This window comes from Castanea sativa, chromosome 9, assembly GCF_040712315.1.
Source record: "Castanea sativa cultivar Marrone di Chiusa Pesio chromosome 9, ASM4071231v1".
Classification (NCBI taxonomy): Eukaryota; Viridiplantae; Streptophyta; class Magnoliopsida; order Fagales; family Fagaceae; genus Castanea; species Castanea sativa.
The window spans coordinates 19,004,498-19,075,731 of NC_134021.1; the positions used below are offsets into that span (position 1 = coordinate 19,004,498).

At 34.5% G+C, this 71,234-nt stretch overlaps 6 protein-coding genes across 12 annotated transcripts; 2 read left to right on the forward strand and 4 right to left on the reverse strand.

Moving 5' to 3' along the window:
• Positions 1–212: 212 nt before the first annotated feature.
• LOC142609428 (receptor-like protein kinase FERONIA) lies at positions 213–3,720 on the forward strand. Its single transcript, XM_075781011.1, has one exon. The coding sequence runs from the start codon at positions 748–750 to the stop codon at positions 3,451–3,453; it is 2,706 nt and encodes a 901-aa protein (XP_075637126.1). The 5' UTR covers positions 213–747; the 3' UTR covers positions 3,454–3,720.
• Positions 3,721–6,773: 3,053 nt separating this feature from the next.
• LOC142609429 (thioredoxin H9) lies at positions 6,774–11,829 on the reverse strand. Of its 3 annotated transcripts, XM_075781013.1 has the most exons (6): positions 11,601–11,822; positions 11,400–11,439; positions 10,081–10,156; positions 8,793–8,915; positions 7,585–7,707; positions 6,774–7,256 (listed from the first exon to the last, which is right to left on the reverse strand). In XM_075781013.1, the coding sequence occupies exons 3-6, from the start codon at positions 10,099–10,101 to the stop codon at positions 7,104–7,106; spliced, it is 420 nt and encodes a 139-aa protein (XP_075637128.1). In that variant the 5' UTR covers positions 10,102–10,156; positions 11,400–11,439; positions 11,601–11,822; the 3' UTR covers positions 6,774–7,103. The 3 variants fall into 3 exon arrangements, with proteins under 3 accessions (XP_075637128.1, XP_075637127.1, XP_075637129.1); XM_075781012.1 differs by lacking the exon at positions 11,400–11,439 and having other exon boundaries at positions 11,601–11,829; XM_075781014.1 differs by lacking the exon at positions 11,400–11,439 and having other exon boundaries at positions 11,587–11,822.
• Positions 11,830–14,685: 2,856 nt separating this feature from the next.
• Positions 14,686–18,210, reverse strand: LOC142608978 (ubiquitin-conjugating enzyme E2-17 kDa-like). Its single transcript, XM_075780628.1, has 5 exons — positions 18,022–18,210; positions 17,665–17,788; positions 15,802–15,929; positions 15,568–15,672; positions 14,686–15,131 (listed from the first exon to the last, which is right to left on the reverse strand). Exons 2-5 carry the CDS (start codon positions 17,732–17,734, stop codon positions 14,988–14,990), a joined length of 447 nt encoding a protein of 148 aa, XP_075636743.1. The 5' UTR covers positions 17,735–17,788; positions 18,022–18,210; the 3' UTR covers positions 14,686–14,987.
• Positions 18,211–27,004: 8,794 nt separating this feature from the next.
• On the forward strand, positions 27,005–33,943 carry LOC142610284 (uncharacterized). Of its 3 annotated transcripts, XM_075782067.1 has the most exons (16): positions 27,005–27,345; positions 27,420–27,462; positions 27,557–27,832; positions 28,685–28,729; positions 28,823–28,885; positions 28,978–29,040; positions 29,146–29,208; positions 29,334–29,396; positions 29,577–29,639; positions 29,737–29,799; positions 29,895–29,957; positions 30,131–30,193; positions 31,439–31,498; positions 32,027–32,167; positions 32,909–33,004; positions 33,282–33,943. In XM_075782067.1, the coding sequence occupies exons 3-16, from the start codon at positions 27,587–27,589 to the stop codon at positions 33,741–33,743; spliced, it is 1,554 nt and encodes a 517-aa protein (XP_075638182.1). In that variant the 5' UTR covers positions 27,005–27,345; positions 27,420–27,462; positions 27,557–27,586; the 3' UTR covers positions 33,744–33,943. The 3 variants fall into 3 exon arrangements, with proteins under 3 accessions (XP_075638182.1, XP_075638181.1, XP_075638183.1); XM_075782066.1 differs by having other exon boundaries at positions 27,319–27,462; XM_075782068.1 differs by lacking the exon at positions 29,737–29,799 and having other exon boundaries at positions 27,319–27,462.
• An 829-nt stretch (positions 33,944–34,772) lies between these two features.
• Positions 34,773–39,608, reverse strand: LOC142610283 (putative inactive receptor kinase At5g58300). Of its 3 annotated transcripts, none has more exons than XM_075782062.1 (4): positions 39,469–39,608; positions 39,156–39,246; positions 35,957–37,285; positions 34,773–35,530 (listed from the first exon to the last, which is right to left on the reverse strand). In XM_075782062.1, exons 3-4 carry the CDS (start codon positions 37,209–37,211, stop codon positions 34,902–34,904), a joined length of 1,884 nt encoding a protein of 627 aa, XP_075638177.1. In that variant the 5' UTR covers positions 37,212–37,285; positions 39,156–39,246; positions 39,469–39,608; the 3' UTR covers positions 34,773–34,901. The 3 variants fall into 3 exon arrangements, with proteins under 3 accessions (XP_075638177.1, XP_075638179.1, XP_075638178.1); XM_075782064.1 differs by lacking the exon at positions 39,469–39,608 and adding an exon at positions 39,316–39,367; XM_075782063.1 differs by lacking the exon at positions 39,469–39,608 and having other exon boundaries at positions 39,156–39,292.
• Positions 39,609–62,877: 23,269 nt separating this feature from the next.
• Positions 62,878–66,656, reverse strand: LOC142611016 (uncharacterized). The gene is made up of 5 exons (XM_075783008.1): positions 66,295–66,656; positions 65,910–66,015; positions 65,175–65,298; positions 63,928–64,869; positions 62,878–63,670 (listed from the first exon to the last, which is right to left on the reverse strand). Exons 1-5 carry the CDS (start codon positions 66,500–66,502, stop codon positions 63,260–63,262), a joined length of 1,791 nt encoding a protein of 596 aa, XP_075639123.1. The 5' UTR covers positions 66,503–66,656; the 3' UTR covers positions 62,878–63,259.
• Positions 66,657–71,234: the final 4,578 nt, after the last annotated feature.

Below are 71,234 nucleotides of genomic sequence, written 5' to 3' on the forward strand. Positions count from 1 at the left end.
ATCAGTTCCTCAGTGATCTGTCATCAACTACCATATGGCAATTTGGTAATTACAGTTCTTCTTCAGGGCCACATCAGTCATTTCATACTGCATTCTGAAGAGCAACCCAATGGTCTCAATCTTAATAAATTTTTAAGCAACTAAAAATTGTTCTTTTAAATATATAATAACTAATAACTAAATAAACAGTAAGAATTAAGTTTGACTATTTATTAAGCTTGGCTCTTATTTACTAAGCTTCTGCTTTTGCTTCAAAGCTATTTTTTCCATAATTGAAACACAAAGCTCTAGAACCCCAAGACGTCCGCTTAAATTCACTGAGTCTCTCAGCTTCTGGTCCAGAAGGTAAACTCTCTCAAGTTTCAACCCCCACATAATCTTTCTTCTCAGCTTAAATGGCTTGAATGTTGAAATCTTTCAGTTCAATCTTGGTGCTCAAGTTTGTATTCTGTGTCTTGCTTTTTCTTCAATCCTAGTAGAGTTTCGTTTAATCTAACTATGTCTTCAAGCTTGTTAAAGTTTCTTCCTTTTTAGTTAATTGGGTATGTGGATCTGAAACTTTAGTGGGGTTTTGTTGCAAAATCGTGTTGTCTTATTGTTAGCTCAGCTCTGATCTTGATTTGGGTGTTAAAAAGCTCTGATCCTTGTGTTAATAGTTGTTAAGCCCCGAGCTTTGGTACTCAATTTCTTTAGTCATATGCGTTGTGTTTGTTCTGAGTGATTCAAGATCTTTCTAAATCAGGAAAAATGCTTTTGAACTTTGTGTCAATGAGGAGCACTTATAAACTTGGTTTTGTGTCTATATATATACCCATTATTCTTTTCTTGGTCTTTACAATTCATGTTACTCTAGCTGCCGATTACATACCAACTGAGAAAATCCTCCTAAGTTGTGGGGGTACTGATGGTCCCGATAGCGATAATCGGAAATGGACCACGGATATTGGGTCTAAGTATCTGTCAGCAAATGCGAAATCCATCACATCCTCAGCTGCTACTCAGGACCCTTCAGTCCCTACAGTCCCTTACATGACTGCTCGGGTTTTTCCCTCTAATTTCACATATAGTATTCCGGTTGTTGCTGGCCGGAAATTTGTCCGTCTTCACTTTTATGCGGCGTCCTATGCGGGCTTAAATGCATCTGATGGTGTTTTCTCTGTCACGGCTGGGCCTTATACTCTCCTTAACAACTTCAGTGCTGCACAAACTACAGAAGCATTGAATTTTGCATTTCTTGTGAAGGAGTATTCAATCAATGTTGAGGGTGCAACATTGGATATAAGTTTCGTCCCATCTGCCAAAGCTCCAAGGGCGTATGCATTTGTAAATGGCATTGAGATTGTGTCAATGCCTGATATTTATAGTTCCACAGATGGAACTCTGATGATTGTGGGTCAGGGTACTCCTTTCTACATTGATAACACCACTGCACTTGAGAATGTTTATCGGTTGAATGTGGGTGGAAATGATATTTCACCCTCCCATGATACGGGTCTTTATAGGTCCTGGGTCGATGACTTGCCATACCTCTATGGGGCTGCCTTTGGGGTTTCGTATTCTGCTGCTGATAACATGACAATCCAGTATCCTACGGGCATGCCTACTTATGTTGCACCAGTTGATGTCTACGACACTGCTAGATCAATGGGGCCGAATCCTGAAATCAATCTCAATTACAATTTGACTTGGATTTTCTCAGTTGATTCTGGATTCTCTTACCTTGTTAGGCTTCATTTTTGTGAAATTCAGGGAAATATTACCAAGATTAATCAAAGAGTGTTTGATATCTTCCTTTATAATCAAACTGCTCAGCCAGGGGCAGATGTTATTGCCTGGGCAGGTGAGCAAGATGGGGTTGCGGTTTATAAGGATTATGTGGTTCTTGTTCCAAATGGAAGCCCGCAGCAGAATATGTGGCTTGCGCTGCACCCAGACCCATCTGCCAAGCCCAATTATTACGATGCAATCTTGAATGGAGTAGAGATATTCAAAGTTAATGGTACAAATGGTAATCTTGCTGGGCCGAATCCTATCCCTGCTCCTAAACAGGATGTAATTGACCCAACAAGGACTAGACCATCACCTGGTGGTGGTAAAACAAAGAATCAGAAAGCAATTATCATTGGATGTGTTAGTGGTGGAATTTTCTTAGCCCTTGTTCTTGGTTTCTTTCTTATTGTTGCTTCCCGCCGCCGGCATAGGAAGGACTCAAGTGCAAGTGATGGTCCTTCTGGGTGGCTTCCACTTTCTCTGTATGGAAATTCACATTCTGCTGGTTCTGCCAAAACAAATACTACAGGAAGTTATGCGTCCTCACTTCCTTCAAACCTTTGCCGCCACTTCTCATTTTCTGAGATCAAGGCTGCCACCAAGAACTTTGATGAGGCTCTACTTCTTGGGGTTGGAGGTTTTGGTAAAGTTTACAAGGGAGAAATTGATGGTGGAGCAACCCAAGTAGCAATCAAGCGTGGGAACCCACTCTCTGAGCAAGGAGTACATGAGTTCCAAACTGAGATTGAAATGCTGTCAAAACTTCGTCACCGCCACCTTGTTTCATTGATTGGCTATTGTGAAGAAAACTGTGAAATGATTCTTGTTTATGACTACATGGCTCATGGAACGATGCGGGAGCATCTTTACAAGACCCAAAAACCTCCACTGCCTTGGAAGCAAAGGCTTGAGATATGCATTGGAGCTGCACGCGGTTTACACTATCTCCATACTGGTGCCAAGCACACTATCATCCACCGAGATGTTAAGACAACTAACATTCTCTTGGATGAGAAGTGGGTTGCAAAGGTATCTGATTTTGGGTTGTCAAAAACAGGTCCTACTTTGGATAACACACATGTAAGCACTGTTGTTAAGGGTAGTTTTGGGTATCTAGATCCAGAGTACTTCAGACGGCAGCAACTGACTGACAAATCCGATGTTTACTCATTTGGGGTTGTTCTTTTTGAGACCTTGTGTGCTCGGCCAGCATTGAACCCGACACTTCCAAAGGAGCAAGTGAGCTTGGCAGAGTGGGCTGCACACTGCCACAAGAAAGGTATTCTTGATCAGATACTTGATCCTTATCTGAAGGGAAAGATTGCGCCGGAATGCTTCAAGAAGTTTGCTGAGACTGCAATGAAGTGTGTGGCTGATCAGAGCATTGAGAGGCCATCTATGGGTGATGTGCTGTGGAACCTTGAGTTTGCTTTACAGCTACAAGAGAGTGCAGAGGAAAGTGGTGAAGGTATCGGAGGAATGGGCATTGAGGAGGAGCCATTTGTACCCTATAAAGGGAAGAAAGATCCTGATGCATCACTGGGTTTTGATGGCAATGTCACGGACTCAAGGAGCAGTGGAATGAGTATGAGCATAGGCGGCCGGAGTCTAGCAAGTGAAGACTCTGATGGGTTGACACCTAGTGCTGTATTCTCACAGATTATGAACCCGAAAGGACGTTAAAAAATCACAAGTGATTGCATTTGCCACCGGCTGCTGGATTCTGGTAAGGCAATATGCTTTCTGGTGTTTGATCAAGCAGGTAGTCATATTTGTATTTTCTTTCTTACCTTATTCATTTTACTTAATGTTGATTTTTTTTTGGCATGGATGCGTTTTGATCAGGTCGATTCTAATCTGTATGTACCTCTAAGAGTGTAAAAATAATGTATTGAACTACTTTTTATTGCTTTGGATGATAAAATTAATTTCATGCTACCAATTTGTTTCCTCTCTCGCATTTGGATGGGGAATTTCACTTGTGTTAGGGACACAACATTTTTCAATAATACCATCACTTTTTTTTGAATCCATGACATAATTTTTATATGCATAAATCACAACAGAGTTTGTGGAAAATGTCACTGATATTATGATTGAGGTAGTTGGTGCAAATTAGTCCCATGTTTGAACAAGTTTATTGGATAGAACAACCGTCCATTTCTCATAAAATGACAGAAATCATTTTTAATATGATTACGCCTTGCCATCAATTATGGTGGGTAAAAGTATCTGACACATGGGTGTGGGTCTACCTGTAATTCGCCTAAACAAAAATGAATGCATTTACAGCAGACATTGAATTGTTCTTCCATATTTTTTATATGGTTTTAAGATTGATTATAAGAGTATCTTTAGGTAAGAAAAGATAGAAAAAGACGTGGGAAACACTATAAGAAAGCTAGCTGTTTCTGACTTTTTGCCTATATTCTCTGCCCATATTTTTGAGCAATTGATGCATTGGAGAGGCTGGTTAGGGGGGTCAAAGATGATAATAGTATATTGATAAATTGGAATACCATAAGGTTCTACGCTATTGCTTATTGCTACTTGCTACTACCCCACTAAGCTTTAGTGCTTCACATATCATATTTGCTGTCATATAAGTCTTACGTTATACAGAACACGAAACCTTGAATCTCCATTGTAACTGACTAACTGTATTGTCCAAGTTTAGATGAATAAGTTTTTACGATCGGTAGGGTAAAATATCAATTATGATTTATATGGTGGGACTTTGGGAAATCCAAGTTTAAATTTTTGAAGGAATTAGCAAACTTGAACAAAGCCGGTCTGGATTGAGTTTGTCCTGTCCTCCATGTGTATGCCACTTAATAGCGTTTAATATTGACTTGCAATCCTTAAAAAGCGTTGTCAAACAAAGATTTAGTTAATATAAAGGCAAATATTTTAAAATTAAGCGATTGACAAGACTGGGGCTGGGAGCATCTACCCATCTGTCTTGATGAAAATACCAAATGGCCAGTCAATTTATAATTCTAGTGTCAATTCTTGCTTTAGAAAAGAAAATTTTTAATTTCATTTTTTATTCTCATTTTCTTTCATGCCAATCACAGGGTCCCACACTTTGAGTACTTACTTTTTCTTTTATTTATTTATTGTTTTTATAATTCAAATAATGATAACTTAAAAGATAAAGGTTGATGTTCTTTACGTTTCTGTTAAAAATGTCAAATTAAGTTTACAAAGTTATTGGCTTAGTACTTGCCCTCTTAATAATGAATAACCTATAAGACATAAATTATTCCTCGTGTAAGGTGGGGATGGAGACAGCCCGAGCAAACATTTTCATACTCGTCCAAGAAACTTATATTGTGAGATATCACAGCATAGGTTTATGAAGGAACACATTATTAGGCACGTCTTATTAGTGTCATAGGGGGTGTTTGGGAGAATATAGTTTGAGATGAGATTTTTGTAATTTTTTGAAATACGTGTGAGTGAAAAAGTGTGTAGAAATGTATGTAATGTTATTTAAAACGTAAAAAATGTGAATTTGTGATGGAAAACAAACGGACCCATAATATCTCATATTGGAAGTAACTTCCTTGGGTGAGTCTAAACTTTAAACTCATTCAAACATTTTGGTTCTATATTTTCTAGCTTGTTCAATTTGGGATGAAATGTATCAAATGACACAAGATATGTAAGGATTAAATCATTCCTTTTTTTATTATTATTATACAAGATAGAAATTCTATTCTAGCCTAATCTAGTGTATATATGCATGAAACTTCTTCTTAGAGACTTGAACCCTGACCCTTGCCCCCACACCCCACAAGCACTTATACTTGTGGAGTAACCACTGTACCATGGGCGTGCGGTGATAAATCATTTCCATTTTACTTCAAAGTAAATTGAGATGGTATTTAATGATAGAGATCCAATATTTCATTTACGCTAAAAGTAAATATATTATCGCATCAATTAATTATCATTCATTATTTGATGGAAGAGATTAATAAGGACAATCTAATAAAAATGCAACTCTAACTCTCACTAAAACATTGCCTAAAAAATAGGACCACTATCTTTTTTAATTTTCAAATTACTTTATACACTTATAAATTAGATTATCAAAATAAAAATTATATATATAAAATAAAAACATTTGTTTTTTTTCACTAAAAAAATCCTCATCACACTCGCAAAGCGCGTGTGATAAGGTAGGTGCAAAATAAAGTCTCTCCAAAATTTTTAAAATAAATGGAGAGAACTATTTTTCTAAGTTTATACATGTCACATAGGTTCCAAATAACTCAACTGGTAAAATCTTTTTTTCAAAAAAAAAAATAGTAAAATCTTTGATAGTTGTCTAAGCAAATCAGGTTAAAACTCTCTAAAAAAAATAAAAAAATAAGTTTATACATGTCACGAAAGTTGTTCCTTTTACATACAAAGCCTAACACCATGGTCTATTGATCCCTTGTGGTCTTTTTCAGTGTTTTTCTTAAACCCTTCAAAAAAAAAATTTGATTACTAGTACTCCCTAATATTGCGGAGGAGCATATTGCCAGCCAATATGAAACTTGCGGCTGCGAAGGAAATAAGTTCTGGGTCCACGCGGATTCACATAGGTTCAAATAATTGAAAAAGATATATATCTATTAGTCACTAAAGTTGGCCGAAAAGGTAGACAACACAACGATGTTGTTTATTAGAAGGCTAGTCTGGCCCCAAATAAATGAATTTGAGTGTCAAAAAGCTGTTTGTTGCGTATACTGTCCATTCAGATTTGTTTTACAGCCCCAATCCAACTACTATTGAAATCTAGAGAAATTGAAATGGCCATATTATTTTCTTGGCTAAAATGCACTTTAAACCCTTTTTAATTTGGGATAATTTCTTAATCAGTCCCTCCACATACAAACACCCATGGCCGTGCAATATCAACTCCAAAAATAATGAGTTGGTTTCGTCTCATAAATGTAACTTGGAAGCTGATTTTGCAGTTAGGGGAGGAAAACAGAACAATCAATTAATTAATTGTAATTGGTCAATTAAACATTTCATCCTTGGTTTTGGAAGAACTCTTTAACACTATGCATAATACAAGTAACATCAACCACTACAACTGTCTTAGGAAAACCAAGAGTTCAACTGATTCTCAGGTTTAGAAACAATAATTTCAGCCCAAAAAATAACTAGAAAACTGAACAATACTCCTATGATAGTCCTATTTACATGCCAAAGGAGGAAAAGAACAAGCAAACAAACAAACAAACAAACAGCGAAGCATCCAGAATACTCACAATATAGTGCATCCAAAACATTCTGCAGCCTCTCTCGCTACATAGAAGCAAGCATATAGGTCATTTCGGATATTGGGAAGTTGAATCTATAATTGCAGTAATCTTCTTCTGAAGCTCTGGCTTGTTGGCTCCTACAAGCTTGTCAATTTGCTGTCCATCTCTAAGAAAGAAGAAAGTAGGAGTGGCTTTGATATCCCATGAAGTGCTGAACTCCTGCATCACATAAAAGCATTTTATGATTTTGCCATCAATAGATTTAGCACAATCTTGGATGATAAAAAAAAAACCAAGAATATCTCTCCGCTAGACAGGTCAAATTTTCATTTTACACTAATTCTCATGTAATTTGTTTTTCCTATTCTTGTTTTGTTTTTTTATTAACACTTTTGTTTGGAATGTTTTTCATGCCGGTGGAGTTTCTTGGCCACAGGCAAGATAGTGGCCTTTTTATGTCCAAAATAGGTCCTTGTACCAAAAGCAAGCTCTATCTTAGGTAGCACTAAATATCTTTCCTAAGTAACAACAAAATTACACTACTTACAGTGAGTTCTTCAACATCGATCACTATGAACATGAGAGAAGGGTATTTCTCAGATAATTCAACATAAAATGGCGCAATCATCTTACAAGGACCACACCATGTTGCACTGAAATTTGCAATTACCTGTTAAACATACAGCTTCAATTAAAATTGGAAAAAAAAAAAAGGTAAAATAATGACCACAAAATAAATCAACACAAAGAATCCTGTCAAAAAAAAAAATAAAGCAAACAAACAAACAAACAAAATAAATCAAGTGAACCTTTATATTATATAACAATAGATGAGGCATGATTCAGCATCAGAGAGAAAGAAAGAGAGGAACTTGCAGGTGCAAGATTTGGCATTGGACTGGCAAAAAGTGTTTGGATAACAGGAAGATGCAGAGAGAAAATATGGGCCTACAAGTTCATGGTAAATCCACAATGACTTGCTACAATTTACAAGACCGACCACAGACTAAATTGGCCAGAGTGTATGCAAGACAATTTACACCAAGAACAGACCTCATATTAGGAAACAGCATTTCATACAAAAATGCAGGTTTGAATGGTTCTTCTGTAATGATGCAAACGAACTTTGGAAATGGGTTCCCTACATTCTACTTGGTTGTCTTGATTGTATCAGATTGTAATTCTATTATCCAGATAAAGAGGGGGAAAGTGAGTCTGCAAAATTCTCATCAGACCACGTGTTGCAAATCATTGGCAGGGTATCCTGAACTAAAATCATTAACAGATTCTAGATAATCAACTGTTTGAAGGGTAATCTACCATTATGTGGACAGATTCTATAAAATCTTTTAAGCATAGCATGAGGATCAAACTGGTAGGCCCCTCCACTAAACACCATAAGTTGTTTCCTGGATTTTCTGCACTTAATAGTCAATATCCAATATTCATTTGTCATTGAGCTCAATAGCAACAGACTGAACAATGTAGAGATGATGCCAGGGTCTCACTGCTTGATTCTTGAGATGAAAATATTCTAGACTAAAGTAGAACCTTAGTACACAGTCATGTAATCATTACCACATTCACAAATATAATAATGTACATCTCATGGGAAAATATTAGTAGTAGTTCAGCGAAGAGACATGACAAAAAGACAATTAAGCTCCATATACATTCAACATGATTCACTATCCTGGCCAGGCCCCGCACGCAGGGGGGTGGGGAGAAGGAGGGAGAAGGTGAAGGAATACTTACAATCTTGCCATCCCTACTTGCTTCTGCCATCTTTTGATCCCAAGACTCCTTGGTAGTGATAAGGTGCACATTCCCACCAGAAAACTCGACATTCTTATCAGAATCATATCCATCAGTTTCAGGCTGCAAATATTATTAACATCATATTGTCATTAGGGAATGACTTGAGGTAAGAATAAAAAACTAAAATACAATTCACTCATTGAGGCTTTGAGGTATTTCAATAATTGACAGAACTAGATAGGTAAACAATATTTTGAAGGCAGTAAGCAAATAAAACTGGCATGCTTTTTAAGAGGTTTTCAAGTGGCTATCAACCATCTTCTAGTACTTCATGTAGAATTCTAAGTTGTCAAAAATTTATCCGTCAATCAACATGATACCCGTTGTTCCATGAGATCCTTTTCTTCTTTATTTTTTAGTACATCTATTACTTTAGAAAGAGATTTTATTTACATACTAAACCAAACACAGATTTTCATGATTTTGGATGCTCAGTTGATTGTGTTGTTGATGGAAGCTGTCGGGACTTGATGTGGTTTCTCCTAGTAATTTCATTAGCCTGGACAGGTGATACAGACTTGCACTAATCTTCCTAATAAGATGAACCAACAGTGCACCAGCTATTCTTACCATGCTGCATGCCACAACTGACATAACTGCAGTTCTATTATCCAATCTCCAAAAAATTCCAAATTGAAAGCTTTACCTAACCTAAGACAATGCTAATATAAGAACTAATGCAAGACATGCACAGACAGAACTAAGCACTCTTCCAAGTTCCTAATTATGTGAATCAGTGAGATAAATCTAAGTGTGTCACATCATCACAAATCATATACTGTCTGGATAGCAAGAATATCCCTTCTTCAACAGTTTGCTCCATCTAAAACTCCAGCAACAGCATCTTTCCTCACAAGTCACAACATTGCTTGAAATTCTTAATGACATCAATAACTTCACTATTTCTTTTTATGGCTTTCCCATTCTAAATTTATCATGAAAAAGAAATGACAAGAGATCCATATAAATAACTCCAGTCAAGCAGTATAATAATAGTAACTAAAAGAGAAACCAATAAATCTAACCACAATATAAGTTATAAGCAGAAGCTGGAGTAGATAAAATAACGGAAAAAATAAAAGTTACAGAAAACAACCGCCAAACTAGAGAAAAGTAAAAAAACATATAGCACATTGAACAAGACTATCCTTTTCACTTTCTACTTTTTCTTTTCATAAAAGAACTTTATTTAAGAATTTGACAGAAGAGTCTCAGAAACAATTACCTTAGTCACGCAATTTCCCATTTTGATGTTTAAAATCTAAATTGCTAAACTTAAATGGTAGAACTCCAGAAGTAACCTGAAAAGTGAACAATACAATCTATCAAATTAACAAGACAATATACATACCCAAAAAGTCCATTAATTTAAAGAATAATTCATTTAACAGATTGACAGGTAAATTTACTCAAACTAGGAAGAGAAAATAATATTATACTGTTGAACAAGACAACGGTATAACTATCAATCCATCTCCCATACATTTAAAACTACTAAGGGGTAGTTTTCTTACAAGCCAATTTATATATTTGTGTTAGTAACATAAATGTATGATTAATATCTTCTAAAGTTCCTAGGTAACTCCACTATGACGCTCTTACATCCTAATTTAAGGTCAGAGTTTTTCACTTCATCCACACCTAATATGGAAACCCAAATAATGCTAGCTCATGCTTGTTTAAATGTTAATGATGTGGTACAAACTAATCCCTGCATCTAATCATGAATTTTAGGATTTTGAGAAATCTGTGGTTATCTCAAGAGAACTCCACAGTGAGTTACCCTAAAAACTCTTGAGAATTTCAATTTTAAATGCATAAAGATGTAGATTTTTTTTTTCAAGAGTTTAATGTGTGAATTTAAAATTCTCAAGAGTTACCAGACTTTACAGTGTTCGAATAACAAATATTGTACAAGATTGAAAATCTCAAGACATTTCAATCCTCACAATTTATAAAATTCTAAAGTCTAAGCTAAAAATTAGGAATTTAATCATTCAAGTGATAGTCCAACAGTAATGCATTCCTTTATGGTGTCCCGTGTCTATGATTCGAACCTCACTATCAAAAAAGAATTATAAAAAATCATGTCTAAAACTAATTAAAATAGTTTATCAGGTCTTACCTACCAAAATAACCACCTGAGTAAGTTGTTTCCTCCCTAAATTCCTAGGATTTCTAAAACTAGTTTCTTGGAACTCGAACACCAGAATCTAATTTCTCAAGATTTACAAACAGCCCAGAGTTTAAATTCACAGGAATCTTAAATTCTCAAGAATAGCCCTCTAAGCATCTTTTAAACACTCGGAATTTACTACAAAACTTATAATTGAGAAACAAAAGTTAGTTTCTTCCATCAATGTTCCGTCAATTACTCATACCTTACAATATTTTCCTTAATTATATTTATCGAAAAGGAAACATTAGAATACATAAACTATAAAACCAATATCTCTCCCAACAAAGAAAAAGGAAAACAAAACAAAAAGATTGCAGTAACCAAAAATCTAACATTAATATTTCACAAACAACATTGTACTTTACCTCTGATTGGTTTGCCAATGAAGCAAAGTAAAAAAGAAAACTGAGAGAAGATTAAACTCCATAAGAAGAATTGAAATAAGGAATGCGAATCAAACAATAATAAACACGTAACCAAACAAGACAACAACCTAAATTTCGAAATGCAACATGTTAAAAGCAACAAACAAACAAAAAATTTTGAACAAAGCTGAATTTAATTACCTCTAGCTTATGACCGATATGAAGCCCTAGTTAATCCGATATAACAACCTGGGCGATTTGAACGAAATTTAAAATTTAAAATTCGAAATACAAACGACAGAATCAGAGTTTGACCATGAGTTGTGAACAACAGCGTTGAGCTGGACCGTTTCTTCGATTTGTTTTGGTTGTTGTTTTTGATAAGATTATAAAATAGGAATTTTCGGACACAAAACTCAGGTACTTTAACAATTCCAGAACGGAAACTACTTTAATTTATACCGCTGTCGTGAGAAAGCCAGATTACCTTAATACCCTTATTTTGGCGCTACTGTGTGACTGAGTATAATGGGGGCATTTTCGTCAAATGGAAAAGGTTTGGGGGGTTTTTAACTGATAACGGTGATAACAACGAACAAGGAATAATATGCATAACAGTACAAACTTATTTTTATCCACAAAAAAAAAAAAAAAGTACAAACTTATTAACGAATGCTTTAACGAATGCCACTCGGAGACCGTATCGAATAACAAGAAGGCTCAAGGTTAAAAAAACAAAAGCAAAAAAAAAAAAAAGCAGAATTCAAAATTCAATGATATTTGGTTTAGGAAACATTTTTAAGAAATTTTTTATAAAAAATAATTAATTGATTCTTTTACTATTTTAATTATGAGATAGGATAATTTTGGAAACTCACCCTTAAACAAAGGGCAGGTTAGAACAAAAAATTTATAAATTAATTTAATAAAATTTTGTTAATTAGATGTTAAAGAGGTAAAATATTTTTTCTCTTCAAATTTGGGGTAGAGTGTCATTTGCTCAAATCTCACGAGTCGGAAATAATTATTAATTTCTAAAATTGTCTATTAAGAAATTTTCTAAAGAAATCCATTAATCGGACTTCAACAAGAATACACTTTTTTTACTTTTCTACCTTGCTATTTATTTTCATCCTTCACTTGAAATGTACTAAAAGTAAATGTGAGTTTTAAATAAGAATAAATTTCTGAGAGTACAACTATACAAATTACAAACTTAGTATGAATGTCACGCGGATACTCTAAAATAAACTTTTGTGCCTTTTAACTTTTCTTGGGAAAAAATAAAAAACTAAATAATGATTGATATACATTTAGGTCCTCCTCATGAAATGTATTAAATAAAAGTGTGAGCTCTAGTCAACTAAACTAGTAACGTTAATAGCTAAATTTGGCGCCACAAAATTGATAGTAGTACTTATAGTACACCTTCAAACAAAATTAATGGTACGTACAGTACACCTTATTTTTCTATTTGCTTTATTATGATTTTAAATCTTGTATACAATTTTTTTTCTTTTTAATATATTCTTTCAAATCAAGAATAAAAGACTATTTAACTTTTAAAAACTCTTTTATCAAAAAAGAAATGACCCCATTTTATCATTTTTTTTTTTTGAACTTTTAAAGACTATCAATTTACGATTTAGGTTATAACATAGTCAAAACAATTTAGTATAATTTTATGCTTTATTTGTTTCGAAGTAAAATATTTTTAAAAGTAAAATATTTTATATGTAAAATATTTTACTGAAAACATTTTCATTTTACGGTATTTGTTTGTCTACATGTGAAAAATAAAACAAATTTCCTATTCTCACAACCCATCAAATCCAAGCAACCACCACTAGATCAATAAAAAAACCAACCCACCACCAATACATGAATCACTGGGGGATAGGTACGCTCTAACTACTTTCAATTTGTAAACAAATTTACCAAAACATCAGGCATAATAAAGATGACATAATAACCATCAGTAATTAGGCAATACATCAAATTGGTACTTCCTCAAATTTTAAAATTAAGTAGATTGTCTCACACTTCTTCATTGTCACTTGCAGATGGTCTACAATTGCTTCTCAGCTGCCAGGAAGAACAAATAATGAGATAAAAAAAAAAAAAAAAAAACCCACTGGCACACCAACCTCAAAAAACGCTTGAAACAGAACTCAATAATACAAGAAGAAAACCACCCAAACCACCACCGTAGTGACTTGAACCCAACACCTGACCACTTATATCCACCTATTGGAGAGTAAAAACATAAAAAATAAAAAATAAAAAAAGATGGCCAATCACCCACTGCAACTCACAACAGAGTCACTACCACAATCCATTTCAGCTACTCACAAACCATTTCAGCTACCCACCAAAACCCACAACTTAGCCACCACCAAGACTCACAAAACATCATAGCCATCCACCACAACCCACAAACCCAGCCACCCATGACCCATAAACCATCCAAAAACCCAAATCAGTAAAGCCACACAGCAATAAAGGCAACAAAAAACAAAAAAAAAAAACAAAACCAAAACGAAAACTAAGATTAAAAGAATGAATCAACAACGGTGGAGGTGGCCAAGACACAGTGGGGTCGACAACCATGGAGGATATCAGATAGAAAAAAGAAAAGAGCAAAAAAAAAAATCAGGGAGGTGAATTAGTGGGTGGTGCTGACAGCGATGGAAATGCAGTCGGTGGTGAGTGGCATTGATGAGTGGATCGGTGGCCGGTGAATGAATCAGTTGAGGTCTAGTTTGTGGAAGGGAAACATTGATGTTGAGGAAGCACAGTATCGAGAGAGTAGGGAGAGATGACTAAGTGACTTTTGTAAAATATTTTACACTTGTTTTATGCGTAAGATATTTTACAGTTGGTTGGCCAGATTTTTCATTTTGACCGGAAAATATTTTACAGTTGACCATATTTTACATCAAAATAAACATAGTAATATGTGTAAAATATTTTTAAGAAAATATTTTGCTTCAAAACAAACAAAGGGTTAATTTACTAATTCCTAGTAACTGTATTGTATAAATCTTCTTTGCAAAAACTGTAAACTTTAACCTCTAAAACTAGGATCATGATCATTTCTAGTTTTAATTTTAAGGGTAACTCCACTGTGGATATTGTAAAATCCTATCCATTTAGCATATAATCATTTCGCATACAATCAATATGACGTAGATTATACCAGCTTAATAATATTCCAAAAGCACATTGTCAAACCAATTACCCAGCATGCATATGAGCTTCAATTATTTAATAAAGAAACCAGTGGTGAGAGTCTGAAAACAACACTGATTTCCTTCATTTTCTTGAAACTTGAAACTTCAAAACGTTTGCAATACTGACTATTCTACATTGCCAGAACAAACAAATTCAGACAAAGAGTGCATAACCTGTTTGCACTTTTGGTTATACAATTTCACAACAGTGTTCTGACCAACATGCTTAAATTCCGCCCTCTTTCTAGCTTCCCAGCATCCCCAAGATACATAACAAACAACAACTTGAGAGACAACAAAATATGACTAAACACATTCTTCAAACCAAAATCCAAATTTGTTGTCTTAGTAACCATCATCCCATTGCATACTTCTGTGTCCAGCTGCGTGCAGTGGCTTCATACTTGGCCCGGTCAGTCTTATACATGTGGGCAATCTCCGGTACCAGAGGATCATCAGGATTTGGGTCAGTCAGCAATGAGCAGATAGAGAGCAATACCTGATTTGCACCCAAGTTTTATTAGGTACCCAAAAAAATGTCAAATTCCCATCATGACATGAACGGCAATGTCAAAAAATTCTGAATAGAAATTACCGAGCCATAAATTTCCATGTTAAAACATTACATAAAAGTATAGTCACTTTTTGGAGTAACATTCAACACTTGAAAAATGAATACTTGCAACCAAAGATAAATAAATAAATAAATAAAAGCGGGTAGGAAAACAATGGGGTTTAAATCAATAACTAAATAAAACCACTGTTATCTAGCACAATGCGTTCTGGAAAGCTATTAGAATCATTCTCTTTATCGTTTCTCTATTATACCTTCTGCTGTTTTTGTGTATGCCTGTGAGCATTCCATTTACAGGTTAGAGAATAAGGATATTAACTGTAACCTAGATTATTAACATAGGTTTAGCACAAAGTCAAACCTTAGAAATTGTAAGAGCTGGGCTCCACTGTTCTTTAAGGATATCAAGACAAATGCTTCCATTGCTATTGATGTTTGGGTGGAAGACCTTGGTCCTAAATGCAACCTGAAGAACAGAAGACTGTTATCCTTACCATACACACAACATTACAGAACAAGCCTTTCACACAACAGACAAGCAAACAAACAAACACATGATCACACAAGATGATATTTGCACAAACAAAAAGTTCACCTTAGGGGGCTTGAAAGGATAATCAGGGGGGAAATGAATAGTAACTAGAAAAACACCTCCCGCATATGGGCTATCAGTGGGTCCCATAATGGTTGCTTGCCAATGGAACATGTCTTCAGCTACAGGACCTGTTAAATATAGACAAACAACCCCAAGTTTATTGCAACAAAAGTTTGGATGAATAACATAGTTAGTATCATTGAACACATGCGTAGCAGGTAGTGAACTTACATCATAAACATAATAGTAAAACCAATGGTATTGGAGAATCAACTTTCTTTTATGCTAGGAGAATCACAATCGAAAACTACTTTATCACTCATGTGATTAATGTTCAAGTACACGAGAAGAGCAGAGACCTACATATGGTTTTTATTGACCTAAGAAGAATTATATGACAAGAGTCTCCGGGCAAGTAAAAATCAAAGGTTTGAAAAATAAAGAAATTCCAATGAAGTGAATTAATGTCATCAAACATATGCTTTATGGAGCATTGATTAGCTAAAACACTAATTGTATGAACCAGAAATAAGTCTCTAAATGCGATTAATTTACATCAAGGCTCACTAATTATGAATCAATCTAGTGTCCCTTGCCCCATGTTGTTCGCAGACAATAATAGCTTCACTAAGTTAGTGTCAATAAAACCAAACAAGGAGTTAAATCTAACCCGAAACCATAAAGACGGACATACTACACACAGAGTCAACAAGTTTTTTGTTAAATAAGTCTAAGAACTTGAATTTTACGTATCTTTATCAATTTACTGTAATCAGATTTGATATAATCATTACACAGAAATAACATCAATGGCCATGGTAGCCACAGAGATAATAGAGAAGATGACCATATATAGATAAAGACTGAATGGAAAAAGAACGTATTCTTTAGCTTACCCAAAAGAATTGGGATTGACATTTAGTTGAGTCATGAGGCATGGTGCCCAGTTGATCTATTAATTGTTTTCGTCATTATTAATTTCTTCAATGACCAAGTTTAACCCCCCACCCCCACCCCCCAAAAAAAAAAACCTTTCTTTCTTTCAGTTCAGGAAGTACGCATAACCTATGCATAGACTCTGAACCCATAAAATCTATTATATGACTATTAAGGTTGGCATATAACATAGGCGGAGCCAAGGGGAGGGGGCAATTGCCCCCCCCCCCCCCTTACCTCCCCCAAATCACCATACTAGTAGGATATTTATGTTATTTTTCCTCCCTTAGACAAGTAAAAAATATTCCCTTCAACAATATTACAAACACACCCAATTTCACACCCTCATTAGTTATCAACTTACGATGAGAGTAATATCACTTTCACATGAGTTCACTGATGATGCTATTTTTATTATGAACCAATCACAACTTGACACATTAGTATAGAAAAGCATAAGAAAACTTCAATTAGATAATTTATTAAAAGCAATCAAGGCCGCGTGCACAATGTTGCAGGTATATATTGTTATACTCTTCACACTTTTACATTGATTTATTCTCTATACTTTGTATTAGCCCCACGTCATATTTATACAATTACTTTTAATTCCAACCGTGCCTTCTCAAACTCAGGATCTCCTGCTTCAATACCATGTTAAATTACCAACTATCCCAAAAGCTTAAGCTATTAAGATAAGGTAAATTTAACCATATACTTCTAACAAAATCCATGCCCCCCACAGGCAGCATATGAGTAACGAGTCATACCCCAAGTTGTTTCTATTATCTTTTTTTTATTTCAATATTCAAAAAGTTCCAATCTTGAATGCAAAAACCATAAGTAACTTACAAATACAAGAAACCCCAGATAATCTATCAAAATCTGTAAAATAAAAAATAAAAAGAGAGCAATGATGAAATATACCTGCGCTGCAAGAAGTTGGAGGATCCTTCTGCAAATCCTTAAGCTCCTTCGAGATACGCTTCGACGCCATGATGGTTCACCGGGTAAATCGCTTGAAGATATATTTTTTTACCAGGCCAAAGACCTACAAAATGAACAGTACACAACACACACGACAACAATAATCCTTATTACACAAAATCGGTATCGATTTCATGGTGCGACATTGGAGATCTAGAGTTAAAATAACAATATCTTTCAATATCTAACAAGATTTGATTGGGTTTGGTTTTTTTTTTTTTTTTTTTTGAGGTGTCCAACCTAGAAAATGGTAGAAACCTGTGTAAAAAAGCATAGAAAATAAACAGTAGGATGTACCTGCGAGGTGGGAAATCGCGATCCACAACAAAAGCGGTAAGATTAGTGGATTCCTCAACCCCACCCTTTTCGATCGGTGTCGGAATGAGGAATCAGGGAGAGGAGTGAAGCTGTTTCTTTTGGACAGCTTTATATAATGGTTCCCAAAAATAAATAAAAATACACACCCGTTTTCTCGTTGTCCTTCTTATCCGTTCCAATTATTGTTGATAATTTATTAAACTTGTATTTAATTTCTTTTAACCCCTTTGTTTAACTTTTTCTCCTTTATTTACCATGATACCTTCCTTTTTGTCAGTGAGAGTTTAATAGTAATTAATACTTAATAAATAAATAACTTATTAACAAAAACAAGTTTTATAAACAGGCCCTTCTCAAAAAAAAAAAATTTATAAACAGGGCTTATTGCAAATTTACATGGTACAATACTCAATACTGAGAGTCTTTTTAGTGAATATTGCAAAAAATAAAATTTATTTATGGTATGGGTATTGTTCAAGCTTATTTGGGAAAATGAGGAGAGAAGTAAATTTCGGTAATATCAATGCCGAAATTCTGAAAAAAAGTAGGAGAGAGGAGAGAGAAATGAAGTGACGGATGGGGAGAGAGAAAAAGGAATTTCGGCAATGATAGAAATTGGAAGATTAAAAAAAAAAACTAAATTGTGACAAGAGTAATGCTACGGCCACACGTTATTTTATCATATTTTTACAAATTGTTGTTATGACCAATTTTTTACTGGTTCTCATTAGTGCTTACCAACAACATCCCTTTTTTATTTACCAATAATCACTCATGACATCAATAGTTTATGAAAAATTTTGTAAAAAAATTTGTAACTCTAGCATTTTGCCAAAAGTGAATGATTTAAATAAATAAAAAACATTCATTGTGGTAAGATTAATGCAGCCACACTTTTTGGAGTAAAATGACAGAGATACACACTTTTAGTCCTCCAAAAGTGTGGTTGTATCTTACCACAATCATGATTTTTTTTTTTTTTTACTCCTTCAATTTCGGCAATTCAATTGTCACAATTGATTTTTTTTTTAAAAAAAATCATTCACTTTTGGCAAAATGCTAGAGTTACAAATTTTTTTACAAAAACTTTCATAAACTGTTGATGTGATGAGTGATTATTGGTAAATAAAAAAAATGATGTTGGTAGGCACTAATGAGAATCAGTAAAAAATTGGTCATAACAACAGTTTGTAAAAAATATGATAAAATAGCGTGTGGCTGTAGTATTACTCTTGCCACAATTCAGTTTTTTTTTTCTTTTTTTTTTAATCTTCCAATTTCGGCAATAGCATTGCCAAAATTCCTTTTTCTCTTTCTCATCTGTCACATTATTTCTCTCTCCTACTTTTTCTCAGAATTTCGGCATTGGTGTTGCCGAAATTCACTTCTCTTCTCATTTTCCCAAATAAGTTTGAACAGTACCCATATCACAAATAAATTTCATTTTTTGTAATATTCAGCCAAAAGACTCACAATACTGATGTGGAACACACACCTTTTTTTTTTGGAAAAAAATTATTGAAGTATTATTAAGAAGCTGGTAAATTAGCATTAACAAAATTACAATGTCTAAAGGAGTAGATTTTATCTAAACTAAAAGCAGAAAAAACAATTTAGCTCTCCTTGTTAAGGCATCTATTGCTGCATTATCTTGTCAAAAGTATGAGAGAAAAATCAACTTTTAAGGGAACTTACAATTGTCAAAGTATCCTTAAGCAAGTGACTAAACTAGAATTAAGTAAATCACCACAAACTCGCATGTTGTCATATACAGTCCAATTATAAGCAATCACACAATTAAGGGCATCACATTTGCCATTATTATTTATTGGGTTGTTTTGAAAAGAGAGAATTGTTGAGTCTTTTGGCTAGATATTGCAAAAAATGAAGTATTTTTGGTGTTATAAGCACTGTTCAAAGTTATTTGGCAAAATGAGGAAATAGATTGAATTTTGGCAACATCGTTGCCAAAATTGCAACAAAAAGTATGAGAGATAAATAAACTGTCAGGTGATGGCAAGATTTGAATTTCGGTAATCTCATTACCGAAATTCTTGCTGCCCAGCTTGTTGCCCAGAAGTGTGCCCGAAAGGTGGAGTGCTCAAAGGAAACCAATTGTGGTAATCAAGTTGCCGAAATTGCAAGGGAGTGAGGAGAGAGAAAATATGAATTGTGACAACCAAGTTGCCAAAAATGAGAGGAAAAGAAGAGAGAGAGAGAGAGAGAGAGAGAATTGTGGCAACCAAGTTGCCGAAAATGGGAGGGGAAAAAAAGAGAAAAGTCAATTGATTTTGGCGAAGTTGCTGAAAATGGGAGGGAAAAAAAAAAAAAAAAGAATTGTGGCAACCAAGTTGCTAAAAATAGGGGGAAAAAAAGGAATTGTAGCAAACAAGTTGCTGAAAATGGAGGAAAAAAAAAAACCAATTGTGGCAACCAAAAAATGGGAGGAGAGAGAGAGATGTCTTGATAACTAAATAAAAAAAATTGAAGGAAGTCAATCACCTCACTTCCTCTTCCTCTAACTCTTATTCTCTTCTCCAAGTACTTTGGAATATATTTCTTGATCATTCCCAATAAAACCTAGTCTACTAATATGAATCTCTATCATGGATTCTTATTCTTTTTTTTGTCTTTTAATTTCTCTTTTTGGTTATAAAAGACATACACCATCACTGAAGCATTGATTTTTATTTTCTACTCTTAAACAAAGTACATTGATAAAGTACATAGATATTCTTATTTAGATTATTGTCTATGCATGGGAGAAATTTATGGAAGAAAAATTGATTGACGTGCACGGTGTAAAAAAAAAAAAAAAAAAAGATAATTTTGCAAAGATTCTTTGCAGGATTTGTAAAGATTTATAAATGATTGATTTGCAATATAAACAAAAATAACAAAGACACTAAGATTTTTTTGCAGAGATTCTATCCCATCTTGATCTGTGTTGTATTTGGTCAATTTCTATTAGTAGAGAAGAATTTAACTTATACGAAACTTGTATCCTATTTAAACAGCACTAATGTTACTTTAGTTTCCATGTTTCTTATTTTCTACTCTTTTTCCCCTAAAAATTCTACCAGCCTTCTTCTCCACTCATATTCCCCTCATAATTCTATCAACCATTTTCAATTCATGCATGTCATACATTCTACAAACAACTATAAAGAACAACACTTACAAATACCTATCCATCTTTATCTCTTACAAGGTGAGTTACATCTCTTAAGTAGTTACTTTTCTTTTTATAATATTCATGTTGATATGTTTTAGGGGCATAGCTAAGCATGAAAATCTTGTTTTTGTTAAATTATTTGTTCATGAAAATATAGTTTTTGTATTATGTGTTTTGCAATATGAACTGATTTGTATGATATGTTTTAAATTATGTGTCTTGCCTAAAATTTCATATAGAAATTCTTACTTAAAGAAATTCTTACTTTGTTAGCCTAAAATATTTATGCTATAAGAAAACCCAAAAAAAAAAAAAAAAAGTTAGTATATGCTCCTAAATCAAAAATCTAAGTTTTAGGTATAATAATGATAACGAAAATTGTACAATATTAGAAATATTTATCTATTATCTATTATCGTATTTTTTACAAACCATCTATATAAAAAATTACAAACTAAGAAAATAATTTTCAATTAAATTAGGGGGTTGAGAAGCTTACTACAATTGCAATATGAAGTAAGAAAACCAAAAAAAAAAAAAAAAGTATATGCTCCTAAATCAAAAATCTAAGTTTTAGGTATAATAATGATAATGAAAATTGTACGATATTAGAAATATTTATCTATTATCTATTATCATATTTTTTACAAACCATCTATATAAAAAATTACAAACAAAGAAAATAATTTTCAATTAAATTAGGGGGCTGAGACGCTTACTACAATCGCAATATGAAGTGAAGGAATGTAGGAATTATAGAGTGATACTTGCAATAAAAAAAAAAAAGAACAAAAAAAACACACAATCAGATAATCATAAATATTTTCTAAAAAAATATAATCCTAAACAAAAACAAAAGAACAATAATAAAATTAATATATAGTGACTACTACAGTTTTTATGCTAATTATTAAGTATGATTTACAATGCTTGTAGTTCATAATAAAATTGAAAGAAACTCACAATAATACAATTTATTACAATTTTTGTGGTCATATAATAATAATAACAATAAATAATATTAAATAATTTAAAATTAACAAAACACGTACATAAATTTAATTAGAGAGTCGAGATGTTGTAAGTGCATAATTTGTACCCGGACCCAAAAACAAACGATGGGCTCAGGTCCAAAGAGCCTTATATAATGAAATTTGTAGAGTATGAGTTTGAAACCTAGGTTTGAGATATTGGAAGTTGATCAACAGACTAGAATGCCGCAGTCTATGCAACTGATAGATGAATGTGACCGGAAAACCCTCCTCGGACGTAAGCCGATGACAATTTGTATAGCCTTTTTTTCTCTAAGCAAAAGAGTACAATTTTTAGTTTTCAAAAAAGAAGATCCCCCACTTCTTTCCTCTCTCGTCTTCTTATATCCTTCTTCTTCTTCCCTGTTTCATCCACGTGTAACACAAATCTTTCTCCTAGATACTTGTCCCATCCACCACTTTCTTAAAGTCTTCAAATAATAGCTGGAATGCTGAATTCTACTGTTCAGAGGTCATTTCTCCATTAATGCAGCCAGGAAGGTAGATGCAGGCCTTTAATACGGTGGTAGCAGCTTTTTCTTCAAATATTTCTCACACGTTCCTACTTCTAAAGGGTGCTTGGATCACACCTTTACCCAACAGATCTTCCAGAATTCTGCCTCTAAACCGTTTAGCAAGTCCCAGGGCCTTTGCTGGACCTATCCTAGGAGATACTCCTCCTCGGACAACTCCTTGGACCATTATAGTGCAGGCTGACCTGTGGGTCTAGAGACCCTGATTGAACAGACTTGTACCAACTAATCAGGCCTAAAACCCAAACGTTTATTTAAGCACTTGTACCCCCACAGATGCTTACCACAATTGTGATACCAACCGAAAGAGTGAGAATTATAGAGTAACACTTGCAACAATAAAAAACACAACCATATAATAATAAATAAACACAAAATAACAACAATATTGAAAAGTTTACATGAATAAGTTTATATGAAAAGTTTATAATCATAAATATCAACTACAAAATAATCAAATCCATGTAGGGTGACTATTACAATTTATTATGGTAAATTTCAAATATAATTGAAATTCTTGTAATCCTAACCATAAAAATTTCATTAATCTAAAATTTGAATAATAATAACAACAATAATCATAATCATAGTCATATAAACAATATTAACAACAACAATACATTTTATAACCAAAGAGAGAAATGAAAAGACAAAAAAGATTTAACCAAAAACAAGAAAAGACAAAAAAGAATAAGAATCCATAGAGATTCATTATATTAGTAGACTAAGTTTTATTGGGAATGATCACAAATATTTTCCAACGTGCGTGGAGAAGAGAATAAGTGTCAGAGGAAGAGAGGAAGAATTGAGGTGATTCACTTCCTCCAATTTTTTTTTTATCTGGACATATCTCTCTCTCTCTCTCTCTCCTCCCATTACACAATTGGTTTTCTCTCTTTTTTTTTCCCCATTTTCGGCAACTTGGTTGCCACAATTCTATTTTTTTTCTTTATCTTTTTTCCTCCCATTTTTGGCAACTTGGTCAAAATCAATTGGTTTTCTCTCTTTTTTTCCTCCCATTTATGGCAACTTGGTCAAAATCAATTGATTTTTTCCCCCTCCCATTTTTAGCAACTTGGTTGCCACAATTGGTTTCTTTCTTTTTTTTCCCTCCATTTTCAGCAACTTGGTTGCCACAATTCATATTTTCTCTCTCCTCACTCCCCTACAATTTCAACAACTTAATTACCACAATTGGTTTCCTTTGAGCTCTCCACCTTTCAGGCACACTTCTGGATAGCAAGTTGGGCAACAAGAATTTCAGTAATGAGATTACCAAAATATAAATCCTGCCATCACCTGATAGTTTATTTCTCTCTCATACTTTTTGTTGCAATTTTGGCAATGTTGTTACCGAAATTCAGTATCTTTCCTCATTTTGCCAAATAACTTTGAACAGTGTTTGTAATACCAAAAAACTTAATTTTTTGCAATATTTAGCCAAAAGACTCGAGAATTGTTGGTTTACGTTGGTAAAAAATTTATCAATCTAATAGTCGTGTCAAAACTCAAAATAAAATAAAAACCAACCTAAATGAGGGGGCTACATTAGGTAGTGAAGTGAAGTACGAACTAGGGTAATAAATTCCGGATTCTTTACATGGTCTCTCTATGATTTTGACAACCTATCATAGGAAGCAGATCGATCATGATGAGAATGAACTTCTCAGAAATGTAATGTAATAGAAGAGTCACAGTGATCAGTATTTTGATGACTAGCTGAAGAGGATCAATGTTGTTGTTTTTGTATATTAATTGATTTTTGCTATTCTGATATCTTATATACCCCTTTTACTCCCATTTGTTGTTAGGATGTTCTACTATTGCCTTGTTTACTTTTATAGCTAATAATTTATTTGAATGAGCTTATTTCCATCTTAAAATACAATGACACTTTTCAAAACATCATTTTTTAACTATGTGTAGTTGTGCTTCTCCATAATATACAACATAAGTTCATCCAAACACACACTTAAAACATGACGGTATTAGAACTCCTGATGGGTTTGATTATCATTAATATATGTAAAGTTGTGATTACAACTATATGTTTGTTAGCTTTAATTTCGTGTCAAATTTGATTGTATTTTGTTCAATCATTTCCTTATATTTTTTGTGGAATTTAATGTAAGGATTGAGTATGAAAATTTGGAGAAGATTTGTGAAGAAAGTGAAGTTTGTGATTGGCTCACGAGTGGACAACCTGTGAAAGGCCACGTGAGAAGCACGTGCTAGAATTTGAACAGTCTCATGCTAGACTGGTTTTTGCGAGTCACTTTGTGACTCAAGCCAAATCGTGAGTGAACTGAGAAACTCACTTCCTAAACCTTTTTGAAATACGTTTTTCTCATTTCCTTACCCACACTATATAAGCCCACATTGCCTACAAAATTGTAAAGAGTTTTTGAGAGAGAAAACCCTAGCAATGCACTTAAGAGTTGGAGATTGTGAACCCACGATCATCTACACAATTTCTCTTAATTTTCCTCTTCTTCTACCTCTCCAATTACAAATCATTAAGAAGTTCTTAGCCTAAACACTTACATCACCCAATCTGAGTGCTGAGTGAAGTTTTGGTGCGTGTAGGAAGTATTAGAAGAAGCCATCGATTGACGGATGCGATTTGGAGCTAATTGCGGGATTTAGATAACTAGTGAAGACAAGACTCGGTGAAGCCTGTTGATAGTTGGAACTTGGAGGGTTCAAGTACATTGGGTAGATTAGGTTTGGAGGGTCTTTTGATATTAGTGTACTCTAACTTTATTCACTAGTGGATCAATTTTAGCTTGGAGGGCTGCAAAGAGGTTTTTTACCAAGTATTTCGGTTTCCTCTTTGATAACACGTCTCTGTGTTATCTTAAGTTTGCATTTCTTTCCCTATTTTTTAAGCTTTATCTTTATTATTGTTGCTTGTGGTTTTGGCTTGGAGACTTGTTTCGGTTATTGCGTATCATTTACTCTTATTCTGCACTTAAATAAATTAGAATAAAAACAATTAAGTCGTGTTTTTGAAATTAAGGGTCTAAACAAACAATAATGTTTTACACTATTTCAGCTTTCAATATGTCTAATAAAAAAAATATAAGTTAGTTGAGGAAAATTGACCAATTTCGTAGTTAGGGCCTTTGGGGGTGGAGTGTGGACATACACCCAATGAACTAGACCTTCAACATAAATCAACAAACCTGATCATATAAGGTCCAGCATTAGGTTTCCCACATTGAAATCCAAGAAATTTTATCCATTTAAAAGGACTTTGCCCAATCGCTTATTTATTCCCCTATCATTGTCATTCCTCTCGCGTGCCATACTGCCATTGTTTCACTTTCGCATGTTGTTGCCACTCCCTTTCAACCAATAATCCATGGGTTTAACCAATTGAATTATTATTTTGAAGCTCATCATATTGGTTGACAACAGGTTGGACGGAATGGAAATAAACCAGCCCATCTCCTGTCACAATATGCCAAAAGCTTAGACACATTTGTAACTTGGATTGAGAATAACCCCATACTTATTGAGTTTGTTTTGACTCAAGATGTATTATTTTTTAAAACAAATTAATGAAATTGCAGCATTTCTTATCAAAATATATAAATGTCAATGTGATGAAGTCGGTCAATGGATTTGACACTAAACTAGAGCTTCACCAGCCAGTTGACACCCCTATTCATATTCATAGTTATATTAGAGAAATACATTTTTTTTATATAATATTTATGAAAAAAAATATAGAGGGAAACATCCAAATAAACAAGATAACATTAAAAATGTAATTAGGAAAATTCAAAGATTAAAAGCTGTCAATAAAACCTTATTGAATTATGAAGAGAGAGAAAAAAAAAGAGTAAAATATTATTTTAATTTCTAAACTTTACCAAGGTTTGTTTTTTGTCCCTAAATTTTAAAAAATTCTTTTTTCATTCCTAAACTTTGTGAAAAGATTTTTCAATAGTTTAGAGACAAAAATTGGGATAATTTTTTTTTTTAATAGTTTAAAGATGAAAAATAAACTTTTGTCAAAATTTAAGAACATACATAAGACATTTTCAATAATTTAAGGATAAACGATAAACTCTTAATAATTTAGGAACAAAAAATAAAATCCTTAAAGTTTAAGAATAAAAAACAACAATTTGATAAAATTTAAAAGCAAAAATAATATTTTACCAGAAAAAAAAAATCACGGACACATAAATTTGGTGGGTAGGCACGGTGGTGTTGTCCAAAGAGGAAAGATTGATGCCCTCCTTCGACGGAGCTGTGTCGGTGATCACGTGGCTCCCACATGCAGATGCACCTCTTTCACATTCTTGAAGATCGTAGCGTATTTCTTCCGCAACAGGTATCGATCGAGACACGCTCGTGACTCGAATACCCAATCACCGTTAAACAAGTAATCATCTTCAATAAGAAGCAATTCCCTACTTTACGGACCACTAAACAAAAATACAACAAACCCATCACAACCGTCCGATCTGCATAATCACAAACTTGCAATAAACGCAAAAAACGTGCGAGCACGCTGAATAGCTCTGAAGAAGACAATCAGATATTTCCAAAAGTAATAAAAATCTCACTGCAATTTGATCGTTACCAAATACAAATTTATAACAGTCACTTTTATTTTTTTTGAAGGTTGTTCAAATCAGCTCAAAACGCACCGGATTGAATCTGTGCAGTACGTTTCTGAATCGTTTCGTTTCGTTTCGCTTTGATTTTGATTTATAGGGCTAGGGTTTCACGGAGCTATACATTGCGTTATTCTCACACAGGTTTTTTGAGTTTTGAGAATTTGAGAGAAAATGGAGGACGAGAAGAAGAAGAAGAGGAAGAAGAAGAAGAAGAACAAGCAGAGCAAAGCTACGGAAGGCGTGGGAGGAGCTGGCGATATCGATTCTGGAGAACCAGCTTCGTGTTTGGATGATAATCATATGAGCAATGGGCAAGATGATCGTGTTGATGGTCATGTTCAAGTTTCTGATGCTCACAATGGCAGTGATGTGCAAAATTTGAATGTGGATCTCAATGGACATTTGCTCAATGGCACAGTAAGTTTGGAATTTTTTTTCCATTAGGTTTACTTGTTCTTGTATCGTATATGCTTATGTGTATATATGTATGTGAATGATTGCAATCAGGTTTTTATGCTATGCAATTTTGGTTGATTGAAAGAAACGTTTATCAATCTCAGAAACTTAAGCAAGTTTCTTGAAATTGAATGATATGTTTTTGGCGATTTTAGATTCGTATTATATGATTATATCACTTGTTTACAAACAACAAATATAGCACCGAACTGGACGTTCTGTCAAATGCCGTAAGTGTAGTAAAAATTAAGATCTAAGAAGCAAGTGAATGAGAATAAAGAATTCATTAATGAGGAATGTAAAATAGGATTGGTATTCTAGGAGTGAAAAAGGCTCGGTTGAAATTTTATTGTCGGTATTGGTACCGAAAATGCATGTTAATTGTCAAAGTGAAATATCATGTTAGCCCGTCAGGGGTAATGCTCCCGGATTACCTGACAACTGGTTATCGCTGGTGGGTAAAGGCGAGTCCAAAGGGCTTTTCTTTGGAAAGTTTTCTTATGTTATAATAAATAAATAAATAAATCATGAAGTTGTTTATTGCGACAATTATGTAACTTTCCACGGAGTATAGCATTATTGAGGTTAATTCAATTATTCATCATCCAAATTAATGCGCCTCTTATAATTTGGTTTGTAATATGCACCTTCTGCTATGTACGCTGACTGATATCAAAGAAGGCAGAGACAATGTGTGTTACTCATTTTGCGATTGTCCATTTATTCACAATCCTTTGAGTTTTCCTGCTTTGCTTCTACTATCGTTTCATGGCTTTTCAGTTTAGCATTTTTTTCTTAAATGTTGGTATGCAGTCCATTTCAGTGGAAGCTGAGAAACAACAGAGTCTCCAAAGGGAGGTAAGGGCAGATATGCCAAATTATGTTATGTAATTTCCTGGAATTTGATTTGATATTATACTGTGATGTGAAAGTTGATTGTCTTTGCCACAGGCTACTTTAGAAGAGATAATTAAGCAATTACAAAGTGAAAATGATTTGCATATAAAGAAAGAGGTATTGCAATTTAAATTTTTAATCAAGAAAGACTGGTGAAGTCTGCTTCTTTTTCTGGCATTTCATTATCAAAATTGTATCTCTTTTTACAGGTTTCCTTGGAAGAGACTGTCAAAGAATTACAAAATGAAAACAAATCGCTCATAAAAAAAGAGGTAATATCATTTAAATTTACTCAAGAAATTGGAATATTAAATATTTTGGGAAGTTTATGTAGATGTGCTTCTAAATTTTTATTGAAATTTCACATTTTTTCACAGGCTAGCTTAGAAGAGACAATCAAACAGTTACAATATGATAATAATTCATACATACAGAAAGAGGTATTATAATTTTAAGTCTTTTACTTATCAAAAATTTTAAGTCTTTATTTCTCCTTTCACCTTGTGACTATATATTTATTCTATACTTGTTTACAAGCTGGTTTATCTAACTTGATAATTTGCAGGCTGGTCAAGGAATGATAATTGTACAACTACAGAATGAAAAAAATTACTTGCTTAGTAAAGAGGTGAGTTGAGTGATAGAGTTAGTGTGAAGTTCGTCAATTATTGACTTAAGAGCACATATGTCTGCCTCCAATTCACTCCCCATCAGCATTGCATTTATACTTGCTTTTATTTTTATTTAAAACAAATTGTTTCTCATCAACTTTCCGATTCAAAGTAATCGAATGTTATGCTGCATGCAGGCAGGGTTGGAGGAGAAAATCAACCAGTTACTAGACGAGAAAGCAAAATTGAGTTCAAAAGGGGTACTTCTATTATACTTCATGACTTTGTTCTGGTCTAATAAATTTTTTTCTGATCACCATTCAAATTCAAAGTAATCGAATTTTATGCTACATGCAGGCAGGGTTGGAGGAGAAAATCAGCCAGTTACTAAACGAGATAGAAAATTTGAGTTCGAAGGGGGTACTTATTTATACTTTATGACTTTGTTCTGGTATAGTGATTTGTTTCTGATCAACTATCCAATTCAAAGAAATTGAATGCTATGCTACATGCAGGCAGGGTTGGAGGAGAAAATCAATCAGTTACTAGATGAGAGAGCAAGTTTGAGCTCAAAAGGGGTACTTATTTTACGCTTGTGACTTTGTTCTGGCCTAATAATATCTTTTCCACTTATTGGTTGACTGTATACCACTTCTTTGGGTTTTTGTTTATGTATGCATGTGTATGTTTGTAATGTATGTCCAAGAGCATTGGGGTTCAATGATAAAATTACTGGTACAATGTTCCACAGGCAAGTTTAGAGGAAAAAGTCAAACACTTGGAGGGAGAAAAAGAGATTTGGATTTCAAACGAGGTAATCACTTTTTAATTTTTATTCAAGTTTTAGGCATAGTTGTCAAAACGTGAATCGTATCGTGAATCGATTTTTTATTTTTCCATATCATGTATTATATCGTATTGTGTATCGTAAGATACACAAATACTTAATAAAATTTATAAAAAATTGTAGATATACATATATAAAGGGTATATTCATTATAAATTTTGAATAAGTTCAGTTAATGACTAATTTATTCATCACTTATGTAATAATATTTAACAAATTAACTAAATAAATCAAACTAGTACGTGTTTATGACATACACATTCAAATTGCTTAAATTCAAAAGTGATAATATATTACAAAAACCGAAAAATCAACCCCATTTAAGTCAATGCTATCAACATGTTATCATTTTGAAATTTATTTTTTCATTAAAATTTTCTTCATCGTCATTAACATTCACTATCTCTTCTTGTTCTTTTTATTTTAATATAAAAAAAAGCTTCTTGGCATTCTAGTTTCTTGGACTTATAACAATAATGAAAAAAATAGAAAAATAATTATATTTTCAATTAGTATCTTATTCTTAGTATAGAAAATAAATTTGTAAATATTAAAGTGAAGTGTAAGTGTGTATTGTGTAATCCAAATTTTGCAGAAGAAAAAGAGGGAAAAAAAAACCTTATGAATATGTTATTTTATTAGGTTAAATTAAGTAACCTAATAATTTTGTGTTTAAAACAAGTCTAACAACTTGTTAGATTTAAATAAAATTACAAATTTTAACAAAAAATCTCATTTTAAAGTATTTGTCTTTTTATTGTACAATACGTACAATTGTACGATACGATACGATACGATTCATACGATACTCACACTGTATCGTACGATTTATGAGCACTTACAATATGCTGATACGATACGAAACTTTTTACACATGATATGATAATGACAACTATGGTTTTAGGTATGGATATCAAATTTTTCAATATCTAATGCCTATTATTGGTTGACAGATATTTCGACTAATTAATGAGTTTAAATGTGGTAGGGTAAACTATTTGGTTGTAAAAAAAATTGATGGAAAAGCAGAGAATTTTTTCTTGTGTTTTTATTTCTTGATATGTTTCTTTCTATATTTCTTCTTATCTTTATTATGCCTTGTGCAAATTATGTTTGAAGGTTATATCAACAATACGTTTTCCAATGCCTTACCTTTGTGCATATTTGGTTTGTTTGCAACTTTCTAAAGGCAGTGATGCGTTTCCTTTTCAGAATTCAACCAAAGAAATGATTGCAAATCTGAATGGTGATGTCGCTAAACTACAGGCACAGGTACATAGCTTCGTTGTTCTCATGAATTTCTCAATTTAATTGGCTTATTGAATCTGAGGGCACGTGTGAATATGGTCACCTTTTTTTCTTGAGTGGGTAGGTTTACTGTTTTTCTTGAGTGGGTAGGAGAACTAGTATAAGTTAATTGTCTGCTGATTTGCTTATATCTTATGAGCCTAGTAAAGTCAAATTTTGACCGAGTCAGGCAGACCACCCAAAAAGAAGAGAACCAAGTCAGCCTGTTTCTGTTGTTTTGGGTTCCAAACTTCCAATCAGCATAAAGGTGGTGGCATTAAACAGAAAGGCTTCTCATATTTTGTAGTGAAATTGCCTTAATTTATCCACAGAATTTGTTTAATTGTGGCGTCCACATTGATAATTTTTTAACTTATTCCACTAGTGAGAAGGAAATAAAAAACAAAGCATTTGTTTCTTTATTCCATGTACATTCTATCGTATGGTCATGACCATTCCACAGCAGAGCTCTGCATTTGTTCTGATAGGGATATTAAAAACAAAGCTTGACAGGTAATGGAGGTAGAAGAATTCAGGAACAATCTCCTGCAAGAAAATCAAAGACTGATGGAAATCATATCTGGTCTGCAATCACAAATCCAAAATCTTGAGAGCAGTATGTCCTCTACCAGCACATCAGATGAACTCAAAAAGGTTTCGTTCTTGTACTCATTAGGTTGTCATATTTGGGAAAGGATCCCCTCCCAATATAATTTTCCAATTTGCTCCCATTTTAATTCAGGTGTAAAACTTGTGATATTTAAAAAATCCAATGGCCTTAAAAAAAAAAAAAAAAAAAAAAACACATATAAATCACTCAAAACTAATAAATGCCAAGTTTGTGGAGGTGTTTGCCACATTGCATAGTGGTGTACTTGGAGGGAATGGGATGCTAGAAGCTTTGAGAGATGTGAGCTTTACATTCTCGAGATTAAATTGTTCTTCTTACATACTTTTACTCAGAGTGGAGTTTAGCTTTACAAACTTTTTCATGTTCTTCAATTTCTGGCTTGCTGGATTTTTGTAATTTGGGCTTGATTGTTTTGTTCCCTTATTACAATTCTAGTGTACTTGGGTCTGTTTTGTTTTCAATAAATTTTTCATTACTTATAAAATAAAATAAAAACAAATAATTGTCAGGTGTCTCACATCTAGCTAAAAATTGGGGAAAATTGGAGGATTTAAATGGGAGGGCAATCTAATTCTGTCATGCTTTATGTTTATTAGCCTTAAGCATGATAGGAATATGAGGTCTGTAGTCATGTATTTTCTCCAAAGAATGATTAAATAATAGGTCTTCTGTCTTTTTTTTTTTGTTTTTAGCCTTCCAACATTTTTGCAAAGTACTCCTTACAAAAAAGGAAGGAAGAATAACTGCGTTTTGTGTTGTTTTAGATCACTTCTGAAAATGAGGACTTGAACTCTCAGATGGAAGCAGCATGTGCACTGGTTGATAAACTGATCACAGAAAATGCAGAACTTGTTGAGAAGGTAATAAACAAACCCATCTGTGGTTGCTGTAGTGTACTGCTTTTCATATATGGTCTTAATGTGTAATGTTAATCACTTAATTGATTGGTGATTTTGGTTTGGATATAGTTATGCTATGCAGCTACCCAATTATTTATTGTTGGATAGAATTAGACTGATTGACATCGGGTTAAAGCTTTATTTTGGTGAAAGCATTTTTACTGTTTTAACATTCTACGAGTGATGGTTAGACTCCATTGCAATTTGGTATAGTTTTATTTCTTTTTCTCCTTCTCAGGTGAATGAGTTGTATGTTGAGCTTGATCGACAAAGTCCAACAGCTGGTCTTCCTTCAGCCACTGTGTCTGATCAGATGGTTGAAATTGCTGAAACTGCCAGATTCGATGATTTCTCGTTGGAGTCCAATGAGAATTTATCTGTAACAGGCAAAAAGTTGGAGTCAGGTGAAATTGTTCCGATTCAGGTTGAGACTATCAGTGGTGATACTGATAATGTGGATGTTGAGCAAGCTTCAGTAATTCCCAGCTCCTTTGCATCTGAAGAGCCTGGAGAAATTGTGCAAATTTCATTGGATGAGAATGAAATTCGGGATTTAGGGATACAGGCTGCTAATAATGATGAAAACACTGTGGTAGAGTTTTCAGATGCTCCCCTGATTGGCGCTCCATTTCGGTTAATATCATTTGTTGCTAAATATGTTAGTGGTGCTGACTTGATCGACAAAAACTCTAGTCATTAGCAATCTATCTTAACATTAGCTTAGATTTGACCATATATTTCTTTTATACAAGAAAGAAACAGTTCTCATTTATTGATCAAAGATGGGCCGAGTTTGGCCAATTCTTTAATACCTGCATAGGTATCATTTTGTTTTATTCTTGGAGGATGTAAACTTTAGTGGAATGGCCAAGTGAGTTATTATTTTACTTGTTGAAAAGCAGAAACAATGTAGCTCAACCCTTAATCTAGACGGTCAAAACTCAAAAGTTTGTCCTTGGGCGTGCAAATGAAGATGTTGTGGAATAGGCTGAATGTGATAACTTATGACCCCATCTATATAATATTTAAAACTTAAAGCTTAGTATTTACGGGTGCTATGCTTCTATTGAGCCACTCAGCTAACATTTCATTTCGGTATATTTTGTACACTTAGGTCCACCTTTATCCATTTCGGTCCACTTTGGTCAACACATTTCATATTGTACATATGGACATGCGTGAATATATATATATATATATATATATATATATATATATATATATATATATATATATTGTACATATGGATATGCTTTAAAGAAATTTTTTATTCTTGATAATTTTACAACAAATCTTAGGTGGCAAACTGTCACTGATTATAATTTAGGCACACTACTATTATTACTTTTTTACATATCAATAGCAACTTAACATCTAAAATTTGTTGTAATACTTTTTTTGCTCATTTGTTAAAATTTCAAGTCTTGGCCATTATGTGATCGATTTTTCTTAGCAAAACAATTTAGGACAACCTATCATGTGAATGGAAGAGGATCAGCACATATATATAGAACAATTTTATGAACATTCATATATAGTCAACTAGTTATTATTCTCATAAAAAAAAAAAAAAAAAAACTACTTATTATCTTTATGAAGCAATATTATTACAATAATCACAAAAGAGGAGGGTGGGAGGGGGGGGGGGGGGGTTGATGCTAGACAAATTTTTTTTTGTTTTTTTTTTGAGAAACGGATGCTAGACAATTTAATTGTTAAACTAATGCCCTAAAAAGAATCACGCAGTTGCACATATCATAGAGTTAGAAAAGGTTTTTATATGGGAGTTTATGCAGCTAAAGCCTATGGAGTTCTAGGGTAAAAACTTGAGATTATTGATGGGGCAAAGGGAGGGCGATCATGGGGTCTCAATATTTGAGCCCTTGGACTTGCCCTCTGATGGCGATGGCCTATTCTCTGAATCAGATGGCCTGATATCCTCAATCATCCTTATAATTTCTCCTATTGTGGGTCTCATGTCTGGCACCTTTGCAACACAGGCCATTGCCATTTGAAGCATTTGCACCAGCTCTTCTTCAATATCTTGGTACCTCATTAGTTCTACATCAAATACCTCAGAAGTCCATTCCTCTCGTACAACGGATTGCACCCACCTCGGAAGATCAACCACGTCATCTTGTCCCCATGATTGGACTGGTGATTTGCCTGTCAGCATCTCAAGGAGGAGGACACCAAAACTGTAAATATCAGATTTTTGAGTACATTTTCGACTTTCGATCACCTCAGGAGCTCTGTAGCCTGCACTCCTAGTTGGGACGGTAGGCAAAACCGTCAGAGAAGTCAAACCAAAATCTGATACGCAGCCATTGAGGTCTTGTGTGAGGAAGACGTTGGAGGACTTGATGTTGCCATGGATAAATTTCCCACCACCTGCATAATGGATGTGGGCAATGCCCCTTGCAGTTCCAAGGCAAATCTTTACTCTGGTTTCCCAGTCTGGTGGAGTTCTTCCGCTTTCTCTGTTTCCTGTAATCATATCATTAACGAATGTGACAAAGTGACAACTGAGAATAATCATGTCTTATATCTGCTTCTTATTCTAGCAAAAAACAGTAAATGACAACAGTGGGTAATATTTAACCCTGTGATTGTATGATGCTCAAAACATCAAAGAATCACTAATTGGGAAGGAAAAAAAGATCCAGCACTTGAAAATTCCAATGTTCAAGTTAAATGAGATTAAGAGTATGATTTATATTTTAAGTTACAACCAGTGGTGCCAAATAGCATTAAATAAAAGGAAGCAATTTACTTTTAGTATGCTTCTAACATTCGAGAGTCTAAAAATGTTACATGGTAAAGAAGGTTAGGCAATCATAGGATTATCATTCTTTAAATATATAATTCAGGAAAGCAGAATGAAATTGGAGAAGATACTTGGAAAGTACATACCATGCAATAATGCGGAAAAGCTGCCTGATGCTATGTAGTCATAAACCAGGAGTCTTTCATCCTTGGAATAGTAATAAGCACGAAGAGGAACAACATTTGGGTGCGGACCGACCCTCCCCACGTTTTCCATTTGTTGTTCAAACTCTCTTTTCCCCACTGCCACTTCTCTCAATCTCTTCACTACCACTGTTACTCCCTCCTCCAAAACGGCCTTATAAGATGTCCCATAACTCCCCTTTCCTAGAACTTCAGCAGACGCTCTCAATAAATCCTCAAGATCAAAATTATAAGAACAGCCTTCAAAGAAAACTAACTTATTCTTCTCAGCCTCTTGCACCCCACTCCCAAATTCCTCCTTGGGCTTCTCACTTCTTCCACCCTTTCCTTTTGTTCCGCTGCTGCTTTCACCATCTTTTTTCTTTAAACAGCATATCACTATCACCAGTAAAAGGATCAGAACTGCAGAACCCCCTATTGCAATTGCAATGATAGCTCCTGTACTTAACTTCTTTTTGGAACCACCTCTAGGGGCAGTTGAGTCAGTGGAGGAAGGTGAAGGAGCGGGTGAAATTGAAAGACACGAATTAAGAGGTGGCCCACATAACATAAGGTTCCCTTCAAATGAGGATGGGGAGAACTTCTGCAGGGCTGAGGGTATTGAACCATTTAGGTGGTTGTAGCTCAAATTCAATTTCTTAAGCCTTGGGAGGTTGAGATAAGAGATTGAGCCATTGAGAGAGTTGTTCTGGAGATTCAGGCTAGTGAGATTTGTTAAATTGTTAACTGTGGCTGGAATGTTTCCTATGAAGGAGTTGAAGGAGAGATCAAGGAAGATAAGTTGGGAAGGGAAAGAAGAAGGAATACTACCTGAAAAAAAATTGTGTTGAAGGTATAAGTAATGGAGGGAAGGAAGGGAAAGTATGTCAGTTGGAATGTTCCCATTGAGGAGGTTGGATCGAAGACTTAGGATTGTGAGTGCATCTAACTTTCCAAGGGTGTTGGCTGGAATTGGACCATAAAGTCCAACACCGGGGAGCCGAACAGCTACCACACGGGAGCCATTCCGGGTGCAATTTATGCCAACCCAAGTGCAGACAGGGGTAGCAGGATTCCAGTTGACTTTCCGACCACGAGGAACAATAGAAGCAAAGTTAAGTAGGGCTTGTTTGTCTGAATTAAGGTCAGCTAAATGTTGAGGAAGGAGAGAAAGGAGCAACAGGAAAGGTAGTGCAACAAAAACTATTTGCAGCTTCATAAGTGGTGTTTGTTGGAAGGTCTAGTGAGGTGATTAATTATGACTCTAAAATCTCAGCAATTCTTCTTTATCCCCTGCCATAGTAAAAAAGCTTTCAGAATATTGCTCTTGAATCATTTTCTCCTCTTAACACTAGTAAACAATAATGCTAAGCAGTTAGTGATAATTAAAAAATACAGTGAATGACTATGAAATCCATTTTTAGCAAGCAATATCCATAAAACCAAAGATTCAAAAGATTTTCAATCGAAAATTCCAACTTATCTTCATCTCAGCTCTAAGCCAAAAAGAATCCAGTAAAAAACAAAAAAGAAGCCACTTTGAGTAGCTGCAGTAAAATATTAAAAACTTCAGGACAAATAAAATTCAGTGCTAGCATGGAAGATATGTAAGGCCATCTGAGTGTTATGAGAGAAAACGATTAGATGTTCAGCACTAAGTAACTTAAACACAAACAAATAGTGAGAATAATTATTTCATCAAAAGAGTATTCTTTCCAAATGCTTGCAAAGTTTTCAATTTCTTTTTCCATGACTTCTCATATATTGATTGAGCACAAAGGAAAAGGAAAAGGTAAGGTTTCCCTTTATGCATATTTGACAATGAAAGATCCAAGTTTGGCTTGTGACTAAGCGACGCGAACACCACTTGTCCTAGAATGACCATATGTAACTCTTATTTCTTGTCCAGTGCACCGAAGCATTGTATGGAAGCTTTGCTCCAAAGGGCCACATTGTTGCCTCGGGTACCAATACCATGCCTTTATCTTTGGATTAAAAGTCAAAGACTTAAAAAGTACAGAAAAACATTAATCAATATTATCTAAACCTATAATCATCAAAAAAAGTAAAAGCACAAGCATAATTCTTTTTCAACAAAAGAGAAAACAAAAGCATTAAAGAATCCAATGCAAAATGCTGAAAGAATTCCTTTTTCAGCTTTATTATTATTTTCCTTTCAAGGCGTAAAGAAGTTTCATGCAATGGAATCTGGACAAAAAAAATAATGTGCTCAAAATATAGACCTTTGACAAAAAAGTTAAAAATAATATTGAAATGTAAGACAGATTTTTCAATTGTCAATTAGACAAAAACAGAACAGGAAGTCAAGACTATTTTTGGTCCCAAAAGCAGGTTCACCCCAGTTTTTAGATTTGAGTTGACAAGGATGTTCTTGAAATCAATAGCATATTATTCGGTGGATAAATAGGCCACTTTTTTTTTTTGTGGTCTTGAATGAATCTATTAATTGTCATATTGTAAAGAAAAAAAAAAGGAGAATGAGAGGATTATCTTCTACTTTTAGAGCACATGGTTTTTGCCTAGGAGTAAAAACAAAAACTGTATAGAAGGTAAGCAATTAAGGTTCCTTTGTCCTTTTCCGTTGACTAAATCGAGAAAATTCAGTTAAGAAAAATGAATACCAGCTGGAGCCAGCAATGGAAGACTAACCAAAAAAAGAAAAAATCTAAAATTAAAATTAAAATTAAAAAAGAAGAAGATGAAGATGAAGATGAAGATGAACAAAGCCATGCCATAACAGATCTGTTGAAAAGACTACGTTTCTCTCAGCAATTAGCTTCAAATTCACATGGACTTAAGTTGCTTAAAAAGCTCATTGTCCGAGACTCCTTATGAAATGTAAAACAAAGTATATAATCGAAACAGCTTGTTTTCATGGAAAATTAAGGATTTTAATTGAAACATTTTGATTCTGGAACATAATGGAAAAGAGTATTATCTAATTCTAAGCCAACCGACAATCGAAAACATGTAAAGCAAAACTGAATGCATAATGCCTAATGGAACTCAAACATACAATTAGATCTAACTACTTCAAAAAGAACCTCATTCTAAATTTTCATCTATCTAATAAATCCAAAGCTTTCAATTACTAAATCAACAAAAACACACAGAAAGAGAGAGAGAGAGAGAGAGCTCAAACCTCGAATTCACAAGAATGCCAGACCGAACCGTCCATGAGAAGAACTAGTTTAATCCGAATCCGAGGCTCATGAGAGAGAAAAGACTCGGAGCTGAAAGATCACAAGGAAGCGAGAGTGAGAGAAAGAGAGAGTACTATATTAAAATGGTTCTGATAGTACAAGCTTTAACGACATTTCTTCAGGAACACGCTGTGGACTAAAAAGAAGTCGTTGTAGTTAACATTAGTAGTCGTTTGTTGTTGTTGTTGTTGGTTTCAGATTCAGATTCGCCAGCAAGCACAGATTCACAAAAAAGGTTTTTGCTATGCTAACCTTAATATCGAAGCTTCTTCGTCAAGCTAACGCAGTGAGCTACTCACTACACGGATCTCGATGTTGTAAATTGTAACAACGTAATTCCTCTGCTTCTAAACCACTTGTCCATTTCTTTCTCTCTTTTTTTTTTTTTTTTGCTCTCTCTCTTCCAACGGTTGTGAAATGTTAGAGAGCTGAGAGAGACTAACCCAAATGCCACACAATTATGAACACAGCTCCACCATTTTGTTTTGTTTTTCTCCTTCTTTGATTTATAATTAATGCAGCTTATAAAGTATTAATTATTATTATCTTTTATTTTAGGTAAACAAGCGGTGTCGGAGTCTTTTTTTATTAGACTTTTTCTAAAAGGATAATTTTTCGACCTATTCTATGTTAATAAATCTTTATCATCATGTTAATACAACATTAAATATTTGGTGTGGGTCGAGCTTGAATCTTGATATCTCATTTGAGTTATTTGAAGACTACAATTTTTTTTGTACGTGAGACATCCAAAAATATCATACACCAATGTGATAAATTAAACCTGGAATCTCCTAAATTTTTTCAGGTACCAAACAATTGAATACAACTGTTGGGGTTATATAATTAGTTAATTACTAGTAACAACTGCTAAATAATTGATTAATAAACTATTTTGGTTGGATTACCGCCCGGTCAATATGGGTTTTTTTTTTTTTTTTGGGAAAGAAAAAATTTGACTCTAATCTATTCGCTTGTATTGTGGAATGTGAACTGCGGTTGACCTACAGTGACCTACAAATGGCTATCCACCACATCATCGCAAAGCTGGTGAAAACTATGATGTGGTGGTTTTTTACTGGTTCTATATTATCGTACATTGTGATGGTGTTTGTACCTGAATACACGGTTGGAGCTGTAGATGGGTGTTTAAAATTCAATTTTAAATTAATGACGATAGTTTGTGTTGTCTTATTATGGATCTAATTAAAAAATATATTGTCTTTTTCTGGCTGAATCGATAAAAAAAGCTTACGTTGGTTCTTATTTTGGTGCTAGAAACTGAAAACAATGAAAGAGAAAGGTGATTTTTTTTATAAAAATGGCTGAGATAGATGAGACAACATGGCGTCTGTCTGGCATAAAAAAAATTATGTGGAAAACAAAATAAAAATAGCATTGTTTGAGAACTATTTTTTTTTAACAAGAAATTCCATTGTCTTTCGGCCATTCGATTTGTTTAGTGTTTATTTATTTTTGTTTCTTTGATGAACTTGTTTTTTGCATTTTGCTAAAAGTAATGTCTACTCTTAGAGATAAAAGGTGTAATAAGCATTTGCACCAATTATTAAAATGCAATTGCCAATTGTAATCATCAATTACTGAAATTATGTACACTATCTAATATATAGATCACATCAACAACCACTTAAATTGGTATATATAAAATAAAAAAAATAAAAAAAATGGTTTCAAAAGAGTAACGAAAGGCCAAAATAAAATTGCTTATTTTTATGCCATAATATCATGAAAAGACAATGACTTGATAAAAAGTACTAAAAAAAATTTAATCTGGGTTTGGATGCAATTTTCACCGATTGTTCATTTGTTAACAATTAGTTAAAGAACAGCTATTCGGGAATAAAATATTTTAAAAAATTATACTGCATAAATAAATTTAAAAAATGAAAGGGAAAACTAATAAATGATAACCAATATTATTATGAAATGAAACGTTGGTAAAGTAAAATAGTAAGATCATTCATATTAGTGGTGCTAATGCTAAAAAATTTAGCTTTTACTAACTCAAAAAGTTATTTTATTTATTTTAATACTTTACTTTTCAATATATACACCATCCATCTTATCTTCTACTTTAGCATATCACCCATTAAAAAAACATAAAACACACCCCCACAAAAATCCATATCAACCCCAACTACCACAACTAGCCAACACAACCCAAAGACACCACCATACAGCCTATTAAAATAACTTCTAAAATAACAACCAGCCACCACATCCTAAGTCCACAACCATACCACCACCAAAAAAAAAAAAACAATACACCAGCCATTGTCGAAAGTCAGATGAGACCAACAAAGAACCACTAAAAATGATATTGGACCACCAAAACCCCACTGAAAATTAGATTGGACCCATGAACCACGGTGAGAGAGACAGAGGGAAGAGAGAGAATTTGAAAAAATATTTTATTTGAAGAGAGAGAGAGAGTTAATAAAAAAATGAGTTTTATTTTAAATAGTTGCTTCTGAAGTAGCTGTTTATTATAGCATGTTGTTAAAAAAGTTTAGATACAACAACTCGGATAAAACCTAGTTTTTAAGATTTTAAGAGCTAAAATAATTTTTTTTCCTATGATAAAATTTCAATGTGAATGCTCTAATTCCATTACGTTGACAATGCCAGGTTGGTGTTAGTCATTGAGGTGGTTGGGTATTTTATTTTTATTATTAATAGGGAAAGGAGCACCAAAAGTACCAAATATTAATTATTAGGACCCACAGCAGAGAAATATGAGAAAGAAGTGGTGATGATATGATTTAAAATTACTATAATCTTTTTACCCAAAAAAAAATTACTATAATCTTGGGTTTATTAGCATTATTTTGGTATAGGAAATCAAATCTTCATGAAGTTCTTCCAAAAGGCAATGAAAGCAGCTCAGATTTCGGCATAGGATCGGACGCATCTATTTGTTGCTCATGCTTCATTTCAAATCCATTTTTCTTTCGTGGTCCCTTCCCTAGGACCATGAACTTTATGACAACGATCTTTTTATTATTATTATTATAATCTTTGGGTCAATATGTCATTAATAATCTTAAAGAACTCAGAGTCCAACTTTTTGAGAACCATGATTAATATTATCATTATTAACTCTGTCATTTCAGCTTCGGATGCCATGTTTTGGAACAAAAGGTTAGTCTATAGTTGCTATGCATGTGTTTGGATTTTTTTTTCCTAAGTTTAAAACTTACTAAAAGGTAACTAAATAGTATATTTTAAAAAGATTCGATTAATGTATGTTCTTAAGTATACATTAATCATCTATTTTTAAAATTTTTCATAAAAAAATATCAAAAAACTAATCATTTTTTTCATATAATAAATTTCTAAAATAATTTAATTAAGGTATGTCCTAAAAATGTTAGTAAAATTCATTTTAAAACTGTGTATAAATAAATAATTTAATAATAACAACAAAAAAAAGTTAATTGAAACGCAATCAATATATGACATGGGGATTAGGATTCAGCACAACACTTAAGGTTGCACCGGTGTAATTTACTCACCTTTCTCTCACAATGCTTTTTCACTTTTTATTTTTAAACTTTTTATTTTTTAAATTTTTTTAATTAATAGTTAAGATTAAAAATTATTTTTTACAACTATTAATTTAAACCATTCATAATTATTACATCAGCTACCCTGAAGAGATTAAAATAGCCTGATGAAGTGGCTCTGTCAGTTCGTCAGACATGGTGCCCACTTCATTAACTAATGCCCTGTTCTCCTACGGCATCCAATCTACTAAATTGTAGACTGGGTTGCCAACAAAAAGAAGGATACAAAAAGCCTAAAAGAATATTTTACGTTTACATGTTTTCAGCGCCATTAGTCAACGGCTACAATAGGGAGAATCTTATTATTCGATGCTCGTGAAGAAGTGAGAACAGTCCACTCTCAATTTCACACTTTTTTATTTTTTATTTTCATATATTTTTTTATAAGCTCAATTTCACATTTGATTTAACACATTAACGTAAGTTGAAGTCTGTGTTTGACATTGATAAAAATTATTAGCTTATTTTACTATTTAATTTATTTTTATTATTATTTATAGATTTTATTGTACTTTTTAGTATTATTCATGAGTCTCACTGTACTATTTTAGTTAACTTTTCCCTTTATTTACAATATTTTCAGCAAAATAAGTAGATCTCAAATAAACCCTAAATGAGAAAAATGATTTCCCTAACCTATTCGAGTGCAAATCACAATTTCATAGACTAAGGTTTGGCTCAAATTTGAGGGTTTCATTCAATTAACCTAAACTAATATGAAAAGTTAGTGGCAGTGTCATAATTTTTATTCAAGATTAAAAGTAAAAGACAGTGTAAAAAATAATGAACCTAAAAATATTAATCGATGTTAATAACAAAAAAAAATTCAAGCAAAATTATCATACAATTCTAATATAAATGAAAACTATAATTTTTTTATATACCTAGTGCAATATACTCTGCAATAATTGATTTTTTTTTCATATTTTACAATCGCTACATGATTTTTTTCATTCTAAATATTTTAACAATTAAAGTAAGAGATTAATGTAAATATATAAGGTTTATACATGTAATTTGATTCATTAAAATAAATGGAAAAAAAAAACAATCTAAAGGTGTAAAAAATATAGCTATATACCTACAAAGTTGTATATATACATAACTCACTAGTTTATTCTTAAAAATATGTAGAATTCAATAATTCTTTCTCTCTTCTTTTAGGTCTTTAAAATTTGGGTATAGCAAATTTAGAATTTGATACTATGAAGAGCCAAGAGAGTGGAGAATGGAGATAAAAAAGAAACTGGATTGGGCTTTATGGTTTAGACTTTTCTTTCTCAAAAGAAAAAAAAAAAAGTAGACATTTAAGTAGTTTTCAATTTGTTATTTTATTGTATAACTAGTCAAAGGTCTTTGTATTGCACGGTTTTACCATAATATATAGAAAAAAAGATAAATAGAGAAAAAGAATCATATGGTTGGTTTGCTTTTTATGTTTTTTAGGTGTAGTAATAGAGTTTAAATAAATAAAAATAAGGATGAGATGGACCCCCCCCCCCCCTTTTTTTTTTACGTGTATTGCGATTGACTCTTTTTTGGGTGTAGTAACATAGTCAAAAAAGAAGAAGAAAGGATTAGATGAACTTTTTTTCCCTACATGTATTACGTTTGCATTTTTTTAAGGGGTAGTAATATAATTTAAATATAAAAAAGGATTAGATGAATAATTTGGATTGTAATCAAATTAAGACTATTATTAAATTAGAAATTATAGGAGAAGAAGATAATAACAAAAAAAAATTATATCTAATTTTTTTTAAAATTCTAAAAAAATTTCTACAATTATATCTAGTGATTGCTTATAAAATGCATAATTATGTATATTTGTCCCTATATATAATATATCTAATTACAATGATTAGTAAAATATTTTCTAATTTTTTAATAATTCTTTATTTATTTATGAAGAGGGAGATTTGAACTCTGTAGTTAAATTGTTTCTATACTTGCATGAATAAGGTTACCCTAAAAAATTGTCAAAAAAAACTAGTCATTTTTTTTTTCATGTAAAAAAATTTATGAAAAAATTTACTTAATATATGTCCTAAAGGCATTAGTAAAATTCATTTTAAAACTATGTATAAATAAATAAGTTAATAACAACAAGAAAAAAAAAAGTAAAAAAAGTTAATTGAAATTGTAAGAGCACAAAATATGGTGACCCAAGTCCCCTTAGAATAGTGAAATTAGAATTACTTGACTAGGCCCAAACCAATAGATATTTGTAAAGAGAGTCGGATGAAACAAGTTGGGCTTCACTCGAGGATACAGATAAGGAAGGCATAAGCGAAAGTCAAAAACTAAGTATATTAATAGTTCTTCACAAGCTCGCCTGATGACAATTCTCTTGTGCAAACGTATACAATGTTCTCTCTCTTTTCTTTCAGTCACTGTTCTAGCTCTAATCTTTTACCCTTGTTTTTTTCGGATCCCCTTTCTGTGGAAGTCCATTTCCTATATATACTCTTAAGCTCCTTACATCCTAACCCTCCACCTGCAATCCTCTAAACTCTCATTAGGACACTTGTCCCATTAGACTTCTAGTGAAGGTGATAGAAGGAGTTGCTTAGCTGTGGATCTACTGTTCAGGTCACTTCCCCATCAAATGCAGCTGATAAAGCTGTTGCCAGTCATTTTATGCGGAGTTGGTAGTTGAAACTTTACAAAGGACTTCCAAAAATATCTTCTTTCTCCCCTAAAACGCTCCTCTCACCTCTCATACCTCCAGAAGACGTTTTGTTTCTTCCCATCTTCTCCTCGGGCAACCTCATTCCTCGGGTTATAAAAGCTTTTATATGAGAAACAACTGAAAGCTACAGTTGTGCTATATTTCCTCGGTCCTTGGGCACCCACAATAGTCCCCTAAAACCATGCTATTGCCCCTGAGGTAAAAAGTAAAGTTTTAGTAGTACTACTCCAATTAGTACGTGCCAAGTGCTTTCCCATGTGATAACGTCTCTTCATTTGTCCTCTGCACGCTCCTGACGCTTCGGTATCCATGATGCGTCATTTATTGTGTCAGGTGGCTACTTGTTTGCCCATGTTCTACTAGGGGTGTCTAGGCGTCGGGCCGGGTCGGTTTTTGCCCAGCCCGAACCCGACCCGTCAGAGTCGGGTGGACAGAAGAGTGACCCAAAACCGACCGCCAACGTCAATCGGTCGGGTCGGTTTTGGGTTCGGGTGGAGGTCGGGTCGTCGCCGAAGCTGAAAAATCATCGCCGAAATCTGCAAATCATTGCCGGAATTTGCAAATCATCACCAAAAAATGTAAAAACTCACCAGATCTACATCAAAATCGCTGAAATCTGCACCAAAATTGCTGAAATCTGCTGGGAATGGCCGGATCTAGATAAATCTCACCAAATATGGTTGAGAACTCGCTGGATCTCCTTGGATTTGAGCGTGATTTCGCCGGATTTATATATTACCTTCATCGGGTCGGGTGGCTCGGGTTTTGGAGAAGAAAACCCGCCACTCGACCTGCCGACGTCGGGCCTTGAGCGCGGAAACTCGAAACCGACCGATGGGAGAGTCGGTTCGGGCTAAACTCGGGTGGAGATCGGACGGGTTGGTCGGTCCGGCGGGTCACGGTCGGGTCTGGACGCCCCTATATTCTACAGTGAGATGGTGATCCTACGGTCCTTATTTACCCTAATTTATAAGCGAAAAATTTACCACTCCTTTTTCACCTCTATATAAGGAGGGGCTAGAGATAACTTTGCCCCATTTATCCACTTTGCAATTTTTCGTTGAAGTAGCAGTCCAAGGAGAAATTCTTCTATTGCCTGTAAGTGCGTCCAGATTCATTTATTTTTATACGTAGATTTTTTTTATCACCTACACCATAAACCTCTATGGGTAGATTTGCTAGGTTAGTAGATACTCTCGAAGGCATGGCTGCCTTAGGCTCAATATAGGATCCCTAATGGTGTCACACTCCAACATTGTGAGTTAGGCGAATGGCTGATCTTGAATAAACCCCCCGGCTTAGTAGTGATTCTGATGATCACCTTTATAGAAGGCGGGATGGAAATTCCCATGGGTAGGGTTACTAGAGACTTCCTTATGAACTATAGGTTGACTTCCACACAATGTATCTCCAACGTCTTTAGGGTCCTCAGTAGCGTAGATATGATAAACCGTAAGATAGGGACCAATCTCACATGGCATGATGTGAATTGGGTATACAATTGCCAAAAAGGGAAGGAGACCAATTGCTATATCAAATGTAGGGTCCCAAACATTAGGTTAATTTCATGTATGCCTGAATTAAATAAGGGTATGGACGAGGATTTCCTCATTGTCTCAGGAGACTGGCATAATGAATCGCACTGTCCCACGCAAGAGGGGGAACTAAGTAAGGCTCCCACAGACATTAGACGCGCGTAGGATTTTCTTATGTAACAAAAAAAAATTATAAGGTTTTTTCCCTAATATATGATTTATGTTGTATGTTTATTGGCAGACGAACATCATACCGCCCCGAACAAGAACTTCGTGAATTTTCTTGAGCTAAACTGAATCCTCATGTCAGAGATTTTTCTTCACAAGGACGGTCAACTTCGGGCGGTGCACATGATCCTTGGGTTCAACCCCATCTCCAAGCGTTTCCAAAGCCCCAAGCACGTAATCAAAGCTAAGGACCCTAGGCTAGCTCTAATTGACGTAGCAGTTCCTGGTTTTCTAACAGCAGAGCCTCCTCCATCTAGAACTCAAGACGCCAAAATCCCAGCCCCATTCGTAACCAAACTACTTTACTCCTAGGAGTAGCCTATACCTTCGGACGACGAAGCTAGGGAGCACACTCTGGAACCCATTCAGGAAATAACAGATAAAGATTTTGATGTCTTTTACCAACAAGAGGATCCCGAAGATCTTCTCGGCCCCTCTCATCGCCGTCTACTACCTGCCCAGCTCAGCACCAGCCAAAAAGTAGCCAACATCCTTGAAGGAATGGTGCTAGAAGAGAAGACCCCAGACTTGCTGGCTTTACTCATAACCCATGCTCCCAGCATTTCCCCAGCAGTCCTAGTGGTGCCCGACCACCCACTCCTGCCCCCGCGCATACGTCCTCTGGTGATGCTGTTGATAAAAAATGAAAAAGAGGCCAAGGGGGCAAGGGCTCTGAGGGTGTTAAGGAGGGGGAGATCACACACCCATCGCAGCAGCTACTAACAAATGAGCCACGAGCGACAAAGGCTCAACAGAAAAAGAGTGCCTTTTTGGGGGCATCCAAAAGTTATGAGAGGGGACAACCTTTAAAGGCCTCTCCCTAGTGGCCCACGTTCATGCTGAGCGCGGAGAACCCCATCATGAACAATGCCACTTTGAGGGACACCTAGCAAGGCAGGTCGGGCATTGTCTCTGAATGCCTTTAGAAGGCCCTTCTCCTTCTTAAAGACATGCATGAACTTCAATCCTTACGGAAGATGGAGGTATTCTTGTCCCTTAAAAGGGACCTTGCTAAGGTAAACACTAATTTCTTGCTTTGGTAAACTTATGTCCCACTTGTACATGCACTTAAACTTGACAATTTTTCAGTTGGTGCAAGTAGCTTTCGTGGCCGAAGAGTGGGTGGACCACAACCTGGGCGAAGCTCGTGAAGCTGAGGGTAAAAAGGAAGTGGCTGAGAAAGCCCAAGCTGAGTCTGAGCAGAAACTTAAAGACACCCTATTCTATCTGGCCGAGGTGGAGAAGTCTAGGAAAAATGCTGAGTCTGCCTTGGCCAGTTTTGAGAAGCAAGCTGTAGATTCTTCAGCAACTTTGAAAAAGGCCGAGACTCAGCTAGCCTTGGCCATGGTAAAGGTCAAGCAGTAACAACAACAACTGGATGCCAAGGACACTAAAAAATTCGTGGTTGAGTAGGCTGCCTACGATGCAGGCATGACCAAAACCACCCAGAGCCTTACATCATAACTCAGGGACGTCACTCGGGCCTTATGCCTTGATGTTTGGGACAAGGCCCTTAATGCAGCTGGAGTTAGTATTGAATCAAAGTTTTGCACTCCTAACAAGGTATACTATCCTCTAGCCCTGTGCCTAGCTTTCCCCTCAACAGATCCAGCCTTTGCCTCAACGGCCTAGCCCCCTTCCGCTTCAACTGCTTAGCCTGCTGCTGAAAAGGAGTAAGACCCCCCACCCTTAGTTCCTTTTGTTGACGTGGAATCTGAGGAGGTTGCTGAGATCGTGCAGCTAAAGAAGAAAAAGAAGGAGAAAGAGAAAGAGGCTTCAGCGTAACTTAGTCTTAGATTAGGAATTAACCGCCCATTTTATGCTTGGGCCAAGTTTTAGCTGATGCCCTTATCTTTCTCTGATTGTAATTGAACTACTGAACTTCAATGAATATATCCAATTTTTACTTTGCATCTTTTATTTATCTAAGTACAATTTGTCTAAGTATAATTGTTGTTCTTTTCATTCCTAATGCTACCTTAAACATGCCAACTTGAGTTTAACTTAATTTATTCCAAACACTATTCCATTCAATCACGAATAAATCTTGAGAAAGTTGTTGGATTGATAATACATAAACAAACCAATAATGAATGAAAAGAACTTCATATTATTAATAATAATAACGATGCAAATTATTTACATTCTAAGGACTTGGAATCACATTCTCGTCCAAATCCTTCAAGTAATAAGCCCCAATCCCTGCCACTAATGTTATTCGGTATGGGTCTTCCCAATCGGGGCCTAGCTTCCCTTAGGAGGGGTTCCTCGCCATTCCCACGACCTTTCTTAGAACTAAGTCCCCTGGGGCCAATGGCCTCGGTTTTACTCCCTTGCTGGTAAGTGTCATCTTCACCATAGCTACTTCTCTTCTTTTGTCAACCAACTCCAAGCTGGTTGATAGCAAACGGTTATTCTCCTTAATGCTAAACTAATCAGTTCTCAAGGTTGGGAACCTTTATTCAATAGGGATTACTGTCTCAGCTCCATAAGTCATTGAAAAAGGAGTTTATCCAGTTGATCGTAGGGGTGTTGTGCAATAAGTCCATAACACATGGGGCAATTCTTCTATCCACCTTCCTTTGGCATCGTCTAACCTTTTTTTCAACCAAGAAACTATGGCCTTATTTGTAGCATTGGCCTGCCCATTCCTTTATGGATAGGCAGGAGTAGAATACCTAATCCTGATTCCAAACTCTTCGCAATACCTTCAGAAGGCCTACTGTCCAATTGAAGCCCATTGTCCGAGATCAATGTGTGTGGGACCCCAAACCTGGTGATAATTTTTCTTCAAATAAACCTTTTAGCATCCATGTCCTTGATGTTAAAAAGAGGTTCAGCTTCCACGCACTTAGAAAAATAATTTGTCCCAACGAGGAGCCATCTTCGGTTTCCTTTGGCTTGAAGGAATGGCCCCACAATGTCCAAGCCCCATTAAGCAAACGGCCAAGGACTAGAAAGTGGGTTTAGGGCCCCTCCTGGTTGGTGAATGTTCAGGGCGTACCTCTGGCTTTAGTCACATTTCTTTACATAGTCTTCGGAAGTCTTCTACATGCTTAGCCACCAGTATCCTTGAGTGAGGGCTCTGTGGGCCAAAGGCCTCCCACCAATATGACTCCCACAAATTCTCTCATGTAGTTCCTCTAATAAGGGCTCCACAGCCTCAGGATGCACGCACAGTAGATATGGTCCGAGTGGGAATGTTTATACAATTTCTCCTCCTCGGATAACCAGTAACGTGGGGCTTTCCTTCGTATATTTTATGCTTTAACCCTGTCCTCGGGTAGCTGTCCTTACTTCAAGAAAGTAATCAAGGGATCCATCCAACTAGGCCCAACCTGGACATTATGCATCTCAATTGATGGCTTCTCTACAAGGCTAGGACTGTCCATGTCTTCGACAAGGACAACCCAAGGCAAATTTGCTCCTAAAGAGGTTGCTAGCATGGCCAAAGAGTCTACATGGGAGTTCTTCCCCTTCAGAATTTGCTTTAAAGTGAAGCTCTTGAAACATGTTTGAACTTGTCTAACTTTAACGAGGTATCCCTGCATACGCTTATCTCTAGCTTCAAACTCACCATTGATTTGTCCTACAACCAGTCTTGAATCTGAATATACCTCTACAACTTCTCCCCCCAACTTATTAACATTGCTTCATTATTCGTAACTAGAAAACCTAAACGTAGTGACTTCTCTATCACTAGCTTCACGGCCGTTATCACTAGCTTCTCGGGTTAGCTGTTCCGTCAGTGTACACCTCCCACGTGGCAACACTAGAGGTTGAGACCATCATAACCTCTACTTTCTCATTCCCATCTTTGTCCATATTCTCTATAAATTCTGCCACAAAATCTGCCAAGACTTGTCCTTTTACGGCAGTACAAGGCATATACCTAATATCATAGGCTCCTAGCATGGTCCCCTATTTGGCTATCTTGCCCGTATAATTTGATTTTCGTAAGAGTGCTTGCAAGGGGAGCTAGGTGAGTACCATCACAGTATGTGCTTGAAAATAGTGTGGGAGCTTCCTCGTGGCATGTACAATGGCCAACACCACCTTTTCCAATGGTAGATAGCGTGTCTCAGCCTCTTGTAGAGATTTACTAACATAGTAGACGGGCCTTTGTACTCCGTTCCCATTCCTAACCAAAACCAGACTAACTACATAATATGTGTCTGTTAGGTATGCATATAAGACATTTTCCTTCTTAGGCCTAGAGAGGATAGAGGGGTGTGAAAAATACCGTTTAAGCTCCTCAAAGGCTAACACACGCTCCTCAATCCATTGAAGGTCCTTCCACTTATGAAGAAGTTGGAAAAATGGACGACACCTATCTGCTAACCGAGAGATAAACCTATTCAGGGCTGTTGCCATTCCTGTCAACTTTTGTACCTCCTTAGGACTTCGAGGAGGGTGCAAATTACTAATGGCCTTGATCTGATTGGGATTGACTTCAATTCCTCTATGCGTGATCATATAGCCTAGGAATTTTCCCGAGCCAACTCCGAAAAAACACTTAGATGCATTTAAGCGCAACCTATGTTCTCGTAACACTGAAAACACCTCCCCCAGGTTTGCCAAGTGTTCCTCAACCTGCTTGCTTTTCACCACTATGTCATTAATTTATGCCTTCACATTTCTCCCAATTTGTGACTCAAACATGCGTGTCACCATTCTTTGATATGTGGATCCTCCATTCTTAAGGCCAAAGGGCATCACCTGTCAGTGATAATTACCAGTGGGAGTTCGAAAAGCGGTCTTCTCTTGGTTAGGTAGTGTTAAGAGGGTCTAATGGTGCCCCTAGAAAGCATCCAAGAAGCTCATCTGAGGATGTCCAACCACACACCCCCGCCATTTTTCGTTCTTCTTCTTTACAACCACAGTATTGGCCAGCCACTCAGGATAGAAGATTTCCTTAATTGCTCCAGCTTGTTTGAGCTTGTTTACCTTCACCCTTACTGCCTTTGCATGCTCTTTAAATGAACACCGAGGTGGTTGTCTCTATGGTACCGCACTTGAACTTACATTCAACTGAGGACAGATAAACTCGAGGATCAATCCCAAGAACGTCATTGGTACTCAAGCAAAAACGTCAACATTATCTTCCAAAAACCTCACCAACGTTGCTTTCTCCAAGGGTGGCAACTGTGACCCCACTTGAAAATATTTCTCCTCATCTTAATCGATCAAAATCCTTTCCAACTCTTTGGACAATATTTCCTATGACTTGGTCTCCAGTCCAACTTTAGGACCCTTTAATTGCTATGGGATTCGTTCCTTTTCTACCACAGCTTGATCCATGGGAGGCCGAGAGATGGCCGCCACTAGACATTGTGGCCACGACCTAACTTCCCACTGACTCTCCTACTCTTCCCTGGGTGTGAAATTTGACCTTGAGATGTAAGGTTGAGGACACTGCCCCCATAACATGCAACCACGGTTAGGCAAGGATAGCTGTGTAAAGGGAGTAGGCTTCAACCATGATAAAATTAACTTGCACCTCCTCGTCCCCAACCTGCACAAGTAATCTTATCATTCTGTGGGGAATTACCAATCTCCCATTAAAACCCACCAGCAATGAATCATACTTCTCCAAGTCCTCGGGCTTGAGTTTCAACCTCTTATATAGATTCGGGTACATAATTTCTGCCTTGCTTCCTTGGTTAACTAGGACCCTTTTTACATCATATCCCCTGATTCGAACAGTTACCACCAAGGCATCATCATGCAATTAGAGTGTCCCCTCTTTATCCTCTTCTGAAAAACCTAAAATGGGCATAACCACCACTTTGGCCTTTTTGCAAGCCTGACTCTTGTCCTCCAAGCTGAGACCTGAAACCACTGACATAACCCCTGAATGAGTTCCAGTGTCATCCCTGGGTTTAGCAAAAATGAAGTTGATGGTGACCAGCACTGGCTGAGGAGCTCCATCCCTCTGATACCCAATTTCGGGCTACCCAAACTGTCCTGCGAGTTGGTGCAAGAATTGTCTCAACTTCCCTGCCTTCACCAGTTGACCTAGGTGATCACGTAAAGTCCTACAATCTTCAGTGGTGTGTCATTTTTCCTGATGATAATGGCAATAAAGGCTTTGGTTTCTTTTGGATGGGTCCCCACCCATTTTATTGGGCCACCTGAGCACCTGCAAATGATGTCTGGTTAGGGAAATCTCTCCTAGGTTGGTTATTAGGATATCCTCCTCCCCTAGGATTCCTCTTTTCAGGAAAGGCCTTCGCCTTGCCCTTTCCCTGGGTCTGATCTTCCTCTACTTGTTTATACTTATCAATACGATCCATAAGCTGGCGCATACTATAGGCAAGCTTCATTGTTAGTGACTTTCTCAATTCATGCTCCGTCAGAAGCCCTACCTAAAAAGTTCTCACTGCCACGTCCTCGAAATCCCCATCTAGCTCATTGTACATTTCCTAATACCCATTCAAATAGGTCTTGAGAGTCTCCCCTTCCCTTATCACCATAGATAGCAGGCTTGGGGACCCTGCTGTACGTCACAAATCTAGCACCAAATACCTTGGTCAACTCCCTAAAGGACCATATTGACCCTTTTTGCAAGCATCAAACCATTGCATAGCCACAAGCTCGAGGCTGGAGGGAAATACCCTGCACATAAGGGCTTCATTGGTAGAGTGAACTGCCATCTTTTGGCTAAAGTGGCTCACATGCTCTACGGGATCAGTCCTTCCATTGTAGAGAGTGAACGTTGGTTGTGAAAACCGGTGGGGAAGCTTGGCCTTGTTAATTCTCCTAACAAATGGAGACTTTGAGATTTGTTGAAGTGCCTTACTCATTGCGTTATTCCCCATGCCATGATGAGATGACCTTTGCTTACGCTTAAACTTGCCTTTTTCCAGTTTATCCTAGTGTAAAGATGTTGAGAAGGACTCGCTAGGTGGGGCTCTAGACTTATGGCGATATGAACGATCCTTACATACTCTCCTCTAATCCGTCACTTGGTGAGGATGATAGACTCCTTCTATCACGCTCCCTTTACCGTAGTTTCTTGCGCAAGTGATCTATATCAAGTTTCAGTTTTCGTGTTTCCTGTTTGTGCGAAACATGGCTCCCCGTCCTTGAGTGACTCCTCTCAGTACGCTTCGTATGGTATGACTTTATCATAACACTAGGTGTATGATGTCTATCCCTCCTTCACTCCAGGTTAACAAACTGATTTTCCCTCTGCGAACCAACAGATTCTTCCCTATTCTGTTCCATGGCTAATTAGAACAAACCCCAAAATAAGACCTTGTTCCCACAGATGGCGCCAATTGTAAGAGCACAAAATCTGGCGACCCAAACCCACTTAGAATAGTGAAATTGGAATTACCTGACTAGGCCCAAACCAATAGATATTTGTAAAGAGAGTGGGATGAAACAAATTAGGCTTCGCCTGAGGATACAGATAAGGAAGGAATAAGCGAAAGTAAAAAACTAGGTATATTAATAGTTCTTCACAAGTTTGCCCGATGACAATTCTCTTGTGTAAACGTGTACACTGTGCTCTCTCTTTTCTCTCAGTCACTGTTCTAGCTCTAATATTTTTCCCTTGTTTTTTTCGGATCCTCTTTCTCTGGAAGTTCCTTTCCTTTATATACTCTTAAGCTCCTTTCATCCTAGCCCTCCACCTGCAATCCTCTAAACTCTCATTAGGACACTTGTCCCATTAGACTTTTGGTGAAGGTGGTAGAAAGAGTTGCTTAGCTATGGATCTACTGTTTAAGTCACTTCCCCATCAATGCAGCTGATAAAGCTGTTGCCAGTCATTTAATGCAAAGGTGGTAGGTGAAACTTTACAAGGGACTTCCTTTTTTCTCCCCTGAAACGTCCCTCTCACCTCTCATACCTCCAGAAGACGTTCTGTCTCCTCCCATCTTATCATCGGGCAATCTCATTCCTCGGGTAATAATTGCTTCTATATGAGGAACGACTGAAGGCTACAGTTGTGCTATCCTTCCTCGGTCCTTGGGCACCCACAAAAACGTAGTCAATGTATGGCATGGGGATTAGGATTCGGTACAATATCTAAGGTTACACCGGATGCAATTCACCCACCTTTCTCACAACATTTTTTCACTTTTCACTTTTTATTTTTAACTTTTACTATTTACCTTTCTTAACTTTTACTATTTACCTTTCTTAACTTTTTTCTTTATATTTTTTAACCAATAATTGAGATTAAAAATTATTTTTTACAACTATCAATCTTAAACAATTTATAACCATGGCATCAGTGCAATACAGTCTCAATCCATGGCATGGTAGTGATTAAAAAAGCTTGATGAAGTGGCTTTGTTAGTAGGTCAGACATGGTGCCCACTTCATTAACTAATACCCTGTTCTCCTACGACATCCAATCTACTAAATTGTAGTTGGGGGGTGCCAACGGCTATATAGGTGGGAGAATCTTATTATAGGAGGGAGTATCTTATTATTGGACGCTCGTGAAAAACTGAGAAGTGAGAACAGCCCCACTCTCAAATTCACACTTGATTTAACGCATTAACGCAAGTTTACCACGAGCGTGTGATCAACTTATACACTAATCATAATTCACTCTGCAAGGTGTAGATTTGAGTGTGAAAAATGGTGGCCCTAACTTATTTGAGTGTGAATCACAATTTCAAGAACTCTTTTAAACTAATATGATAGCCAATGCTGGAGCTAGAATTATTATTTAGGGGGCAAAATTAAAAGACAATATTAAAAATAATGAACTTAAAAAATATTAATTGACATTGATAACAAAAAAAAAAAGTTGCAAACAAGTGTAATTATCATACAAATTTTAATATAAACAAAAACTACAATATATTTTTTTATACCTAGTGCAATCTACTCAACAATCATTGATTTTTTTTCATATTTTAAAATCACTACATGATTTTTTTTTATTCTAAATTTTCTAACAATTAAAGTAAGAGATTAATCTAAATACCTAAGGTTTATACATGTAATTTATTTTGTTAAAATAAATGAAAAAAAAAAAACCAATCTAAACGTGTAAAAAAAATAGCAATATGCCTACAAAATTGTATACACAACTCACTAGTTTGTTCTTAAAAAATACGTAGAATTCAATAATTCTTTCTCTCTTCTTTTAGGTCTTCAAAATTTGGGTATAGCAAATTTAGAATTTGATACTATGAAGAGTCAAGAGAGTGGAGAATGGAGATAAAAAAGAAACTGGATTGGGCTTTATGGTTTTAAACTTTTTTTTCTCAAAAAAAAAAAAAAGATTTAGTAGACATTTAGGTAGCGTTTGGTACGAGGAGTCCACATTACTCCTATCATCCAAATTATAAGGAATGTGATGTCTTATAATCTGGATACCTAGGAATGTAAGTATTCCTATGTTTGGTTTAATTGAAAATTTAATAAGATTCTTAGAAATGTGAGATTATAATTGTAAAGACTTAGGCCCAAATCAATAAATTTGTAAGAGAGGGAATCATACCACAAGAGAGGGCTTAGCCCAAGATGAGGATAAGAAAGGAAGGCTTCGTTTTATAGAATATGTAAATCAATGTCTTCATACAAGATTGCCCGAGGAGGCCAATATTACATAGAAAAATATACTGTTTATGTTCTTCTCTCAATGTTCTCCTTTTTACTCTCCTTTTTTTGATACTTGTGTCAGGATCCCTTTCTTTGGAAACTTTCTTTTCCTTATATACTCTCCCCTACTTTGCATCTTGACCATCCATCCCTACCCAATCAGCTTCCTCTCATGACACTTGTCTCTTTCTACATTTGAAGAAGGTGGTGGAAGGAGTCTGCTTAGTTGTGACTTGCATTGTTCAGGTCACTTCTTCATTAATGCAATTGATAAAGTTGTTGTCTACCATTTAATGCGGAGGCTACAGTCTACCCCAAACTAGAGACTTCCCCTATGATCTCTGATTCTCCCTCATCAGATTTCTCCTCTCACTTGGAATGTCTCAGAGTCCTTTTGACTTATCTCTTCCTCTCCTCGCGCAACCTTCCTCCTCGGGCCCGTGGCATCTCCCACCCATACTGCAACTCTTCAATTTCATCCTCGATCTTCGGGCACCCACAATAATGCTTAGTTTATTCCTAAGAATCTTAAATGAATTATTTATTTTCTCATTCTATCCTTAGATTTGTAAATACAATATCAAGTTTTTTTTTTTTTATAAAAAAAAAAACTTCTTCTAAATAAACAATGAAAAATAAGCTATAAACTATAAATTATGACATATTCACTAAAACTATAGTCTAACATTTCAAAATAACAAATTGCAATAATAAGAGACAAAGTTGCCGCAATATTAAAGGCCCAATATAATAAAATAAATCATACCAATTAAAGAAAAAGTATCAATAAAGTAAACAAATAAGTTACACCATTATTTGAATATAGCAACTAGTGGTCAAATAATTTAAAAATAGACCCATTAATAATTTGTTAAGTAACACACGCAAAATAGTAAAAGTGAATACCTGGCAATAATAGAGGGTTCCCTTCAAACCTTTTTTTTTTTTACACATGAAACCTGTAAAGGCACGTTTTGTTTCCAAATCCTAAAAGAAATGTCAATGGCCCAAAGAGCCCAAATCAATGAATTTGTAGAGAGTAAGCCTGAAACTGAATTTTCAATGAGTTAGGATGTATATAGATCACAGTAGGTTAATTGTTATTGTAAAACATGAAACAAACAGTTTGAGCAAGGAAAATCCTCCTCGGCAAAGTTCGAGGAAGGCTGTTCTTATATATTTCTCTTAAACTTAACCACAATTATAGTTCTTGTGTGTACAATGATTTTTCTACAGATTCTCTGATGATCCCTTTGTAATGGGATTTTCCTTCTTTATATTCCCTTTCCTTACTTCATCTCAACCCTCCATGTATAGATTAGATTTTTGGCTTTGATACTTGTTCCATCAGCACATTCTTGAAGTCTTTGTGGGTAGCTGTAAGGCTGAAGGTTACTGTTCAAGTATCACCTTTACATTAATGCAGCCAGGGGGTTAGCTGCAGAACATTCAATACAGTGGCAGTAGCTTTCTTCTCAAATATTTCCCAACTCTCTTTTGTCCTATCTCTACCTGATGTTTATCGCTGCCAGAATGATCGTCTGTTGCCTTGTTCTTGATGGAAGGTCGGACGTATGACCTCTACTCTGCTCAGCTGAGGAGGTACTTCTCGTCGGGCAACATTTCCAATTCCTCATGACCAAACTCCTTCCACGGGCCATCATTCTAAAGGTTTTCGTCATTATTACCTGTCCTCAGACTACTTAAGGTCCTCAGACATAGCTCACGGCCCAATACCCATGTCTGGGCCTTTTATCCCTATAAAACCTAAATAGAATTTTGTTAAGGAATATATTGACAGGGTTGTCTATTCTGTTTATGTTGTTTTGGTAGGAAGAGATAAAGACAAAGGAAAAGATATTGATGATTTTTTTTATATTTTATCTTAATTGCTTAAATGATAAGAAAAAATGGATAAAATTTTCAATTTATAAAAAATGCAATTTTCTTTAAGCTTGAGAATCTTGATACCCACCTGTTTTAAAGGGAATCCATATTCCTAGTTGAGGGGGAATTTAGATTCCCCTCACATCTAATTTCCTAATGTGATTTGCAACTAAACATGAGAATTTTTAAACATTCCTAGAAATCCTAAAATATTACTCCATACCAAACGCCACATTAAGTAGTTTTTAATTTTTTATTTTATTGTATAACTAGTTAAAGACATGTGCGTTGCACAGTTTTATCATAATAGTAGCTTCTAAGCACATGCATTGTACGTGCTCAGAGGCTTTTTTATTTTTCTGTGTAAAGATTAAAAATTTGCCTCTACTATAATTTAAATTTTTTTTCAAACAAATAAAAATGATAAACTTTAAAGATAAGTAGTAATTTTAATTTTTTTTAACATGAAGGTAAAAAATCCTAGATGAAGTTACCATTTATTAATGAAAGTATTTTTGAACTATATAAAAGTCTAGTTGAAGGTGGGGAATCCTTTTATATATAGTATAGATATAGATAGATATTGAAGAAGAGATAAATAGAGAAAAAGAATTGTATGGTAGGTTCACTTTTTATGATTTTAAATAAGGATGAGATGAACCCCCCCCCCCCCTACTTTTTTTTTTTTTTTTACGTGTATTACATTTGACTTTTTTTTTAGGTGTAGTAATATAGTTTAAATTAAAAATAATAAGGATTAGATGGATTTTTTTTTACATGTATTATGTTTGCTTTTTTTTTTTTAGGCGTAGTGATATAGTTTAAATATAAAAAAAAAGGATTAGATGAAGAATTTGGATTGTAATCAAATAAAGATTATTATCAATTTAGAAATTATAGGAGAAGAAGATAAGAAAAAAAAACTTATAATTTTTTTTTAAAATCTAAATTTTTTTTTTTTTTTGCAATTATATCTAGTGAATTTCTTATAAAATGCATAATTATATATATATATATATATATATATATATATATATATATATATATATATATTTCCCTATATATAATATATCTTTTTTTTTTGAGAGACTTATATATAATATATCTAATTACAATGATTAGTAAAATATTTTCTGATATTTTAATAATTCCTTATTTATTTATGAAGAGGGGGATTTGAACTCTAGTAGTTAAATTCTTTCTAATACTTACATGAATAAGGTTATCCTAAAAGAATTAATTCCAAATTTAAGCTTAAATAATCTGTTTTAGTGTTGATTTTATTGAAATGGTTATATCACCCACTTAGCTGTAAAACTAACATTTGTAATAGTATCCACGTGTAACATTCTAACTTACTAATAAATAAATATAGCACCTTAACTTATAGTAACGTCTTTAATTGTATTGTGTTTTAGCCTTTAAGAACATGTATATTAATCTTACACATGAAAAAAATAATGAATTTAATAATTAAAATATTTGAAAACAAAATTAAGCCAAAATTCCAATTCATTAATGAAAAACAATTCAAATTTGTGAACTTAAAAAAAAAACTGAGTTAAGTAAAGATAGACTTACATAAGAATTTGAATCAATGGATCTAAATCTAAAGCCTAGCCCACATGTAAGAACATTTTTAGATCCTTCTTATTCTCTTATATCCAATTTCATGTTGGCAGCAAATTTTGCTTTTAAAGAAGATAGACTATATGGAACAACGCACCAAACAAAAACCACAACAAAATAAATCCACAATAAAATATTGATGTCAACAATAAATGTTCATGTGACGAGAAAATAAATTACACAAGTATATTGCATGTTATATGATATATTGAAAGGGAAAACATTCCACACTCTTACATTATAGTAGAATTCCTTTGGATAACTCATATTGAAACTTTATAAGCTACCATTAAAAAGGTGTGACGTCTGCAAGAATAACAACAAAAACTATTAGGTGTGATGGCTATGGTATTAAGAGAGACAGAAGTTTATATTTTCAACATAATCTGTAAACACAAACATAGAATTTCAACCTAACTATAAAACTTGCTGATAAAAATCATATAGTATATAATAAAAAGGCAAAAAATACACAAAATTTATTCAATTTGATTAAAAAAAAATACCTGTAAGGTTGTAGGTAAGGAAGAGAGAAGAATGGAAGAATATAACAAACAATTGTAATGTAGGTAGTAGAAAAAAAAATACACTAAAAAATTGTGTGTGTGTGTGTGTGTGTGTAGATAGAGAGAGAATTTTAAGTTGTGAAAATTTTGAAATGAATAAAAAGAACGAGTTTAGGTGAAAATCAAATACTTTCTTTTGTGACTTTATTATTAGGAAAAAGATGACATATGATTCATATTTATCCAAAAAGAAGAAGAAACGTAGTGAAAAAAATAACAAAAATGTAGGTTGATCACAATAGTCAATAGTATTCAATTCGATCTTATATCTTTCTTTCTTTTTTTTCTTTTTTTTTTAAAATTCTATCTTATTTACTTTTTGGTATAATTTTAATCTCTTTTATATATATATATATATATATATATATATATATATATATATATATATATATATATATATATAACTTCTATCTTCTTCTTTTTTATATATATAGGTAATTCTATCCTGTGGCTTTGTTGATAATATTTTAGATAGACACAATTGTAGGTTATAGTTGTATGGCACCACCCAACTAAATTAAATCTCTTTTTGAAATTTTTAGAAAACACTTATTGTAGGTTGCATGTTTTGTTAAAATGCTTATTATTATTTTATACAAAGAAATTGATAACAACAACTAAACAAAAAAAAAAATGTTATCTTTATCTAAAAATTACTGCAATTTAGTGCAGCCACTTGGTGCAACCACAATATTTTAGGTAATTCTATTCTAAGGCTTTGTTGATAATATTTTAGCTAGACACAATTGTAGGTTGTAGTTGTATGGCACCACCCAACTAAATTTAATCTCTTTTTGAAATTTTTAGAAAACACTTATTGAAAACTGCATGTTTTGTTAAAATACTTATTATTATTTTATCCAAATAAATTGATAAGAACAAATAAAAAAAATGTTGTTTTTATCTAAAAATTACTGCAATTTGGTGCAGCCACTTGGCACAACCATAACTTCTAACCTCAATGTTTATTATATTAGTATATAATATGATATGAGAACCATTAATTGAAAAAAATGCTGTGAGGAGAGAATAAATTGGGACATTAAATGAAAAAATGCAGTGAAGAAAGAAAAAATGGGGATAAGAAAAAACAATGCCGTGAATCTTGCAATTTTGGTTAGAAAAAAAGGTAAAAACTAAAAGGAGAAAAAATTGGGAAAAGAAAAATAAAACCGTGAATCTTGCCATTTGGGTGAAAACAAGATAACAACTAAAGAGTAATAACCATGATTTTTAAATTTGTAATCGAACGTATACTAATCGAACATATTTCTCTAAATTTTAACCATGATATTGAACATTAATGCAGTGGTTGAGTTAGGATTTAGATTCAGAAGGATAAAGTTTATTACTAATTGAACATATGTCTCTATATACCCACAAATATACATAGATTTATACGAATTATGGACAAGCATAACACACTTTACATATTTTCGTTAAGACCAATCTTTGCAATAAAATGTCTTTATATACTCACAAATATACATAACTCACTTTACATATTTTCTATTTGAATGATATTTTAAAAATAGAAAATCCGTAAAAAGATATTGTATCTATTATATTGTATTTGTCCAATATGTTTTTTTATATCTAAATAAATTGCATTGTAACTTTTTCATAGTTAAAATTCAATTATAATTCTCAAATTTGATTTTTTTTTTTTTTTTTGGTTGAGAAACTGACAAAGGGAGATGGAACAAGCTTCTAACACAAAATTACACACTTACACCCTCACTTAACCCAGCTTGATATTTTAATTTTATCACATCGGTGCTGCTTCGTGGGAATGTAGATGACCACATATATTGGCAATAGAGTTTGGCTAAGACAATACAAACTGTGATGCCTCAAATAGCTTTGGTATCTGTATGTCCATATAGTTTGACTTGAATAAAATCTTCTACTTTCTATTCACAAAATTCTATCCTTGGCTTTCTTCCATTGAAACAAACAAAAAAAGACCAAGAAAGTTTTAAGACTTTTTTCCCTTCAATTTTTATGATCCATGAGATACATTGAAGTGATTATACACAAGTATTTGGATTTGGACCACTCTACTTATGCTTACATGATTGGGTAAAAACCTAAGGAGGGGATATTGCTCTCATATCCCGCAAGACAGGTCAATGTAATGTAACAATCTCAGTTTTGCAGTACAGTTCGCCAGTAACATAAAACCAACAATGATCCCATTGGTTTCTCATCAGAAAACACATATTACCTCTTCATTCTTCCTGTTTTCAGTGATCAATCTTGACAGATTCCATTCTTTAAAAGAACCAAATATTAAGAAAACAATAATTAAAAAATAAATAACAAATCGAAATCCCACTTAAAAAGATGCTATAATAGGCCAAACGGTTCTGGTAGGGACTCAAATCCATTATCAAAGATTGGTCCTTGGTCAAACTTATCATCAATACTGTGCAGCCAGTTTGTATTCTTCAAGTCCTCTTTGAGCAATATTGCATCATATCGGGAGCTCTCATAGATATCTACTTCACCCAATCTTGAAGGATATCGTCCTCCATCATCCACTTCATTTCCATTATTCACAGGCCTATTAATATTGTTGTTTCCATTCTCTGAGTATACTCCATGATTGCTTTTTTGCAGGTTTCCATTGTTGTTGATGGATGGTGGAGCACTCAGAGCACGAATGGATTGGATTTTTTGCGTGGCAGATCGTATGCTTTGAGGGAAGAGAGTGGTGCCTGAAAGTGGACGATTGTTCCCCGTGCCATTTCTTATATCCTACATCAGAGAAAGTACATAAATTGTTAGGCTTCATTTAACACGATCGAACTAACTCGCTCTGATAAATTTCCACTCATGGGTTTGAGTTCCTACTTTGATACCATAATAAATTACCACTCATCCTACAGACTTGAGCTGCTAGAAAATTATGAATTTAATCATTTAGCTATTATTATAACACTTCCAAACAAAATCTTTTAGTCACCCAACATGACGAAATTATCAGTCCTGTACTGGAGGTAATTAGTGCATACCATATGCCTGATGGCCATATCCAGTGATTTCTTTGAGATAGTCCTTCCAAATCCAGTGCTCTCTGTGGCAGTTGTTGAACTCTTCACAGGTTTCCTCATGGCTAACTCTGGGAGATGTGAGGGCTTCCGAGGCTCATGAACATCAGCATGGTGTCCATTGGTATGCACACGGCCTCTGCCAGTAGGCTCAGTAAGTCTTCCCCTGGAGACAATAGGTGATGATTGTCTTCTTGATATATTGGTGGGAGCTGGAGCTTCTGAGTTCCCTTTCACGGTGGCAGCAGCACCTGGACGAGACCTACCAGCAGAAACTGGTCTGTCTGCAGGTAAAGTTGTTCTGAGATTTGGTGGTGTTTCAAGGGGAAAATCAGGGGGGACAATTGGCTGTGGTGGGGGACGAACTCGCGGAACTGGTGAGCTTGGTCTGGATGATGGTGCTGAAGTGCGCCCATTTGATAGAATGCGCCCAGCTGAAGTAGAAAGACCAACAGTTTGAGAAACAGCAGGTAATGAATTTCGACGAGTGGGGGTAGATGGACGAGTGGGGGTAGATGGACGAGAAATTGATCGAGTAGTAGGGGAATTCAAGTTTGCTGGAACTTGAGGCCTAGAACTAGGAGTTGAGGGTCTTGAGCTTAGTGATGGCCGAGGTTTGTCAATGGAAGAGCTAGTTGGGGTTGGACGTGCTCTTGAAGGAGTTGAGGAGCGCGATGGTGTCTGGCGGGAGGATGGAGTAGAAGGTCTTGCTGTAGATGGAGAGCGGGTGATGGGGGACGATGGTCTGGTATAAGATGAGACTGAAGCTGAGCTTGTGTTAAGGATTGAGGAGGATCTGTTTGAGGAATAGGTACTATATTGTGAAGTGGAGAGGGAAGAACGTGTAACGGAACTGCTTCTACTTGGTCTTGATGTATGGTTACTCTCTGATTGTGATACAGAAAGCTGAAACAGAGGGATGATTTGAGATATTAGTCATTCATATATAATTCTAACTTCAAAAGGTGTATTCCATTAAATTTCATTATCAGCAACTGAGTTGTCTAAAATAGATATATTTGCTTAAAAAAACTTTGGCATCATGAGAGAGGCAATATTTCTGTTTATCCGGAAGAGAGTAACTCAGTATGCTTGAAATGCAGATAAAGCATTTAGCAAAGGCACTTGGAATTATCTAATTTCTGAACCAAAACTCTCAGGGAAAAAGTAAATAGAAATAAAAAGGGGGTGGGGGAGTTTGTGATGCATACCCTTGAAGACTTTACGGCAGAAGTTGATCTAGCTAAAGAACTACTTCTTGGAGCGGCGGAAATTGGTTGAGACCCTTTGCCCTCCGACGAAGGAAAATCAGGAGTTCCAGGAGGAGTGAGAAGCCTAATAACATAAATCCACAACTACATTTACAAATCAAACAAGCTGATGATATCTACAAAATTAACCAGTAGCACTCAACAAAATGTTATTCAGCAATCCATATTTCACCCAAAAAGAAAGAAAGAAAGAAAACATTCGTTTTGGCACGAGATTAAGCATGCATTAAGGACTACCAAAGCAATGAAGGCCTACTCTAATTTCAAATCACATTAATATGAACTTTGATAGATACGATAAAATTTGAAAACTTTGGCATCAGCTCCATAATGATTGTTCATTATCATCATATCAAAACAACAATTAGTTAATTTTTTAGTGTTGGGCGGGATTTGAACTTAGGTCCCATATTCAACAATAACAGGGTTTACCAATTAAGCTAACTAAAACCCACCAATAAAAACTTAAATATGTAATAATTTACTACTTTACTTATTAGGAATTCAACAGCCAAAAATGGAAACACAACTAATACAGATTAATTTAAACCTGAAACTATAAAACACAATCTATTAATATCTAGTTTGGACATAACCAATGCCAATAAAACATAGATCTGAATTTGATGAACCAATGAAAATGAAAACTTGAAATTAAGTGTTGAAATTTTTTACCAATCGTAATCATGCTTTCCTCCATCTGTAGATGACAAAAGATCATCAATCCCACTTCGAGACAATTTTGCTGATCCAATTGAAAGTCTCCCCAACTTCACCGAAACTGTGTATTGTGTGATCCCAATATATAAGACAATAATAATAATAATAATAGCACCAATTAAATTATACAAAAACAAAAAAAAACAAAAAACAAAAAACAAAAAAAGAAGAATATTCCCCAGTTGAAAAATGAAAACTAACAGACCAAACTCCAAAGCACAATTACTAAAACGACGCAGTTTTACAACTTCAACTACTCTCAAAATGGAAGGAAATGTCGGTGATCAATTCAATTCCGAACAAGTATTGAAACGGCGTAGTTTTAGTGAGCGCGACGTACCATCGGAAGATTCGTCGGAGGAGGTGACGGAGAGAGTGCGGCGAGTTTTGGAGAAGAGATCCAAGTTCTCGTCGACGACGGCGGCGGAGCTGTCGACCTTGGAATTGGAGTTGGAGATCGAGGTCAGACTATGACCTCGCCGGTGCTGCGAAACCGCCGGAATATTCCTCCCTCCGATCAGAGATTCCCTCACACTCCGATAATTCATCTTCTCTACCAACGAACACGATCACAATGCCGCCACCATGTCTAAGCTAAAGCACACCAAAAATGCTTGCAGAGAAAAAAAAAATGCGATCTACTCAGAGTCAGAGAGCGAGGGCTAGAGAGAGAAAGCAAGAGAGAGAGAGAGAGCAAGTAGTAGTAGATGCAAAGCGAAGATTTCTTTTAAGTTTTACGTCACAATTCACGAGAGAGAGAGAGAGGGGTTTAGATCTATGATCCAGTGTGGGCGTTACTATTATTACCAACTGATAATCATTGATTATAAACTGACACCTGGCACTTTTGGTAACTTTTCAGGCCCCCCACGTGTTTATAGCTAAAAAACGAAAACGCATCAATCAACCAATCGTACTGCTAATAGGCGCATGATTTGTTTTGTGAGTGTTGTGATCATCGTTTATTATTTTTTATTTATTTATTTTATTTTATTTTATTTTTAATCCCTCAACTGTATTCGTTGAAAATCATTGGCTGTGATGTTAAATCAGTTACCTGAAACTTATACACCCTCCTTTTTTTGTGCCTGATGATTGTAAGAGATACACTTCCCTAGGAGTCCGAACATATATATAAATGCTGTCGGTTTGGTATTGGATTATAAGCTGAATTTTGCTTTTTTATGTACAATCTACAAATGTCATATTAATTTTTGTTTGTAAGTTATGTAAATAAGTTATTGAAAATAAATAATTTCTAAATAAAATGATCACATGACCTTATAAATTATAGTAATAATTGTTACTAGTTTATGGGATTATTGCATCTAGTAATTAATATTAGTAACACAACAATTTTTGTAATTTTTTAAAGTAATTATTGATTTTAATTTTCGTTTCGAATATCCTACTTTTAGGTTATGGATAAAGTGTTTATATAAATTTGATTAGAATCAATCTTAATATTTAATCTCAACAATTATGAAAAATTGATACATTGATAGTTATTATAAAAAAATAAAAAAAAAAGAAGATACATTGATAGTTATTATAGACTTACTGTATTGCATAAGAAAATGGACAGAAATGACTGCCCATCCACTAAAGGTCATTGATTTTAGAAACCCCCACCCCCTAAAAAAAAATGGATAAGTTTGACAATTAAGTAACATGGTGTAGCATGAAAGCCATGTATCTAAACGACACTACAACCACTATTAGAAAAGTGGTCTCCATTATTAAAAAAAAAAATAGAATTTTTTGTCATAAGTCATAACAACTTCTTGTGTCTATAGACCGATGAACTTGGTGTTTGTCTTAATTAACTACTTCATGTTCAAGTTAAACAAATAAATGCTTGTGCAATTATTAAAGAAAATGAAAATGGACTTTATAATAGAATAAGTTTTCCACATCAATCACTAGATTAATTATATTTGTTTCTTTCCAAAGATTAGGATAATGATGTGAGCCGCAACCTTTGCAAAGGTATTGTGAAAGGAAGGTAGTTTAGGCCATCTAATTTCTATAATTTTAAGGGAGACATAATTAATTGTTGTTTTAAATACTTATTACTCACTTTTCATAACTTTACATTTAACAATTCTGGATATGTATTTCTTGCACTTCCTCTTATTGTTCTTTAAACTAAGATCATAAAGAGTCTCAATTAATAATTTAATATCAAGAAAATATTAAAGTATTATCAGTTTTACTATAAAATGTTTATGAACTAAGATTTAAATAATTGATTGGCATCATATCAACAACGCAATAAATAAATAAATATTCTAACTATTATTTTTTTTAACACAAGTTTAAAAATTGACATATCAATATGTAAAGTTAATATGATAAAATTTATATTACGTCCACAAGCATGCTTTGAAGTCCTTTAATACCCTCTTGATAAGAAGGATGGGGGGAGGCGACACCAATTGACCTATTAGTTTTTTTTTTTTTTTTTTTTGTCTTCATATAATTCATTGTACTATAAGGACACGTATAGTTCTACTAGTCTTCTCATTCTTTTTTATATTTTGTCTAATTGCATCTCTCTCTTTGATTGGTGTACATTTATACTTTTGTAAATTCAAGTATTGGAACTAAATATATACAAAAAAATGTAGAGAGACTATTAGTTATGAAGATCCCTAGTCATGTCATTTCTCCTACCCTAGGTGTACTCTATACAAGTGAGCCAATAGTGGCTTTTGTAGTAATAATTGTATGATACATTTTGACATAACAATAATATATTGTGAATATGATAGTCATTTTATAAGTATAAATTCTTATTAGATATAAAGGTAAAAACTGAGATTCAAGTCTCAGAAGAAATTTTACACACATATAAGTTATAATAAAATGTTTATCTCTAAAAAAAAAAAAAAAAGCATAAATAAAATAGCGTATGTATGAGAGGACCGACCAATCCATATCGTATATTAAATTATTAATACATACTGAATCCTAATGGCCAGGGCACGAAAAATCCTCCAATTGAATTTGAGGTAGAGTGAAGATATCACATGGCTGGACCAAAACGAGAAAACGATGCGTGGAATGTGGATGGGCCAACATAATTAGCCCAACAGGATAGCCATGTGATGCATCCTCGAATAAAACACGTTCACAGTTGCAAAGAAACAATCCGACAACTCCATCCGAAGAATAATAAAGAGACCTATATATGGCAGAGCCGATATTCTTGACTTCCATCATTACTGTTTTGGACTTCTGGTTAATTTAGGACTCTCTTTTTTTTCTTTTTCTTTTTAAACAGCAAATTTAATTTTGGACTTGGACTGCTTCATGTATCAGTCATTCTCGTGAGCTCGCTCTATTATTGAACCTCTCTAATCATATTTCTTAGTACAATAAACTTATCAACTTACCACCGAGTTGGTGTGGTCTAGCAGTCTTTGGAAGATGTACAAGAGAGTGCGCATAATCCTAGGTTCCAGTCTGAAACTGAATGCATTTAGGTAACCTTCCTCAACCGCTCAAGGCTCGTTAGTGGCTCTGGTGGTGCTGGGAAACTATGACTCACCATGGTCCTCCTCATTCTAGTAAGATTTTGAACCCAGCGGATAGGGTGTTACTATGGTCACACCTAGGTAGGATTACCATGTTGGTCGCCCTACCTATCTATTTTTTTTGCTCATAAAAAAAAACTTATTAAGTTTATTCGATTTCACTAATTTACATATTTATCACCACCTCATACTCTTAACGTGATGATCACTTTACAAATATAAAATTCTTGTAAGGTGATATTATCACAATCGCTTGTTAATACTTGGTGCACCATTAACTTATGTGTGTATATATATATACACACATTTGGGTGAATAATAACTAATAACAAGTGTGACAATTTAGCTAAGAAATAATTTTAGGAACACTATTTTTTACAATTAGTAATGGAGGCCAAGGCACCATTGTTCCTTGTTCCCAGTTCCTTTGTGTTTTCATTAACAAGGATAAAAGAGTTATGATAGAGATACTAGCATTGAACATTTGAACCACACAAGGATGGATTTTTTTTATCTTTCTTTTTAACTTTTAGGAGGAGACACAAGGATAAGACGATGGACTTAATTCATGTGATAGTGCTTTATTCCCCTACGGGAACTTGGATTTTATGCATTAGCATTACACAATTAATGAACAATGTCTACGTCCGATAGAGAGAGATCATAGAGTGGCTTGGGGAAGTCACCACTCACCATATCCTTATCCCGGGAAAAGAGCTACCCATAGTTGATAGGTGGCCCATGTATCATTGGAATTTTATACAGCCCCACAGTGTCACACAGACCCTCGAGAGAAAGATAGAGGAAAAATCTATATTTTTATTCTCATATTTAGATTTAATAATCTTATAATAAATAAATAAAGGACAATGTTAACAGGACTGGTGTCCGTTATAAAACAATTTTTTGTCAAAATTTTGATCAGTTCTATAGGGTATAGAGGCATAAAGCCAATAAAACTTTTTTTTTTTTTTTTAGTTTCACTTATTACTTCATACTACTTTTATTCATTTCATCTACTTATATTATTTTTTTATTAAGTGTTTTTTATTAAATGTACATTTGGATACTTCTTATTTGACTGAAAATTGAAAATAATAAAAAAAAAATTTTCGATTACTGTTAAGCATTGTTCACTACCGTTTAGCACTGTGGGACGTGGATGCGCAAAACAAACAGACACTAAATAGATTTCTTAATATATCATCCTTACGTTAACGTTTCTCATAAATAAAAGGATTTTACTAACGTGTGTCTTAAAGGCACACAATAGTATACTTTTTTTTTAAAACATTTTATCCTGGCCCTAAATAAAAATGATTTACTAAATACAGTACCACTTTATTGTTTATAGAATTTTCTTTTCTTTTCTTGTCTTGGATGTATAGATAAAGAGGTACGTGTCAGTAGACAAAAATATACCTGTGGTAGCCTGAGAACTACGAGAAAGTGGGAGATAGAGGAAGTACATAGATAACAGGTTCTCTTTTCATCGGCGCAGTCAACTAATTAATGCAAATATTGTTTTAAACTTTTATATTAATTATTCATTGTTAGTATATAAGTTTTAGCTGTTTTAAGCCTTAAAATATCTCTGGCATCTAGGGTCCGTTCGGTTGAAGTAATGAAAAAATAGAACGATAAAAAGTGATGGGAGAGTGAAAAAGTGAGAGGATAAAAAATATTTTATTTTCTCTCCTATTTGTTTGGTTGGGGTGAAAAAGTGGAGGGATAAAAAAAT

Bases quoted from the DNA above. Each gene is read 5' to 3' on its own strand.
- LOC142608978 (XM_075780628.1), bottom strand. From the start codon at position 17,734: ATGGCGTCGAAGCGTATCTCGAAGGAGCTTAAGGATTTGCAGAAGGAT. The intron at 15,673-15,801 runs GTGAACTTTTTG...TCTGTTCTTCAG, and splicing joins ATCCTTTCAAGCCCCCTAAG to GTTGCATTTAGGACCAAGGT. The intron at 15,132-15,567 runs GTTTGACTTTGT...GGTGCAAATCAG, and splicing joins CAGCTCTTACAATTTCTAAG to GTATTGCTCTCTATCTGCTC.
- LOC142611016 (XM_075783008.1), bottom strand. From the start codon at position 66,502: ATGAATTATCGGAGTGTGAGGGAATCTCTGATCGGAGGGAGGAATATT. The intron at 65,299-65,909 runs GTAAAAAATTTC...TTATGTTATTAG, and splicing joins GGAAAGCATGATTACGATTG to GCTTCTCACTCCTCCTGGAA. The intron at 64,870-65,174 runs GTATGCATCACA...CCTCTGTTTCAG, and splicing joins CTGCCGTAAAGTCTTCAAGG to CTTTCTGTATCACAATCAGA.
- LOC142609428 (XM_075781011.1), top strand. From the start codon at position 748: ATGCTTTTGAACTTTGTGTCAATGAGGAGCACTTATAAACTTGGTTTT.
- LOC142609429 (XM_075781012.1), bottom strand. From the start codon at position 10,101: ATGGGAAATTGCGTGACTAAG. The intron at 8,916-10,080 runs GTAATTGTTTCT...TAATATTTGCAG, and splicing joins TGGGAAATTGCGTGACTAAG to CCTGAAACTGATGGATATGA. The intron at 7,708-8,792 runs GTAAGTATTCCT...TATGTTTAACAG, and splicing joins CAAGTAGGGATGGCAAGATT to GTAATTGCAAATTTCAGTGC.
- LOC142610283 (XM_075782062.1), bottom strand. From the start codon at position 37,211: ATGAAGCTGCAAATAGTTTTTGTTGCACTACCTTTCCTGTTGCTCCTT. The intron at 35,531-35,956 runs GTATGTACTTTC...ATATGATTACAG, and splicing joins CTTTTCCGCATTATTGCATG to GAAACAGAGAAAGCGGAAGA.
- LOC142610284 (XM_075782067.1), top strand. From the start codon at position 27,587: ATGGAGGACGAGAAGAAGAAGAAGAGGAAGAAGAAGAAGAAGAACAAG. The intron at 30,194-31,438 runs GTAATCACTTTT...TTTCCTTTTCAG, and splicing joins AGATTTGGATTTCAAACGAG to AATTCAACCAAAGAAATGAT. The intron at 32,168-32,908 runs GTTTCGTTCTTG...GTGTTGTTTTAG, and splicing joins CATCAGATGAACTCAAAAAG to ATCACTTCTGAAAATGAGGA.